The sequence below is a fragment of the Rattus rattus genome, chromosome 6, assembly GCF_011064425.1.
Source record: "Rattus rattus isolate New Zealand chromosome 6, Rrattus_CSIRO_v1, whole genome shotgun sequence".
Taxonomy (NCBI): domain Eukaryota; kingdom Metazoa; phylum Chordata; class Mammalia; order Rodentia; family Muridae; genus Rattus; species Rattus rattus.
Genome location: NC_046159.1, coordinates 74,560,703 through 74,620,362, shown reverse-complemented (window position 1 = coordinate 74,620,362; position 59,660 = coordinate 74,560,703). Strand labels below are relative to the sequence as shown.

General features: G+C 41.7%; 1 protein-coding gene across 2 annotated transcripts; it reads right to left on the bottom strand.

Annotated features, from left to right (window-relative positions):
- Positions 1-4,817: 4,817 nt before the first annotated feature.
- Positions 4,818-53,276, bottom strand: Chmp3 (charged multivesicular body protein 3). Of its 2 annotated transcripts, none has more exons than XM_032906350.1 (6): positions 53,120-53,276; positions 45,153-45,213; positions 28,270-28,449; positions 10,120-10,241; positions 7,073-7,187; positions 4,818-5,348 (listed from the first exon to the last, which is right to left on the bottom strand). In XM_032906350.1, exons 1-6 carry the CDS (start codon positions 53,162-53,164, stop codon positions 5,200-5,202), a joined length of 672 nt encoding a protein of 223 aa, XP_032762241.1. In that variant the 5' UTR covers positions 53,165-53,276; the 3' UTR covers positions 4,818-5,199. The 2 variants fall into 2 exon arrangements, with proteins under 2 accessions (XP_032762241.1, XP_032762242.1); XM_032906351.1 differs by lacking the exon at positions 53,120-53,276 and adding an exon at positions 52,701-52,722.
- Between the last annotated feature and the right edge of the window lie 6,384 nt (positions 53,277-59,660).

The window sequence follows — 59,660 nt, the reverse complement described above, 5'->3', positions numbered from 1 at the left end:
CAACATCACCAAACACCTTTGGATTTTGTCTGTCAGCAAACGTTTAGTTTTCCCTTCATTCTGAAGGGGCTGTTGCTGCATAGACTTTTTTCAATCTTTTTTTCAACCCCTGAAAGGGGTTGGAGATTTAGCTCAGTGGTAGAGCGCTTGCCTAGGGAAGCGCAAGGCCCTGGGTTCGGTCCCCAACTCTGAAAAAAAGAACCAAAAAAAAAAAAAAAAAAAAAAAAAAAACCACCCTGAAAATGTTAACCTACTGTTTCTTGGACACAGAAGTCTGTAGTTCTGTGATCTGCTGCTTCTGTCAAGATGACTGGACACTGCTGCACACCAGGCTGGAAGGATTGGCTGGAGTGTTTTAAAGTACTGGAATAGCTAATTTGCTGGGCAGGTTCTTATGGGGAAGGGGTTGAACTTGTAGGTTTGTCAAGGACTACCTGATCTTCCTCAGAGAGAGAATGTAGGGGTTGGGCTCCCCAAATAAGGTCAGGCAGACAAGAGGAAGCCCTGCTGGAAAAGGGAGTCCTCCATTTTGCCCCAAGCTCAGAGGAGTTACCTGGACATTGTAGATGGCTACCTTAAACAGCAGGGTTTCCCCATAGTGGTCTGTGATCAGAAAATGTGTTAAATCTTACTGACAATCCCTTCACCTAAGTCACTTCTCTTTGGCCTTTAAAGATTCTTTTTCTTATGCGGCCTGTAACGTTAAATGTCCTAGTGAGCCCCCATAGTTCAGCATGCTGTTGAGGGAATCTTGGTGATAAGCACTCCAACACCAGGGAAGAGTAGATGAAATGGCACGAGGAGCTGCAAGGACAGCTCCTCGAGGACAGCTCCTGAGAGACCTCGGTGCTGCATTCAGTTTGAATTCTCATTTTATGCTCTAAGCCACAGGTGGGGTGGGCAAGCAAGTGAGAACTCCAGGTAGCAAGGCAAGTCATGCTTGGCAGAGGCAGTACAGACAGTGCTGTAGTGAGTCGCTTCACACACCACAGAGTCAGATTGTAACAATTGGTCTTCTACCTTTTTCAACGCTGTGGGGTTTTTTGTTGTTTTTGTTTGTTTGTTTGTTTGTTTGTTTTGGCTTCCTGCTTGCTGAATGAGCCTTCCCATGCTTAAGAAAGTTTCAGGCATTATTTCTTCAAATACTATCTCTGTTGAGACAGCCATTTGTAACATTGAGCTCAATGTGTTCACTCTAGACAGATGTCGTTCATATAAATTAAATACTTGAGAACAGAATGCAGGATAGGAAGTTGAAGTTTTCTCATCTGCTCTTATGACAGAAAGGAGGCACCTCTGACAGGAGGTGAAGGAAGAGGCTGGGGCAGGGGTGAGAGAAGGGAGTGTCTACCGGCCTCGGGTGGACAGTCTGAGCTGGAGAGCGGATGCTTCAGTTTACAGAGTAGGCTGGGGCAGCCATGGTGATGCAAGTGCCCTGGGATTAAGTGCCAATTGTATTGGCAGCAAGTGGGTCCTGATGGGGTGGCAGAAAAGCCAGTATTCCTGTTGCTGCACCTCATTTAAATTGTTTCTGGTGATGCCGCCCAAGCATGCGAGAAAGAGGAGCACATGACGAAAGTGGGGATGTGAGACCATGGCCTGCTCACTGAGTGCTTGGAAGAGAGGCTGTCCATGTCGGCTACCCAGCCAAAGTCTGATTATCAACACACAACCAAAGTGCCCAGGGATAAGGAGAGCTAATGCCAGGGTCTCTGTGAAGACACTCACTGGCCCACTAGCGATAGCGAGCATGTGGCATTCCAACACAGCAGTACTTCCCCGTGCAACCCACAGATTCTAGGCAGCGCAGTGAAAAGGAGCGAACTATCTTTTGAATCTCAGTAAATTAATTCTAAAGTTTATATGAAGAGGCAAAAGACAGAATAAATAACCCAACTTTTTAAAAAAAAGAATACCAGGCATGGTGGTTCACACCTTTAATCCCAGCACTCCAAAGGCAGAAGTAGACTTCTATCAATTTGGACCAGCCTGGGCTACACAACAAGTTCCAAGCCAGCCAGGACTACAAAGTGATGGCCTATCTCAGACAAGTCAAAGGATGATGTCCTGACTGATAATTTCTATAATGCTTCGACCATCGGGAGACTTAACTCTTGTGGTGCTGGGAACTGAATCCGTGCTAAGTAACGGCTGCGCCACTGAGCTACACCACCAGCCTTTATTTGGATGATTGGTTTGAGCCAGAGTTAATTATGTAGCCCAGGCAATCCTCCTGTCTTTGCTTCCCAAGTGACAGAGTGGTTGGTGTGTGGCCTTCTGTGTTTCTCATATCCAGCTTGGAGTGGAAGGGCTACAGAACAGGGAGCCCAGAAGTAGATTCGAACAATATTCCTGCTTAATGTTGGTAAAAACAAACAAATGCAGCGTGTGTTACTTTAATCACCTGAGACCAAACACCTGACAAAATCAGCGCAAAGGAGGAAAGACACTACTTAGCTCAGTCTGAGCCCAGGGCTGGTGGGCATTCTCAATTCTTTTCTTTCATTCCTCCTATGCCCTGCTATGAGAGCGTGGGTCGTCCATACCTTGGCACTTCTCTCTGGAAATATCCAGTGGTGTCTCTCAATCTAAATAGACAAGATAACATAATATATATGTCCATATATGTATATGTAATACATATTTTCAAGTATATAATACACACCACACACACACACACACACACACACACACACACACACACACACACTGGCAGAAAGTCTTTTCAAAGAAAGCTCCCTGAACTACTGGGTATTCACATGAAAAATGAGACAAGACAACAAGCCTGAACACAGAACATTAACATCCTTCATGAAAATGAAACTGGACTACAGGCCTCAATACAAAACACAAGGGCCAGCAAGTTGGCTCAGTGAAGAAAACACACTTACCTCCAAGCCTGACCATGTGAGTCCAAACCTTGGAGCCCACACAGTAGAAAGAGAACCAACTGCACATTGTCTCCTCACTTCCGAACACATTCCACCACAATAAATACATGTAACTAAACAAGATCGATTACTATGTAACATAGAGAATTTAAATGATCCTGGACTAGGATGGGAGTGTGCATTGCATGTGTGTGTGCATGAACAGTGTGTGTCTGTGTGTCTGTCTGTCTGTCTGTCTGTCTGTCTGTCTGTTGGTATTTGAAGACTGAACCCAGGACCTTGGACATGCCAGGCCAGTATTCTACAACTGAACTACATCCCAGTAGTGATACTTTTATAATTTATTTTTATGTGCATTGGTGTTTGAGGGTGTCAGATTCTCTGGAACTGGAGTTACAGACGTGGGTGCTGGGAATTGAACTCAGGACCTTTGGAAGAGCACCCAGTGCCCTTAACCACTGAGCCATCTCTCCAGCCCCCGATACTTTTGTTTTTAACACCAAAGGCATAATAATATACAAAATAATTGAGAAGCAGAGTTTTATTAAAAGTAAAAAAACTTCAGCTTTGAAAAACTGTCAACAATGAGAGAACAGAACAGAGAATAGGATAAAATCTGATAGATGATTGGTCCAAAATATGTAAAAGGACCTTAGAATTGAATCAGAAGACAAACATCCAGTTTATAAAATGAGCAAACACCAACAACGGAGAAATACAGGTGGCAAGCTCGGCGTGGTGGTAGAGCAGACAGGTCATGAGTTCAAGGCCACTATTTCAACATTTTCAAACAAGGTACAGAGAAGGCAAGTATCAAAACAGGTGCACTGCAACGGAAACCCCTCATGACAAATTCTGCCAAGGACACAGAATGGCAGAGCCCTTCCTTTTGGGAGCCCTTCCTTTTGGGAGGTGCACAGTACACGCTCGCACGGATGGGTTACCTCTTACAGCACTGGTTTGTGCTGACCACACGATCCCACGCTTGAGCTCCCTGGTGTCCAGTGGAATTAAAAACACACAGGGAAAACTGCTGCAGACATTGTTTCAAACTCTCAAACTCAGAAGCATCCAGGTGGCCTTCAGGACAAGCTGTGGTCCAGACAGAAAACGGAACGCTGCTCATGAGAAGAGCTGAACAACCAAGTCGTGAATCCATGGAGGAAACCTAGATGCCTATCGTCACATGAGGGAATCCACGCTGAAAGACCCCAAAAGGAAAACCTTGGAGACAGTAGCCAGGCCAGTGGCTGCCAAGAGACTAGAGAAGAAGCAATGAGCAGCACACGGGCTGTTCGGGGTAACGAAGCCATTCTGTACAATGATGGTGGGCGCTGCACTTTAGGGTTCGTAACTTCAGATAACAGCTTTCCTCATTTGTGAGGACCACATCAGACCACGCAGACCAGAGAGCTTTTCAAACTGCCACATGCGCAGCACTACTGCTGGGTTATCTCTCAATGCACCTGAAGCATGTTCTGGTGTGTGTTTCGATGCAAAATCCAAATCTCTTACTGGTTAGCTCTTAGTGTTCATGGTTAAGGCTATGTCCCTGTGCACAAGACACGTAGCTCCAAGCAGGGAGGGACTGTAGAGTCCTGACCCCAGAGCTAACTGCTCTGCATGACACTTGCAGTGGGGAAGAATGACTAAACTACAAAGATTCCCATGTGCGCACCAGTGGATACGGTCATTCAGCCAACATGGCACATTAACAACACCCGCTGGTTAAACAAAGGACAAAATGCACAAGAGTGGCCCCCACAACCAGCTGTGAAGACCAGGACCAGTGGCTCCTGAGCAGAAGGCACTTCTGCTGAGCTCCCATGTCCCTATGCCTGGGGATGGCACTTCCTCTTTCCAGGGCCAACATTGAGACAATCTGGGAGATCAACACCTTGAGTTCATTGAATGTGACATTTACGATGAGACCAAGAGCCAAAGCAGAAGTTTATTGACATCCACTTATATAGTATTTTACACACACACACCAAATATAGAGTTCTCAACATTCAATCTACTCTTCTCGGAACTACTTCATGAGAAAATGGGTTTCTTTGCCCTCCCCCAAGGAAGATGCCTCTGCTACTTATGCTCCTGAAAATAATACATTTGATCATACCACCTTCATAAACACACTCGTCGAATCCTCTGCAGACAGTGAAGATAAACTAGCACAGAACCCTCTCCAAATGCAATGCTTCACAACAGAGGTGTAGTGCAAGAGATAGGAAATGGTGACTCCTCAGAGGCTGCATACACACCTAGAAGAGAACACCAGAGAACTGAGACCCCAACTGGGGAGGCCCTAGCTTCTGAGTGTGGCCAGCCGGGACTGCATAGCCTCCAGGTCCTCTTCATCTTCTTCCTCATCTCCTTCCGAGGCAGCCATCGCTCCTGCGGGTTCAGGCTCAGGAAGGGCATCGGTTACTTTACTGGGTGCTTTGCCCAAGGCTCCTGAAGAGAGAATGAACAGCTTAAAACCCACTGCGTAAGGAACAAGGTCTTTGGTTTTATAGCCTCCACTCACACCTATACAGCAAGGGAGCGGCTGTCTAGAGGAAATCTGCTTCCTCTGACAACGCACATCTTAGCTGAGAGAAGACAACAGCTGGGGTGGGAGACTGACTTGCTATGCCGCCTTCAAGTGGTCCTCCTGCCCCAGGCTTCCGATCAGCTATACTACCACAGTAACACCACATCCATGCCCCCAAATCATAAAATTTTTCATTTCCACAATATCAGGTATAGTGGTGTATACTTGAGTCCATATACTTGGGGAAGAAGGGTCACTTTAGTTCAGGATTTTGGGGCCATCTTGAGCAAAACAGTGAGACCTCATCTCACAAAACAAACAAACAAAAAAAAGTCATTAATTCTGAAGTTCTTAATTTAAGTTCCTAAATACTACTGAAAACCTAAACTTATTTTCTCTGAATAAAGTTTAAATGTTGAAGCCAGACTGGGTGCACAGGCCTATAATCTCAGCTAACTGGGAAGCTGAGACAGGAGGATAGAAATCAAGGTTTGCCCAGGCTACAGAGAGGTCGGCATGAACAATTTAGTGAGCCCCCATCTCAAAATAAAGGTTGAGAACGGAGCTCAGCAGCACTTCCTGTTTCATGAGAGGCTGCAGCTCAATCCCCAGGGCCACAGCAAATAAAAAAGCCAAACAAGATGTGGGGTGCACATCTGTAGTCCAGTATGCCAAGTGAGGCAGGAAGAGTGTTTGAGAGCACTGTGAGCGGTCGAGGGTGAGTGTGCTGCTATGCACTGTAGTGCTGTATACTGGCCGCCGAGATGTGGCTGCCTTGGAGATGAGAGAATCCTCATGTGCACCAAGTGGTGCTGTGCACCGCCGTAACCTTGCTCCTGAACTTAAAACAAGAGGATGAATAAAGCCGCCTACAGCCCATAGCTGGGCAGAAGACGGAGGTGGAGCTCTGCTTCTGAGGACTTGGGGTCTAAAGAGAGACCACCAGAGGAGCAGACAGTAAAGAAAGAGGAAGAAGCCTCGGTGAGGGATCTCGAGAACTGGCCATAAAGGTTGCTGAGATGGAACGGATCGGCTCAGGCAGAAAATGCCACGCCCATGCCTTGGGGTCACTGGCAAGGAAGCAGACAGACAGCACAGGGTGGTGTCAGCCTAGCTCTAATACTACTAAGGCTTATTATGAATATGAAGGTTTTGAGTCCTTTGTCTGGGAACTAAATGATCTAAGGTGGGGTACCTAACGTTAATTAATATTAACATTAACCACAACAGTGGTTATAATATAGTTATAAACCACGATAGTGAACAAAAAAGCTAAACATTTCAAAAACCAAAACAAAACAATTACCTTCTTCCTCAATAATTTAAAACAAATAAAAATTAAATTCCACCATTTTCTTGAGCATAAAATTTAGAAAACCAAAAATTAGCAAAAAAGGTTAAGCCTTTTTATTTCTGTATTTAACACAGACATGTTTTACACTAATGTCAGGTCAAATTCCTAACAGCTCTTTTCATTGTGAAAATTAGAAACTAAAAATCCTTCATTTCTTGAAAACTAGCTAGACAGCTTTACTGTACTTACTCCTTAAGAAACACCTTCACACTTCAAATGCAGACGCAGCTCTGGTGAGTGGCTGGGGAGGAGAGGGTGGGAGGAAGAGCTGAAGGGCTCTCCTGCTCATACCTGCTGTGATTTCAAAGAGGATCCTGTCGATCTCCATTTCTGCTGCTTCTTCCATTTCCTCTTGATCATCCATGCTTTCAAACGTATCCTCTAACATCTCTTCTATGATTCCAGCCTGAACAAAGAACAGAACGCCACCTCCTCAGTGCTACAGCTGCTCCCACCAACACCCCAGATAACACCAGAGAAAGTTCTAGTCTCTCTGAGTCTAGCTCATCCTTCCCAGGTGGCAAAGAAGATGCTGGATGCTGGCCTCTGCAGACGAGGCAGGAAGGACACAGTGCTCTAATCTGCAGGAGGTCAGAGATTGTAGCTACAGGCAGGAGTTCCTGTATTAACTCTGACAGTCCTCCAGAACATGCTGAGAAAATGGACAAAGACCCTTGAGCTGCTTGGAAAGCAACTCCCTAACACTGCAAATACAACCTGAGGGGGCAAGGGTTAAAACAGGATAAAAACTGGTTGAAGTTACAAGAGACACCAGAATAACAAAGGCATGAGCAGGAACAAAAACAAACATCCCAGCAGGTCAGGCCACAGCTGCTGGAGGAAGGTTAATCTGGTGGGTGAGTTGAGTATCACTTAATCACCAAGCACTGATCATCTCCTCTTAAGAGAAGCCAAGGGTTTCTGACCTACAGAGCAAACCAGTCACTGTACTCGAAGCCTGTGCCTGGCCGTTTGCCAGTCAGCCTTCTTTCCCAGAAAGTAACAAGTAGGTGGGGAGAGGGCTCAGTTGGTAAAGTGCCACAAAACTTGAGGACCATTTCAAATCTCCAAGCTCCCATCTGTACCCAGCACTGGGATAAGGAGTTTAGTGGTAGCAGCTAACTGGCCGGCCAACTTGGCCAGACTGATGAGCTTCAAGTTCAGTGAGATTCTGTCTCAGGAAAAAAAAGTGGAAAGCGACAGAGGAAGACATGAGATGTCAACCTCTCTCTGCTTCCACATACACACAAACAGTGCTCACACACCGCATCCCACGCCCGCATGCACAATTTCCTACTCACTTTACATCATGCTCACTGCCGCCCTCCTACTCATCCCCTCCCACAATCCATCCCCAACCCACCCTCCCCCTCACCTGAGTGAATACCCCCCCACACACACAATTTTTTTAAATAATAGCAAGGGGCCATGTGGCACAAGTGGCCCTCCAAAGCCCTGCAATTGTCCTCAAGTTAACACTTAACAGTGTCCCCAACAACGAATGAGGCCATTTTGTGTCTGTTAGAGAAAAGGGGCAGAAAAGCACCCTCCTATATCAGAAAGAGGACCCGGAAAAGCAGTCAGAGAAGGGAACCCCCAGTAGCCTTGCAAAACCAAGAGGCATAGTGCCTTGTCTGCACACCCTGGAGCAGATGGCTCTGAGCTCTGTCCCTATTCCAGCAATCCACTTACCTTCCAGTGTTTGTGCTTTCTGACCCCTGAGGTGACTCCCGTATTCATGAATTTAGCTAGTATCTAGTCTAATTATAGCCCCTTACCTAACCCAAATGAACAAACTCATATTCATGGTCACAAAGGTAGAGCCCTACAGCCTAGCTAGTAGAAAGTTACTTCAATGTTGAAGTCTACTGTTCAACAAATAGCACTTTGGAGACTGTAGCATGAAGACTGTTTGTATCCTGGACTACACAGCAAGTTTTAGCAGCTAATACAGTGAGATTCTGTCCTAAAACAAAACAAAACTCCACAGACTAAGTAAAATCAAAAATTCAACCATACAAAAAAGATACATCCAATCGTGTACCACTGTTAGCACTCAGTCCCCAGAATCTGCAATACACAAGTTTCCTCCATTCTGTACTTTTAGTGTTCACAAATCACTGAAAAAGAGCTTAGAGATTTGTTGTAATAAACTCATCTCCTCGTATCTTGGTGGCTTTGTAAGTTAAAATGTTGAGCCTGGAGTTACTCCAAACCTCCACCTCTATAAGCATATGATCTCCAGCTTGGGTACATATCGCATGTAAAGCATATGAAGAACATACCCTTCTAATCTACTCCCTGCTAACTGCTACCGCCCAAACATTTTCCTTCTGAAGAGCTAGGCCCTGGGCTTTTATAATATTTTCCATCTGTTCATCTCTAGCCCCTTCACCCCTCCCTCTGCCCACCCCTAGTGTCCAGTATATGGTTCACATTCAGAGATTAAACATTCTGAGTGGTAGGTGGAGATCCACGCACAAAAATTTGAGTTGCATATTCTTGGTTGTCAGACCACAGTTCTAAACTACAGAATAGCACTTATACAAGACGTCAGCTCAGACGACAAGAGCAGGCACAGCTGCACCCCAGTCCCAGCCTTACTTATAACCCAAGAGACCTGGGCTGCCTGGCAGCTTCAAGATTCAATGCCCTGTGTGAAATAGCTACACCAACAGTACCTGAAGATCAAGACAGGCCAAAATGCCTCTCACTTTGGTTCAGTGCCAATGCCCGCTCCTGCAGCCCTGTCTGGAGGTCAGTAGTGTAGTTACTACTGTACCCTGATCCTGAAGCTGAGGTACCTACTGCCTCCATTTGGTTCTCAGTTTCTCCTTTTTGTGGCTAAAAAAGCCATCAGCGAGTACAGCCTGCGGCCAGATCTGGGGTTCCTAAACAAAGGGTTTGGGTCACAGTTATTCTGTTGAAATGCTATCTAGGGCTACTTTTACACTGAGAGGCCGAAATGAGTGGCTACAAGAATGGACACCAAGGCATAGCACAATTTATTATCTAGCACTGTAGAACTTGCCAACTTCACCAATACTCTCACAGCCGACAGTGAGATGACTAATTGTCACTTCCCTCCTGTTGGAACCCACAGACCCCACTGCTAGATGTTCCCTGTCTGGAGATCTGGGTATTCTTAAGCCTCTTCTCAACACTAACAAGTCCACCCAGCCTCTGAGATGCTTTGCAAAAAATAGTTTCAATCAGATAACGTTTGCTCCTCTTCTCAAAACACTTCTCAGAGCAGTCTCACTCTGTCAGTCGCTCCACACAGCCCCAGCTCACAGGCCCTCACAGGAGATCAGAGAAAGCAGAGCCACCACACTAACCTTCATCATCTCTTTGGACAGCTCCCTCATGGTGGCCTGGATTTCTGGGATCTTCACAAGACTCTGCATTGCCTTCATCACTTCCGTGCTCTTCTGCAGGGAACCGGCTACTCTCAGGACCGCTGGAAAGGAAAGGCTGCATCACCCAGGAGCGTCCACCACAGAGAACAGGATGAGAGAGCCCAGTTCAGCACTGCTCTAGCACATGGACGGCAAACTTACTGCCGTGCCTTTATGATATGCTATTGTGCTAGATGTGAGAGGCTTTAAGTCATCTTCTAGTCATCTGAGAGGAGAGAATCTCAAATGAGAAAATGCCACCATAAGATTGGGTTGTATTCAAGCCTGTAGAGTATTTCTTTTTAAGATTTATTTATTTCATGTATGTGAGTACACTGTCACTGTCTTCAGACACACCAGAAGAGGGCATCAGATCCCATTACAGATGATTGTGAGCCACCATGTGGTTGCTGAGGACTGGACTCAGGACCCCTGGAAGAACAGTCAGTCTCTTAACCAATGAGCCATCTCTCCAGCCCAGGGGACATACCCAGGTGGTCCTGGGCTCTATAAGAAAGCAGGCTGAGCAAACCTGTAAACAGCACCCCTCGAGAGCTTCCCCATAAGGTGCTCCTCCAGGTTCCTGCACTGCTGAGTTCCTATCCTGACGTCCTTTGATGGTAAACTGTGATGTAGAAGCATAAACTAAATGAACTCTTTCCTCCCTAACTTGCTTTTGGCTATGGTGTTTCACCATAGCAATAGAAACCCAAACTACAGCACTAGGACATTGTGGTGTGAATTCTTGGAGATTCACTAATGAGTCACTGAGGAGTGGCCTGAAGGTCTGCAGCTGACCATTAGGAAAGGAGACTTAGTGTGACACCTGGAAACAAGTCACAAACAAAAGGCTGGGCTCAAGACTAAGGTTAGGCCCACAGTGGGAAACAAAAGGCTTCCAGTTTACACTACTAGGTAATAATGTCTGCTCTGTGAAGAGCTTGTTGCTGCTGATCCTCAGAAAAGTGAAATAAACAGAAGTAAAATGAAGTACATTATGTGGGTCAACACAGGGCTATAGTTCCTTGCTAGGGAAAAGCCTTCGGTGATCTAACACTGTGATGGTTTGCATATGTTTGGCCCAGGGAGTGGCACTATTAGAAGGTGTGGCCTTGTTGGAGGAAGTGTGTCACTATGGGGGTGGGCTTGGAGACCGTCCTCCTAGCTGCCTGAGGATGCTCAGTCTGTTCCTGGCTTCCTTCGGGTGAAGATGTAGAACTCAGCTCCTCCTGCACCATGCCTGCCTGGATGCTGCCATGCTCCCGCCTTGATGATAATGGACTGAACCTCTGAACCTGTCGGCCAGCCCCAATTAAATGTTGTCCTTTGTAAAACTTACATTGGTCATGCTGTCTGCTCACAGCTATAAAACCGTAACTAAACAAACGCTATATACATCTTCTTTCCAAGAAAGCGTCATAGAAGCAAATGACCATTTCCCTCTCTGTGTTCATTACTAACACATCAAGTAACAAGTGGACAACCTCCGCAATGTGTTATGAAGTTGCATGAGGTCATTCACTCACTATAAAGCAAGTTGCTCACTAACAGTGACACACTTTTCCTGTACTGCAGTGTCTGGAAAGCCGGAAGGCACTGAACATTTAATTTCAGCAGAATCCAGACCCTAGGAATTGTTTGTCTCTAACAGAAAACATGAGCGAACAGGCCTGTCTAGCCTGCACTGAGCATTTTCCCAGATAAGGAGACAGCTTCAATTCTCTGACCACTGGAATAGGACAGCCGAATGTTAATGTATGACAAGTAGCATTAGAAGACGGCTCAGGGATCCGTGCAGCTGAAGCGAGCAGTAAAGCACCTATGCCATCAGGAGGACATAAGAAGACCGGTATTAGGAAATACTAAAGTTGCTGGGAAGATGGCGCAGCAGTAAATGGACTTGCCCTACAAGCCTGCAGATCTGAGTTCAAATTCCCAGATCCTGTAAAAAGTGTTGTAGGGGTAGAGACAGGAGGATTCCTAGGGCTTGCTGGCCACCACCCTAGCTCCAGGATTAAAGAATGTACTGGCTGGTTTTCTGTCAAAGTGATGTAAGCTACAGCCATCTGAGAGGAAGAAGCCTCAGTTGTGTAAATGTCTCCATGAGATTCAGTTGAAAGGCATTTTCTCAATTAGTGATCAGTGAGGGAGGGCGTAGCCCATCATGTGTGGTGCCATCTCTGTGCTGTTGGTCATGGCTTCTGTAAGAAAGCAGGCTAAGTAAATACAGGAAAGCAAGCCAGTAAGCAGCATCCGTCCATGGCCTCTGCATCAGTTCTGCCTGCCCTGTTTGAATTCTTGGCCTGACTTCCTTCAGTGAACACTGCTGTGGAAGTGTAAACTGAAAAAACCCTTCCTCCCCAGCTTGTTTTTTGGCAATAGTGTTTCATCACAGCACTAAAAACTCTGACCAGGAACCCTGTTTCAAAGGAATGGGTGGAAGTTGATAGGTCAGGATACCCAACATCCTCTTCTGGCCTCTGCACACCCATAGGTGTGCGCACCAGCACAGATGTACTCTCTCTCTCTCTCTCTCTCTCTCTCTCTCTCTCTCTCTCTCTCTCTCTCTCTCTGTCTGTCTCTCTCACACACACACACACACACACACACAGAGAGAGAGAGAGAGAGAGAGAGAGAGACAGAGAGACAGAGACAGAGAGACAGAGAGACAGAGAGACAGAGACAGAGAGAGGCAAATCCCGTGTGGTTCTGTGAATTACAAAAACACAGTGTCTCTGTGGCCTGTTGTACCGTTGCAGCACAGAGTACAACAGCACTATGGTTAATGATTGAGATGGAATGTAAGAAAGGGGAAGATAATAGCTGTGCTGGTTCAGGAAACGTGGAGCTTGGTGAGGTGAGCTGATGGGGCGGCAAGGAGTGCCTGTGGACTGTATGGGTAATGCTGTAATGGGGTAGTGCAGGACTCAGGAAGTATGTTAGCTCTAAGAGTCAGCTGCTCTAAAACAGAGCAGCCTGGCTCCTCAGCTCCCCAGTGGCTTTGCTGAAACATACTGCTCCTTATGAAGCCATTCATCATGAGGCCTTCCCAGAGGCCAGACACCAAAACTACAAGCTACATAAACCTCTCTATGAAGTACTCACCTCAGATACCCTGGACTAAGACATATATAAAAGTAGTGTGACTAAGGCCACAAAATCTGAGGCCAGATGATTCAGGCCAGATGCCTTCTGAGGCAGGAAAAGGCATTTGCCACCAAGCCTTATGGACTAAGTTTGATCCTTGAGAATCACATGATCAAAGAAAGCGCAAATTCCCTTAAGTAGTCCTCTGACTTCCATGTGTGTGCAATGACACATGCATACTCATGTATACACAAATTAATAAAAAAGGCAACCCACAGATTGGGAAAAGATCTTTACCAATCCTACAACAGATGGAGGGCTTATATCCAAAATATACAAAGAACTCACGAAGCTAGACTGCAGGGAGACAAAGAACCCTATTAAAAAAATGGGGTTCAGAGCTAAACAAAGAATTCACAGCTGAGGAATGCCGAATGGCTGAGAAACACCTAAAGAAATGTTCAACATCTTTAGTCATAAGGAAATGCAAATCAAAACAACCCTGAGATTTCACCTTACCCCAGGTCAGAATGGCTAAGATCAAAAACTCAGGTGACAGCAAATGCTGGCGAGGATGTGGAGAAAGAGGAACACTCCTCCATTGTTGGTGGGATTGTAGACTGGTACAACCATTCTGGAAATCAGTCTGGAGGTTCCTCAGAAAATTGGACATTGAACTACCTGAGGACCTAGCTATACCTCTCTTGGGCATATTCCCACAAGATGCCCCAACATATAAAAAAGACACGTGCTCCACTATGTTCATAGCAGCCTTATTTATAATAGCCAGAAGCTGGAAAGAACCCAGATGCCCTTCAACAGAGGAATGGATACAGAAAATGTGGTACATCTACACAATGGAATACTACTCAGCTATCAAAAGCACTGACTTTATGAAATTCATAGGCAAATGGATGGAACTGGAAAATATCATCCTGAGTGAGGTACCCCAATCACAGAAAAACACTCATGGTATGCACCCATTGATAAGTGGATATCAGCCCAAATGCTCAAATTACCCTAGATGCACAGAATACGTGAAACTCAAAAAGGATGACCAAAATGTGAATGCTTCACTCCTTCTTTAAAAAGGGAACAAGAATACCCTTGGGAGGGAATAGTGAGGCAAAGTTTAGAACAGAGGCTGAAGGAACGCCCATTCAGAGCCTGCCCCACATGTGGCCCATACATATACAGCCACCAAACTAGATAAGATGGATGAAGCAAAGAAGTGCAGGGTGACACGAACCAGATGTAGATCTCTCCTGAGAGACACACCCAGAACACAGCACATACATAGGCGAATGCCAGCAGCAAACCACCAGACTGAGAACAGGACCCCCGTTGAAGGAATCAGAGAAGGACTGGAAGAGCTTGAAGGGGCTCGAGACCCAATATGAACAACAATGCCAACCAACCAGAGCTTCCAGGGACTAAGCCACTACCCAAAGACCATACATGGACTGACCCTGGGCTCCAATCTCATAGGTAGCAATGAATAGCCTAGTAAGAGCACCAGTGGAAGGGGAAGCCCTTGGTCCTGCTAAGACTGAACCCCCAGTGAACGTGAATGTTGGGGGGAGGGCGGTAATGGGGGGAGGATGGGGAGGGGAACACCCATAGAGGAGGGGAGGGGGATGTTAGCCTGGAAACCGGGAAAGGGAATAACAATTGAAATGTAAGTAAGAAATACCCAAGTTAATAAAGATGGAGGAAAAATATATATATATAACTAGGAAGTAAATACTGAATAGTTTTTGAGAACATAATTATTTGGTTATAAGAAAAAGAAGAAAGTTAATGTGGTAAGGAGGGAAGGAATAAGAGCTTAGAAATAAAACATAAAAAGGCAACTTCAAAACCAAAGTAGATCAGAAAGGTCGCTTTCTTTGCTTGCCTTTACTTATGTATATGTGTGTCTGAGCATGTGAGTGGTGCTGCCTGGTATCTGTGGAGGACAGAATAGGGACATCGCATCTCCTGAAGCTGGAGTTGCCACCCAGGAGAAGGCTCAGCTTCACCTTTATTTAGAGCAGACTCCCTAGCTTGTTCTCAGTGTACACACTGCAACTCATGCAGTAGCTAACAATCGGTGTTCCACCCCAGCACTGGGGAGCAGAGGCAGAGACGGGTGAGCTTGAGGCCAGCCTGGCCTACATACCAAGATACCGGCCACTCCCCACCATGTATGTCTCTTAGGAAAGAGCCTTGTGCATGCCACACAAGCATCAATAATGATCTGTATGTCCAGTCCAAAGCATACGTGTAGAGAGGTCAGAGATCAACTCTCAGGATTGGGTCTCGTCTTCCAGTGACTCTGGAGAAGAACTCAGGTCACCAAGCTTGTGCAGCAAGCACGGTACATGCTTTTCCCGTAGAAAAAGGAGACCGACAGGTCCATTCTCCCCACTCTCTCCCTAAGCTAACACTAGCGCTCTGGGACGCCGGGCTGTACTCCTGAGCTGTAGCTCCAGCCCGGGAAATGCTTCTTTTGGAGGTGTTTTGGTTTTAGTTTGTTTTTGTTTATAGACACAGTCTTCCTAATATCTCAGGCTGGCCCAGAACTCACTTTCACCTCATGGCAACCCTTCCGTCTTAGCCCCCCAGGTGCCTGGCTTCCAAGCATGAGCCCCATGCCCACACACTACTTTCCAGCATAGCACTGAGAGCCTAGCGCTCACACTGAAAGGAAACATAATGCAACCCAATAGGAAAGGAAGAAATGAAGTTTCTGTATGTTGATGTCATGATCTTATCCTGGGAAATTCTTAACTGAGAAAACTATTAGAACTAGCAAATTCAGTAAACTTGTAGGATTAAAAAATCAACATATAAAAATCTGTAGCAGTTCTTTCTTTTTGCTTCCTGGCTTCAGGCCAATGTTTTGTCTCACCTAAAGCTCATAGCCAACAGGGCCAAGTAACCAAGGACAAAAACCTCCAGATTCATGAATCAAAATAAACATCCTAATAAAACAATTCTGGTTCTACAAACAAATAATGAGCCACCCAAAAGAAATAAAACAATCTCATTTACAACAGCAACATGAAATTTCAAGTATTTAGGCACTTTTACCATAAGAATGCAAATTAGTACAGCTATTATGAAAAATGCTATGGAGGCCGTCCCTGTTGGCACATAACTAATAATTCCAGTAATTGGGAGGTGGAAATAGGAGGATCACCCTAAGCTTGAGGATAGCCTAAACTCACACAGTAAGTCCTAGGCCACTAGGCTACCTAATAGCCAGGTTACAGAACTGTCTTTGTTAGGGATAGTATTACTGTCATGAAACAAAGAAAAGCAACTTGGGGAGGAAAGGGTTGAATTGGCTTATATATCCTGTCATAATCTGCTGAGGGAAGCCAACATAGGAACTCAATCAGGACAGGAACTTGGAGGCAGCAGCTGATAGAGAAGTTATGGAGGAGTCCTGCTTGTGGGCTTGCTCAGCCTACTTTCTTGTAGAACTCTGGACTACCAGCCCAGGGATAGCACCACCCATAATGAGCTGGCCCTCCCTCCTCAATCTCTAATTGAGAAAATGCCTTGCAGGCTTGCATACAGCCCTATCTTACGGAGGCATTTTCTTGATTGAGATTCCTTCCTCTCAGATAACTTTAGTTTGTGTCAGGTTGACATAAAACTAGCCAGCACAAAGACTCAGTCTCAAACAACAACAACAAAACAATAAAATGATATAAAGATTCTTTAAAAACAACTAAGAGCAGGTGGCCTAGTAACCCCACTCCCGATATATATTAAAATTAGTGAAATGAAAAGGTCAAAGGCTATATGAATCCCTACATTCATTGCAGCCTCATGATACAGACATGGAAGCATATTTACATGCTCAACAAACAGATGGATAAAGAAACTACACACTTACTTGGTTTGAATCTGAAATGCCATTCTCCCACCTTGACCCTCAACCCCAGCGCCTATGTTTCAGCTCAGCTTTAAATGCTAGGTGACTAGTAGTGGCACTATTTGGGAGTATCTGGACTGGGAACTGGGGCCTGCCTGGCAGAAGCAGGTTACTAAGAGAAGTCCTTTGCAGGTTAGATCCAGCCCCTGGTTTCTGTCTCACTCTCTGTAACCTCTTTACTCTGATGTGTTCTTCCATTTCCTCTCTGCCTTATGGACTGAAATGTCTTAGAGAGTAAAAATAAACTTGTCATTCATAACTCAGGTATCCTGGTCACAGTGACACCAAAGTAATATAACACACCCAATAATACAGGCCTCAAAGTGGTGGAAGTCCTGTCACTCATTACCATATGCATGAGTCTGGAAACCATAACAATCAGTGGAACAAGGCAGACTGGAAAACAGATGACACACGGAGCACCTACATGTGCACTCTAATAGAGCTAACATCACAGAAGTAGAGTAATGGTTTACAGAAGATGCCAGCAGAAGGGACTTCTGAAGGGGATAAATGGAGTACTGCTGACCAAAGGTAGTGAGGGTCAGAGTCAGGAGAAATCAGCTTTGGAATGTATTGCACAGCAGGGTAATAAGTCAACAATAACATATACAGTAATGTGCAGTGGGGCTAAGGGCACAGCCCAGAGGTCGAGGCTTGCTTTGCATGTGCACAGCTTGGGGTTCAAGCCTCAGCACTGCCGCTGTGTTAAAAAGCCAGGCAAGAGAGATGAAGAATACACTATCTGACCTAGCAGATCACAACCACATTTTATCCTGGAAATGTAATTATGGTCTGAAAATAAATGCATGCCAAGTACATGGGAAAGCATTTCATTTGAGGCTCTGTAATCATAGGCATATGCTCACGTGTGTATGTGCATGTGAAAAATGTTAGAGTAAAATCAAAATATAGCAGGGTAATTTGGATGTTGTCCTGAAAGGAGTTATGACTAAGAAGGGGCTGTGGCCCCCACAGGTAAGATTCTGCCAGGAAGGTGACATCTCTGACAAAGAGAACTACATTTTTACATGTGGTGACAAAATTGTGATTACTTACAGGAAAGGAAGTAGACAATAGCTGCATCTATTTCAAAATCACACAGGAAATGGAGAAGCTGACTTCCTAGGACAGCCTATGCCAGAAGTAAAGGTCCAATGAGACAGTAGTCTTCTACTTACACGGTCATCTTTCCTGAGCCAAGGACATCATAAACCTATACTATGTATGTGTTACTCCACAATGTCACCCCAGTAGGACCATCCTCCTCTTCTGTAACAAGAAAGTGGTTCTGTATACAGAGAAAGTGGGGTTGATGCCCAAAGTATGAACATTTCATTTTATGTATTTCTGTTGTATTTTAAAATAAGCCCATACTCCAAGTACTTAGATATGTGCAGATATTCTCTAAACTTTGTTAGAAGGTCTGTTTAAGGCTCATGCACTGTAACTTACATCAGAGTTTTCCCCATTTTTAAGGATGAGCATTATTTTGTATGCACATGGTATGTATGTACAAATGTGTGTTGTGTATCCCCTGAGTACAAAAGGAAGTCAGAAGACACTGGGTTTTGTCTCTATTGCTATTCACTTTATATTTTGAGACAGGGTCTCTCACTAAACATGAAACTTTCTGTTTTGGATAGGCTGGCAGGTCAGAGAGCTCCTGGGATCTCCCTGTCTCTTAACACCCTCAACCCCATACTAGGGTTATAGGCATGAGTGGCCATGCTCAGTTATTAATGGGTGCTGGGAATTCAAATTCATGTCCTCTTATTTGAACAGCAAGCACTCTGACCCACTGAGCCATCTCCCCAGCCCCAAGACTGAATAATATTCTAATATGTGTATGCAACATTTTATTTATCTCTCCATCCACCAATGGACCTTTACACTGCTTCACCGTTTGGCTACTACAATCACATACGGATATGTGATGTACACATATTTGTTTATGCCTCTGCCTCCAATGCTCAAGTACACACCCAGAAGCAGAACTGCGAGATCACATGGTAATGCTATTCCTGCCCCAGCTTTGAACCTCTTCCTTAGCTCTTGCCCCCAGTCAAACATGCTCATCATCTGTCTTTCTGCAAGCAGCTGCTGTCAGAAAGCTGTACTTGCCAAGTATCTAATCACAACAATATATTAATAGCTGGCAAAGGGTAACATCACCCACCTGGGGACAGCTATATTTTAATAAGAGAACATGTTAAGGGGAAAAAAAATCCCTTCCGAGCAGTCACAGACTAGGGCTAGATACAGAGCTCTAGGGCCAAGACTGGCAAATGATGCTTAGAAACTGGTTATATGCCTTGCTTGTTTCCTACTCCTAGGATGGAGCCTTTCCTTTGCTTCTTTCTCGGATTTGATCCTGCTACCCCTCAACTGTATTAAATCTCCCAACATAAAACATTCCACCACAGTCACGGATCTCAAGGAGCTAGCCCGGCCAGTCCCAAGTAAACCTTTCTGTTGTAGCATGTTTTCCTCCGGAGTTCTTGTGTCCTTGCTGTCTTGCCAGGCTCCCTCCCTCAAGCTTGCTTAGTCTTCAGTAAGGCTTTTCCACTCTGCATTCAGATTCACCTTCCATTCCACACACTGGTTCAGAAACTCATTCCATTCCATTTCCTCTCAGGCCCTAGGGCCTCCATCTTTGGCATGAGACTTCCCTGTGCCTGTAGTTAGTGTTCAAATAGCCCAGACTTAGTTCTCCATACCCACAGTATGAAGTTACTTCCCTTACCTAACTCTGAGAACTTTGACTTTTACCTTCCTTTCCAGCCCCACTTTCCCACTTTCTCCTTAGTGCACTCATGTCAAACTGTCTGCTGAACACAGCCTGACCTATCTCAGCTGTCTGTGTGCAGCTACTCCTTCCACTCAGATTCCTCCCTCAATCTCCTCAAAATATCTCAACTCAACTCCCACTGTCCTTTATCTGTCCTGTCACTACAGCATGCTTCACTTTGAGCTTGTCTTTAAGAATCAGCCTCCAAACAGCTATAAAACAATATTCTACACCCCACTGCCCATCCTTTCCAGACACCTCTATATCCCCTGCTCAGAATCTCAAACTCCCAAGTCTTCCTTCAGTGTTGCAAACATTGTTCTCTCTGACCCAGGGCCTTTACACAAACAGTCTTCTCAGTCTGGAGTAAGTACTACCCCCATCCCTTGCTACACACACACACACACACACACACACACACACACACACATACACACACACACACACACACACTCTCTCACATCCTGCTTCAGACTTCATCAGGGCCTGAAAGACACCACCTTGATTCTCTATTTCCCCTTTATAGCCCTCTGATATCCAGCAGTTTGCAATTATAAACATATATTGATTTGAGGGTTTTTGTTGTTGTTGTTGTTGTTGTTGTTAGTTTTATTTTTACCAAATTTATTCAAATTATTTGCTTTCTATTTGATTCCTAAAATAATTGTGCTTACACCTTTCAGAATTTTAATCACAATAAAAAGGGGGGATAGCAAGATGGCGCCATGTGCAAAGGTGCCTACCAACACACTAATGACCTGATTCCCCCACACGACAAGAGATTTGACTCCTAATAGTTGTCCATTGACCTTCACATATGTGTTGTGGCATGCATGTTCCCCCAACACATGCACAGTAAGTAAATATATAAAAAAGTAAATGTAATACTTCTTTTTGCTATTGTTTAAGGAAAGAGGACTGAACAGATGGCCCAGCAGTTAAGAGCACTTGGTGCTCTTGAAGAGGACCTGGATTTGGTCCCCACAACCTACATGGCAGCTCACAACTGCCTTTACTTTAGTCCCAGGGAGTCAGATACCCTCCTCTGACTTCTACAGCATCAGGCATACCATGGTACGCACACACATATATACAGGAAGCAAAACATTCATGCATATAATAAGTAAGTAAATAAATAAAATCTTTCTTTTAAAAAAAAGGAAAGGAAAAGAAGGAATGTAGGAAGAGAGTAAGGAAGACTGAATCTTGCTTTTCAGCTCATGTGCAAGAAAAGATCGAGTAGGACTCATGTAGCTGACACTCAAACAGCCTGACCTATCTCTCCTACTCTTCCCACTCTTCACCTAGTGCTTCGCCATTAATCCACTCACTCACTCATTCCTTCACTCATTCATTTGAGGGTCTCTCTGCAGTCCTGGCTGGCCTCGAACTCACAGACATCTTCCTGCTTCTGCCTCTTGAGTGCTGGGGTTAAAGGTATGCACCACCATGGATCTGAATATAATCATCTTCAAAATAAAAAATATGAGAGAAGCTGGACAGTGGTAGTGCATGGTTTTAATCCCAGCATCAAATTCTAAGGAGGTAGAGGCAGGTGGATCTCTGTGAGTTTGAGGACAGCCTGGTTGACAAAGTAAGGTCTGGGTCAGGCAAGAGTTGTTATACAGAGAAACTCTGTCTTAAAAACAAAAACAAAAACAAAACAAAACAAATGTTATGAAAGGAAATGAAAACGTTAGTCTGAAAAATCCAACAAATGACTAAAGTCACTTGCTTTCAGAAGAAAAGACAGTAAAAGGAAACATATACAAAAGAACTGAAAGGTTCAAGTTCCCAAATGGAAATAACATCCAGGAATAGCTATGGGACTCTTCCCTTAGAAAACCCAAAGGAGAAGAGAAGCAATGTAACCTAGATTGCCAGGGGGGACACAGGGACTGGGTGAGGACACCAGACAGGAAATGCATTTGTAAGCTAATGACAGATCTTACTAATCTACCTGGCTGTTTACTCTAGCTTTGTAGACTTACATTTTACCATAATAAAGAACTAAGGAAAAAACAATTCAGAAAGGCTCAACACAGAAATACTTACCAGAACAAGTGAAACTCTTCTTCCCTTATTCCGAGCCCTCAGTTTGGAGCATCTTTTCTGATGTGTTGACCCTCTTGTACTTATTTACACACTTGCACAAACACATTCTCCCATTTACCCTCACAGCACATGCTATACCTACAGCCCTCAACCTTGCTTTCCTAGGAAAATGGCTTTCCTAGTACCCTCCTGCTGCCAAGTGGCATGTCAAGCTTGAATATGCCACAATTTATTGGGTCAATCCCTCACTGAAGAAAACCAAAATACTATCAGTTCTACTATTGGCAATGTCTTTGCAGTGTTGGCTTTAAGTATCTGCATTTTACTCACTCGGTAAATTTTCCTGTTTACAAATATATACAATTACAAAATTATTGCAAAACAAAAGAAACATCAAAAAAATTTAAAGTCAAATGAACATGAATGACAAAAATTGTATATGATGTGGTGCTTCACTTAAACTACTGCTTTAGTGAGGGTGATCCTGTGGGAAAACACTGGAGAGCCATGTCTACACAAAGTCTTGTATGTTTGACTGCACTTCTCTTTTATGACTACTGAAAATTCTTGCATTCAATGGTAATTACTTGGCAAGGCCATTTAATACAGTAGGTTTGACTCCATTTTTTTCTTTTTAATTGTTATTGTCTTGAAACAGAATCTTTCTATGCAGCCCTGGCTGTCCTGGAACTGGCTATGTAGACCAGGTCACCTCCAACTCGCTGACATCCACCTGCCTCTGCATCGGAAGTATAGAGATTAAGGTGTGCACCAACATGCCTGTCAGAACTTTGCTCTCTCCATGTTACACTACCATGATTAAAATTGGTACCAAGTCAAAAATGCAAATGAGGAAGTTAAAATTTCATGAAAGTAAATGATTTTAAGATGACCCATAGACACATATGTCAAGTTTATAAACAATTGTGAAAAATGACTTAAAATTTGGTTAATGCTCAAAGAAAAATCACAAGACAAAGAATATATTCTTTGATTCCTCTGTAAAATCTACCAGAATGAAAATGGCTGGCCTTACTAGGAGTGATGGCCCATGTCTTTGATCCTAGTACTGGATGACAGAGGCAGATGAATCTCTATGAGTTCTAGGCCAACCTGATCTACAGTCAGTTCAGCATGGGATAGGGGTTAGGATGGGATGGGGGATAGGATGGGATGGGATGGGATGGGATGGGATGGGATGGGATGGGGAGGGGGGGGAGGGGGGGGAGGGGGGGAGGATGGGGATGGGATGGGATGGGATGGGATGGGGAGATGGGATGGGGGATGGGATGGGATGGGATGGGATGGGGAGGGGGGGATGGGATGGGGGATGGGATGGGATGGGATGGGATGGGATGGGATGGGATGGGATGGGATGGGATGGGATGGGGGGATGGGATGGGATGGGATGGGATGGGATGGGATGGGGATGGGATGGGGGATGGGATGGGATGGGATGGGGATGGGATGGGATGGGGGATGGGGATGGGATGGGATGGGATGGGATGGGATGGGATGGGGGGGGATGGGATGGGGATGGGAGGGGGATGGGATGGGGATGGGATGGGATGGGATGGGATGGGATGGGATGGGATGGCATGGCATGGCATGGCATGGGATGGCATGGGGTGGCATGGGATGGCATGGGATGGGGGATATGATGGGGATGGGATGGGATGGGATGGGATGGGGGATGGGATGGGGGGGATGGGGGATGGGATGGGATGGGATGGGATGGGATGGGATGGGGATGGGATGGGGATGGGATGGGGATGGGATGGGGAGGGGATGGGATGGGATGGGATGGGATGGGATGGGATGGGGGATGGGATGGGGGATGGGATGGGGATGGGATGGGATGGGATGGGATGGGATGGGATGGGATGGGATGGGATGGGATGGGGATGGGATGGGGGAGGGATGGGGGAGGGGATGGGATGGAGGATGGGATGGGGATGGGATGGGATGGGGATGTGGGATATGGGATGGGGATGGGAGATGGGATGGGATGGGATGGGATGGGATGGGATGGGATGGGATGGGATGGGATGGGGATGGGATGGGGATGGGGATGGGATGGGATGGGATGGGAGATGGGGATGGGATGGGGGATGGGATGGGATGGGGGGATGGGATGGGATGGGGATGGGATGGGATGGGGATGGGATAGGATGGGAGAGGAGATAGGAGAGGAAATAGGGAGGGGAGAGGAAATAGGGAGGGAGAGGAAATAGGAGGGGGAGAGGAAATAGGGAGGGGGAGAGGATATAGGAGAGGGAAAGGAGGGGAGGAAAGGAGAGGAGAGGGGATAGGATAAGAAGGAAAGAAGGAAGGAAAGAAAGTAAAAGGAGAGAAGAGAAGAGGAAAGGAAAGGAAAGGAAAGGAAAGGAAAGGAAAGGAAAGGAAAGGAAAGGAAAGGAAAGGAAAAGGTTGACTGTGAATTCACTGACTAGTCTCTACCCTCCAAGTTCTGACATTACAGGCACTGTGGCACCTTGTCTACCTAACAATTCCTATAAATACTTTCATGCTTGACAGCATGTCTGACATGAAAGAAGGTATATATTTAAAATCTAATATAGCCAAAATGACTTTCATAAATTTTGAATCAATTATTAATTACATTGAGATGAGTAAACGCAGACTCGAAGACATTTCTGTTGATTTTGATTTGGAAAGTCATGTTTCATATGAGTCTACTTTAGGTTGCTATACCTTGGTAAGTGATGGATGTTGGAGGATAACTTTTAGGATCAAATCTGGGTTGTCAGACTTGACAACAAACACCTTTATCTGCTGAGAGCTATCTCACCAGCCCCCAGAAACCTATACCCTTGGACAGAAATGTGATTATTTCATTTCAAAGCATATTTGGGGGCTAGGGATATAGCTCAATTGATATGGTACTTGCTGAGGACGCACAAAACCCTAGTTCCATTCCCCAGCTTCACATAAAACCAGGCGCAGAGACACATGTTCTGTGACCCCAGTACTTATGGAAAAGCAGAGGCAGGAGAACAGAGGTACAAAGTCATCTTCTACATAAGGAGTTCAAGGCCAGTTTGGGCTACATGAGCTCCTCTAACCAACAGCACAGCTTGAATTTCTTATTGGAATTGAGAATTTTTTATATATCCATTTACTCTCCTCTGTCTTAGTGTAATTTTTTAAATGGTTTTCAAAAGGCTTTTGATTGCACTCTATCAGCTTTTGCTTATTACAATTGCTTAGTCACATCTTCTTTTGACTTTGTAGAGAATAATTTTAAACTAGTTCAGAAACTTTAAAACATTTTATGTTCCACTTATCAACCTTTTCCTTTATAAGATTTAATATTTGACTCTGAAAACATTTTTTTCATTTCATCTTCTTATAAATGTTAAATATATTTTCTTATAGTGCTTTTGTGATTTTTTTTTTCCTGGAGCTGAGGACCGAACCCAGGGCCTTGTGCTTGCTAGGCAAGCACTCTACCACTGAGTTAAATCTCCAACCCTTGTGAATTTGTTTTTTATCTTCAATATTTGGTCCATTCAGAAATTATTTTAGCAAAACAGATGGATTCCTAAAGCAGATTTAAATGCAGGATATAGTTTCCTAATTTCCTAACTCAAAATTCAAAGTAAAAAGATACATGCTATTTCTGAATATAAGAGTCTCTTAGCTGCCTAAATATTAGAATTTCTAGGATGACAATGCTTTATGTGCACAGTAGGCAAAATATACTTGAAAATCAGAAGCAAATACACTGAACTGAATTTAAAAAAAAAAAAAAAAGGTAAAGGAGGAAGCAGGAAAATCATGAGTTCCGTGCCAGTGTAAGACCTTGTCTCAAAAACAACTATCATTGGAGCTGGAGAAATGGCTCAGCAGTTAAGAACACTGATTGTTTTTTCAAAGTTCAATTCCTAGCAACCACAAGGTAGTTCACACCCATCTGCAATGAGATCTGATGCCCTCTTCTGGTGTGTCTCAAGACAGCTATAATGTACTTATATACATAAAGTAAATAAATAAATCTTAAAAAACAAAGACAACCATCATTAACAAGACTGACGACCCCCCCCAATTAAGCCTAATGCGTTTGACCTAAGTCAAAGAGATGAAAAGGTACAAAGGCACTATTCAAGACTTTAGCTTTTAGTTAATACAGGGATATCACACTATTGCTGAGAAATCTTACAAATACCTAAGAAATAAGCAGACAATGTACATGAGAAGCAATTATAATGAAAATGGGCAGTGAAGGCGCCTGAGCCCAGGTGACTTAAGGAAGTCTCACCTGGAAACAGGGTTAGTACAGAACATTTAGACCTAGACACCTGGTAGATAAGGGATCTAAAATGAGATACCATATAGTCTGCATTTCTTGAGGGGGTTTCCTGAAACTCAGGAGTTATAAAATCAAAACTGGGAGGTAGAAAAAAAAAGTCCATAAAAAACTGGCTGGAAAAACTGAACTAATAAATAGAGCTGGAGGGATGGTTCAGTGGTTAAGAACATCTGCTGCTCTTGCAAAGGATACTGTTTGTAACTCTAGCTAGCCCCAGGGGAGATAAGACACCCTCTTCTGGCCTTTGCCAACACTCACAAGCATGTGCATAGATATACAGATAAATAAAAATAAAATAAAAGAGGGCTGGAGATATGGCTCAGTGGTTAAAAGCACTGGCTGCAATAATAGAAGTTTTGGGTTTGATTCTCAATATGCACACCACAGCTAATAGTCTATAGAATTCCAGTTCCACTGGACAGGATGTCCTCTTATGCAGGTATTCCACGCACATATTGCACAGACATACATGCAGGCAAAACATTCACATACAGAAAGGAAAGCTACATAAAATGTTTAAAAATATATAAAAGTCTCTGAAAAGTGAAATAATGAATCAAGGGTTCTGCTCCACATTTAATATTAAAAGTATATAAAGAAAACAACTACATACTACAGAGAAACAGTAATAGTGTTTGAACCTGCCTCTGAGTGTGCTCTTCATACTCTTTCCTAAGCTAGAGATACACCCATGGTTACACAGACAAGGTGTCTGGTCCAGTAGAACACAATGTATACATTAAGAATACATGCTGGGCATGGTGGTCCATGCTTTCAATTCAGCATTCAGGAAGCAGAGGCAAATGGACCTTTCTGAATTCAAGGCCAACTAGGTCTACACAATTGAGACTCAAAACAAACAAACAAATAAACAAGACTAGGGATATAGCTCAGTGGTCTATCACTTGCCTAGCCAATACAAGGTTCTATGTTCAATTCCTAGCACTGTTTTAAAAAACTAACCAAACAAGTTAATTTCATTAGAAATCAATACTTAGAGCGCTTGCCTAGAAATCAATACTTAGAAGCCAGGCTTGGCAGCACAAGTCTTTAATCCCAGCACTTGAGAGGCAGAGGCAGGCAGATCTCTCTGAGTTTCAGGCCAACTTGGTCTATAAAGTGAGTTGTGGGACAGCCAGGACTGTTACATAGAGAAATCCTATTAAGAAGGGAGAGGGAGAGGGAAAGGGAGAGAGAGGGGGAGGGGGAGAGGGAGGGGGAGGGGAGAGGGAGAGAGGGAGAGGGAGAGAGGGAGAGTTAAGTTGTTGGCAGAAGCTTTAGAAAAGGCTTTATTGTGTGCCTAACATCTTAATTGAGACCTGTAAGACAAGAACTAATCATTTAAAGAGATGGGGACACCATGTATTTGCAGAGAGATCCTCAAATGTAAAGGCTCTAAGATTAGCATAAGCTGATCCAGTTCCAGGGACAGAAAGAGCAGTACAGATGGATATAGGGAAGAAAGGAGACAAGGAAGAGATCAAGTCCGAGTACGTAGGACTTGCAAGATCAAACCAAATCTGAATTTTAATCAAATGCTATGAGAAGGCATAACACCTAAACGGAATACTCAAAAGCAGATGTTATTTATGAAGAGCGTCAAGGGCTGGGTGGAGTATGGATTGCAGCTGAACATATACATTCAATATGTTCTAATGTCTAAACAAAGATTTCTATGTAGATTTATTATTACAAAAACCATTGGCAAAAAAGTGATTAAAAAATAATAGTAACAATTATATTCTACATTTGTACAATACCCTACTTAGGACAACGTAAAAAGTTAACAACAACAAACAAGCAGATTTGAGCCTTATCTTCCTATGCAAGGAAACCAGTGTTGGCAGTAACAATGGCAGCAGCATTATTGGGGGATGTAAGGTACCTGGGCCTTACCAAGTTGGTTCTTCATGCCCATGAGCACAGAGTTCATGTGTGCTTTGGATGCATAGAGCTTGCTCACAGCCTTCCTTGACCTGATCATCTCCTTGGCCAGAACCACACAGACTTCTTTTTGGCCCTTCTTGGCTGCATCTTTCACAGACCGTTTTACTTTCTCTTCTTCTCTTTGGATATCTAAATTTAGAACAGAATGTCAAAAGCCATGTGTAGGGGCTGGAGAGATGATTCTGCAATTAAGTACTTGCTTCCCAATCTTGAGACCAGAGTTCAGAAGTCACAACCCACAACAGAGAGCTCACAGTACCTAACTCCAGCTCCAAGGAATATGATACCCTCTTATGGCCTCTTTGTCCACCCACATACTTATATAAAAACATACACCCACACACACCACACACATACACATACACACACACATGGGAAGGGCAAACTGGGCTTCGTAGCACTCAAACTATTTTTATTATAATCTAAATGTATCTATAAGTAGAAAACTATCTGAGGATATAGATGAAATAAAATATTAATACATGGGTATTTATTACTTCTTGAAACAAGACTAACATAGTTTGATAATAAGCAGAAGTACAATCCTGAAGTATAATACCTTAAAAGCCTTTGTGAGGCTGCTCTAACACTGCTTGGTACCTATCTGTACTAAGGAGCTTTAGAAGACACTGTGCACGCATCTCAGAGCTTACTCTGACCATCCGTATGGAGCTTTCTTACTAGTATGGGAGCACAATCTCTGAACAGTAATTGTTAAAAATCTACAACTTAAAGAGAAGCCGAACACATTAAAGCATTGTATCAGCATCAACTAGAGTGAAGACATGTCTGTATTAGTATGCTTTATACCATATATAAACCAGTAAACACTTCTGGATTTTAGAAACTGTATCAAAACACATATAACACAATTTACCATCTTAGCCACTCATAATTCTACAATTAAACAGTGATCTGGACCAGCAGGTCATTCTTCCATGACAGGGTCATGAGAAGGTTTAGGAGATCAGAAGATAAAGATAGAAGACAGAGAAGATAATAAAATTTGTGACCAGGTCTTACACAAGCTATGTCTCATGACAACCAAATTTATTAAGAAGTACTGCATCTTACATACTATTTTTAGGAGAAAAATTAAACCATCAGCAGGAGCTCTAGTAGAGTGGGACTAGGCCACCAAGAAACTAATCAAACAATGCTGCACATATGGAACATTACAGACTGAGTGCACAACAGCCTTGGGAATGATAATCACAGCTCTTTTGCAGTGGGAAGAGTTGCTTTCTCAGGATCTGAAACCAAAGGCCCCCATCTCCCTCCAGTGGGCTCCCTGATGATAAACTGGCTGAGTAAATCCAAGGCTGGATCAGGACAGAGATGTGGGCCAATCACCCATCCTTTCTTTAAACTGAGCAACTCTAAATTAGGGGAGGAAAGCTCTTGAGAGACTTCAGAAACTCTAAACCCAAGAAGACACTGGATTTTCTGGCTTCCTAAATTCCGCCTCAGCTTTGCAGGTCTTTTTCCCTGTATATCTGCTACATACCTGTGTCTGTCTGCTGTTATCTTTGTGTTTGTAATTTCTCCACTACTACCTGCCACACACCAGATTTTTTTTCTGCATTTTAATTATTTAACTGGCAGAGATAATGAACCTGATGAAAGATTGTATCAATGTTAGCTAAGGAGACCAACCTTCATTTTGGAGGAGGAAGTACCACAAAAACACAGTATTTTATATTTGGAAAAAGAAAGCAACTCCTACATTGGGCACTATTCAATGGCAACTTCCTATTCTACAGCACTGGACAAGACTTAAAGGAAATTCAAATTATTTGTAAGGTTTAAGCATGGTGGTACACACCTATAATCCCAGCACTCAAAAGACAGAGGGAGAAGGATAATTCTAAATCGACTTGGGCTAACTTACTCCCAAAAAAGTTGCTTGAAAAGATCTAGGTGTAGTTGCTTTGTATGTTGTGAAAATCAGAAAGGATGTGTGAAGGAGCTCTATATTCTCCATCTTCAGAAACCCTGAAATGGGACAAGAAGCACCATCTTCACTGCTCTTTCCCGAGATTGTTAACAAATACAGAGAGGAACAGGAAGTCTAAGATAGGTCTAACATGGCCAGGAGGTAGAATCGTTTCAAGATGGTGTTAAATTTGACTTCTTAATTATATTAAGTACCTTTACAAGGTTTATCAGACGGCAGGTTTCTTATAACTATCTTTGGATATACTGACTTATGGAATGAGTCAGAAAGCCCTCTGTACATTTTTATAAGCTCACAAACTGGTATTAGACTTCCATGAATGTTTGGTTTCATCAGTGAAACCATTAGATTCAAAGATAGTATTGTGGTTGAAAGGTTTTTTTTAATCATTGATTCAATAATCAAGGTTGATTAAGAAATAGACTTGAATTAGGGACAAACAAGCAATCTTATTTAGAGGATGTTCCATGCACATCTGAGAAAATGCATATTCTGCTGTTGCTGGAAATTCTATATATATCTAAATAGATATAGCTGGTTTCTTCCATTGTCCTAATACATTTCTTTACTTAACCATTTGAAACAAGTGAAGTCTCCTACTATTATTGAAATCCTACTAATTCTTTCAATTCTTTTTCCCTTTTCTCTTTAAGGGTTTAGTTAGGTGGAAAATATATATGATCAGGTACATATTAGATTATATTAGAAGTTTTATTAATATAATAAGATCTTTTTCTCAGGAAATTTTTAATGGTTTAGAGTTTGGTTTACCATGATGTAAAGTTACACCCATCCTCTTGGTTAAATCTGTGATGTAGTATCTTTTTCTAACTTTGTATTCTCAATCTATTTGTGGTTTTGGATTTAAACAGAATTTGCTGTAAAACCACATATACTTCAACATTGTCCTTTAATGCTTTTGATTAAATAGTTTAGTTCATCTATATTTAAAAATGAATTAAATACAGATATTGTGATTCATGCGTATACCAGCGCACTGGAGAGTGAGGCAGAAGTCAGACAGGCAAGCATATGGAAAACTTAGCAAGCTGGGTATCTATTTTGCTTGGGCTATGCATACATCCCTCTCCTAACAAAGCACCTAGCAAACCAGGAAAGACCCTTATCTGCATTAAGCTGCATAACCACACTGCTCCACACAATGCAATAAGTCTTATCTCCTTAGCAGCCTTTAATAACACCCCTTTTGTGAACAGCTTCCGTTCAAATATATACCAGGACAGAGCCAGGCACTGAAAGCATAGTCCAGAACTAGTTTTGGATGTGAATAATAGTAAGGTAAACTGTCTTCTGAGTGAACATTCAGAAAAGAAATGCTCATGCTTATGTATGTTGAGTATGTACATAATTAAAATAAGCTGCAACAGAGAGAGATGGCTCAGAGGTTACGAGCACTGGCCACTCTTCCAGAGGACCTAGGTTTAATTTCCAGCACCCATATAGCAACTCATAACTGTCTATAACTCCTATTCCATGGGTGGTCTGATATGCTCACACAGACAAAAAGCAGTCAAATCACAAAAATACATAAAATAAAAATAATTTTTAAAAAAATCAACAGTAACATAGTCTGTATATGATACCAATGAACTATTTGTGCTAATATCACACATTTTATTTCTGTATATTATATGCCACAATACATTATTATAAACATTTTTAAATGATGAAAGAAAAAACATTGTTTAATTGCATTTAATTATGACCAGAATGTTTCATTCTTTGTATTTTTCTAGGTTTGATTTTTCTTTGCCCAACAATTTCTAAAGATTTTTGTTTTGTTTTGTTTGTTTTCGTTTTGGATATTTTACTTACATTTCAAATGGTATCCTCTTTCCTGGTTTCCCCTCCGGAAAACCCTTATCCCATTCCTCTTCCCCCTGCTTCTATGAGGACGCTCCTCCACCCACCCACTCACTCACTCCCACCTTTCTACCCTGGCATTCCCCTACACTGGGGCATTGAGCCTTCACAGGACCAACAACCTCTCCCCACACTGATGCCCAACAAGGCCATCCTCTGCTACACATGTGGCTGGAGCCATGGGTCTCTCCATGTGTACTCTTTGGTTGCTGGGTTAGCCTCTGGGAGCTCTGGGGTGTCTAGTTGGTTGATATTGTTGTTCTTCCTATAAGTTGCAAACCCCATCATCTCCTTCAGTCCTTTCTCTAACACCTTCATTGGGAACCTCTTGCTTAGTCCAATGGTGGGCTATGATGGGCTGAGAGCATCCGCATCTCTATTTGTCAGGCTCTGACAGAGCCTCTCAGAAGATAGCTATATCAGGCTCCTGTCAACAAGCACTTCTTGGCATCCACAATAGAGTCTGGGTTTGGAGTCTGTATATGGGATGGATCCCCAAGTGAGGTGGTCTCTGGATTCTTTTATGAATGTGGGTACCCTTGCACTTGGAGCACAGATGTTCAGAATTGAGAATTCATCTTGGTAGATTTTTCCGTTGAAGAGTATGATGTGTCCTTCCTTATCTTTTTTAATTAACTTTTGGTTGAAAGTCAATTTTATTCTATATTAGAATGGCTACTCCAGCTTGTTTCTGGGAACCATTTGTTTAGATTTTTTTTTTCCAGTCTTTTACTCTAGGGGTAGTATCTGTCTTTGTCACTGAGGTGTGTTTCCTATATGCAACGAAGTGCTGGGTACTGTTTACATATCCAGTCTGTTAGTCTATGAGGTTTTAATTGGGGAATTGAGTCTCTGGAGACTGAGTCTCCTTCAGTCTCTGCTCCACGTTTTGTCTCCACATTTCCTCCTGTGAGTATTTTGTTCCCCCTTCTAAGAAGGACTGACGCATCCACACTTTGGTCTTCCTTCTTCATGTGATTCATGTGGTCTATGAAGTTAATCTGGGTTATTCCAAGTTTTGAGGTAATATCCACTTATCAGTAAGTGCATATCATGTGTGTTCTTTTGTGAATGGGTTACCTCACTCGGGATATTTTCTAGTTTCATCCATTTGCCTAAGAATTGCATGAAGTCATTGTTTTTAATAGCTGAGTAGTACTCCATTGTGTAAATGTACCACATTTTCTGTATCCATTCCTCTGTTGAAGAACATCTGGGTTCTTCCCTGCTTCTGGCTATTATAAATAAGGCTGCTATGAACATAGTAGAGCATATGCCCTGTTATATTTTGGAGCATCTTTTGGGTATATACCCAGGAGTTACGGTATAGCTGGGTCCTCAGATAGTCCAATTTTCTGAGGAACCACCAGAAAGATTTCCAGAGTGGTTGTACCACCAACAATGGATGAGTGTTCCTCTTTCTCCACATCCTTGACAGCATTTGCTGTCATCTGAGTTTTTGATCTTAGCCATTCTTACTGGTGTGAGGTGGAATCTCAGAGTTGTTTTGATTTGTATTTCCCTGATGACTAAAAATGTTGAACATTTCTTTAGGGGCTTGGTGGCCATTTGATATCTCTCAGTTAAGAATTCTTTGTAGAGCCCTGTACCCCATTTCTTAATAGGGTTATTTGATTCTCTAGAGTCCAACTTCTTGAGTTCTTTGTATACATTGGATATTGCTCTCTATCAAATGTAGGATTGGTAAAGACCCTTTCCCAATCTTCTGGTTGCTCTTTTGTCCTAATGACAGTGTCCTTTGCCTTACAGAAGCTTTGCAATTTTATGAGGTCCCATTTGACCTTAGAGCATAAGCCATTGTTCTGTTCAGGAAATTTTCCCCTGTGCCTATGTGTTTGAGGCTTTTCTTACTTTCTTTTCTATTAGTTTCAATGTATCTGGTTTTAAGGGGAGCTCCTCAATCCACTTGGACTTGAGCTTTGTACAAGGCGATAAGAATGAGTTGATTTGATTCCTCTACATGCTGCCCACCAGTTGAAGCAGTACCATTGTTGAAAATTCTGTCTTCTTTCTACTGGATGGTTTTAGTTACTTTGTTAAAGATCAAGTGACCATAGGTATGTGGGTTCATTTCTCAGTCTTCAATTCTATTCCATTGATCTACCTGCCTGTCTCAGTACCAATACCATACAATTTCTATCACGACTGCTCTGTAATACAGCTTGAGAATAGGTATGGTGATTCCCCTAGAAGTTCTTTTATTGTTGAGAATAGTTTTCACTATACTAGGGTTTGTTGTTATCCCAAATGAATTTGAAAACTGCTCTAACTCTATGAAGAATTGAGTTAGAATTTTGATGGGTATTGCATTGAACCTGTAGATTACTTCCGGCATGATGGCCATTTTTACTATATAAATCCTGCCAATTAATGAGCATGGGACTCTTTCCATCTTCTGAAATCTTCTTTGATTTCTTTCTTCAGAGACTTGAAGTTCTTGTCATACGATCTTTCACTTGCTTGGTTAGAGTCACACCAAGGTATTTTATGTTATTTGTGACTATTGTGAAGGGTATCATTTCCCTAATTTCTTTCTCGGTCTATTTATCATTTGAGTAGAAGAAGGCTACTAATTTGTTTGAGTTAATTTTATACCCAGCCACTTTGCTGAAGTTGTTTATCAGCTGTAGAAGTTCTCTGGTAGAATTTTTGAGGTCACTTAAGTATACTCTCATATCATCTGCAAATAGTGATATTTTGACTTCTTCATTTCCAATTTGTATCCCTTTGACCTCCTTTTGTTGTCTAATTCCTCTGGCTAGAACTTCAAGTACTATATTGAGTAGGTAGGGAGACAATGGGCAGCCTTGTCTAGTCCCTGATTTTAGTGGAATTGCTTAAAGTTTCTCTCCATTTAGTTTGATGTTGACTACTGGTTTGCTGTATATTGTTTTTTCTATGTTTAGGTATGGGCCTTGAATTCTTCATCTTTCCAAGACTTTTATCATGAAGGGGTATTGAATTTTGTCAAATGCTTTCTCAGCATCTAATGAGATGATCATGTGGTTTTTTTTCTTTGAGTTTGTTTATGTAGTTGATTAAGTTGATGGATCTCGTATACTGAACCATCCATCCATCCCTGGGATGATGCGTACTTGATCATGATGGATGATCATTTTAATGTATTCTTCGATTTGATTTGCAAGAATTTTATTGAGTATTTTTGCATCGATATTCATAAGGGAAACTGGTCTGAAGTTCTCTTTCTTTGTTTGGTCTTTGTGTGGTTTAGGTACCAGCGTATTGTGGCTTCATAGAACAAATTGGGCAGTGTTGCTTCTGTTTCTATTTTGTGGAACAGTTTGAAGAATATTGGTATTAGGTCTTCTTTGAAAGGCTGATAGATTCTGCACTAAACCCATCTAGTCCTGGGCTTTTTCTGGTTGGGAGACTTTTTTTTTTTTTTTATTAACTTGAGTATTTCTTATTTACATTTCCATTGTTATTCCCTTTCCCGGTTTCCAGGCAAACATCCCCCTAAACCCTCACCCTCCCCTTCTTTATGGGTGTTTCCTCCCCATCCTCCCCAATTGCCGCCCTCCCCCAACAATCACGTTCACTGGGGGTTCAGTCTTAGCAGGACCAAGGGCTTCCCCTTCCACTGGTGATCTTACTAGGATATTCATTGCTACCTATGAGGGTCAGAGTCCAGGGTCAGTCCATGTATAGTCTTTAGGTAGTGGCTTAGTCCCTGGAAGCTCTGGTTGCTTGGCATTGTTGTTCATATTGGGTCTCAAGCCCCTTCAAGCTCTTCTAGTTCTTTCTCTGATTCCTTCAACGGGGGTCCTATTCTCAGTTCAGTGGTTTGCTGCTGGCATTCGCCTCTGTATTTGCTGTATTCTGGCGGTGTCTCTCAGGAGAGATCTACATCCGGCTCCTGTCGGCCTGCACTTCTTTGCTTCATCCATCTTGTCTAATTGGGTGGCTGTATATGTATGGGCCACATGTGGGGCAGGCTCTGAATGGGTGTTCCTTCAGTCTCTGTTTTAATCTTTGCCTCTCTATTCCCTGCCAAGGGTATTCTTGTTCCCCTTTAAAAGAAGGAGTGAAGCATTCACATTTTGATCATCCGTCTTGAGTTTCCTGTGTTCTATGCATCTAGGGTAATTCAAGCATTTGGGCTAATAGCCACTTATCAATGAGTGCATACCATGTGTGTTTTTCTGTGATTGGGTTATCTACTCAGGAAGATATTTTCCAGTTCCAACCATTTGTCTGTTTTGATAGCTGAATCATATTCCATTGTGTAGATGTACATTTTCTGTATCCATTCCTCTGTTGAAGGGATCTGGGTTCTTTCCAGCTTCTGGCTATTATAAATAAGGCTGCTATGAACATAGTGGAGCACGTGTCTTTTTTATATGTTGGGGCATCTTGTGGGTATATGCCCAAGAGAGGTATAGCTGGATTCTCAGGTAGTTCAATGTCCAATTTTCTGAGGAACCTCCAGACTGATTCCAGAATGGTTTTACCAGTCTGCAATCCCACCAACAATGGAGGAGTGTTCCTCTTTCTCCACATCCTCGCCAGCATTTGTTGTCACCTGAGTTTTTGATCTTAGCCATTCTCACTGGTGTGAGGTGAAATCTCAGGGTTGTTTTGATTTGCATTTCCCTTTATGACTAAAGATGTTGAACATTTCTTTAGGTGTTTCTCAGCCATTCGGCATTTCTCAGCTGTGAATCTTTGTTTAGTTCTGAACCCCATTTTTTAATAGGGTTATTTGTCTCCCCTCTTGGTCTAACTTCTTGAGTTCTTTGTATATTTTGGATATAAGCCCTCTATCTGTTGTAGGATTGGTAAAGATCTTTTCCCAATCTGTTGGTTGCCGTTTGTCCTAACCACAGTGTCCTTTGCCTTACAGAAGCTTTGTAGTTTTATGAGATCCCATTTGTCGATTCTTGATCTTAGAGCATAAGCCACTGGTATTTTGTTCAGGAAATTTTTTCCAGTATGGTTGGGAGACTTTTAATAACTGTTTCTATTGCTTTAGGGGTTACGGGACTGTTTAGACGGTTTATATGATCCTGGTTTAACTTTGGTACCTGATATCTGTCTATAAAATTGACTATTTTATCCAGATTTTCCAGTTTTGTTGAATATAGACTTTTGTAGAAGAATCTGATATTTTTAATTTCCTCAGTTTCTGTTATGTTTCCCTTTTCATTTCTGATTTTGTTTATTTGGATAGTCTTTCTGTGCCCTCTGGTTAGTCTTGTTGATTTTCTCAAAGAACCAGCTCCTAGTTTTGTTGACTCATTTTATAGTTCTTTTTGTTTCTACTTCATTGATTTCTGCCCTGAGTTTGATTATTTCCTGCCATCTACTCCTCTTGGGTATATTTGCTTCTTTTTGTTCTAGAGCTTTTAGGTGTGCTGTCAAGCTGCTAGTGTATGCTTTCTCCAGTCTCCTTTTGGAGGCACTCAGAGCTACAAGTTTTCCTGTTAGCACTGCTTTCATTGTGTCCCATAAGTTTGGGTATGGTGTACCTTCATTTTCATTAAATTCTATAAAGCCTTTAATTTCTTTATTTCTTCCTTGACCAAGATATCACTGAGTAGAGTGTTCTTCAGCTTCCATGTATGTGTGGGCTTTCTGTTGTTTTTGTTGTTATTGAAGACCTGCCTTAGTCTGGGGTGATCTGAAAGAATACATGGGATCATTTCAATCTTCTTGTATCTGTTGAGGACTGTTTTGTGACCAATTAATTATATGGTCAATTTTCGAGAAGGTATTATGAGGTACTAAGAAGGTATGTATATTCTTTTGTTTTAGGGTGAAATGTTCTATAGATATGTTAAACCCATTTGGTTCATAACTTCTGTTAGTTTCACTGTGTCTGTTTCCATGATCTGTCCCTTGATGAGACTATTACTATGTGAGGTGCAATGTGTGCTTTGAGCTTTAGTAGTTTCTCTTATGAATGTGGGTGCCCTTGCATTTGGAGCATAGATGTTCAGAATTGAGAGTTCATCTTGGTAGATTTTTTTCCTTTGAGGAGTATGAAGCGTTCTTTCTTATCTTTTTTGATAACTTTTGGTTGAAAGTGAATTTCATTCATTATTAGAATGGCTACTCCAGCTTGTTTCTTGGGAACATTTGCTTGGAAAATTGTTTTCCAGCCTTTTACTCTGAGGTACTGTCTGTCTTTGTCACTAAGGTACATTTCCTGTATGCAGCAAAATGCTGGGTCCTGTTTATGTCTCCAGTCAGTCTATGTCTTTTTTTTTTTTTTAAATCTTTTTTTTTTTTTTTTTTTTTTTGGAGCTGGGGACCGAACCCAGGGCCTTTGCGTTTGCTTGGCAAGCGCTCTACCACTGAGCTAAATCCCCAACCCCAGTCTATGTCTTTTTATTGGGGAATTGAGTCCACTGATGTTAAGAGATATTAAGGAAAAGTGATTGTTGCTCCCTGTTATTTTTGTTGTTAGAGGTAGAATTATGTTTGTGTGGCTGTCTTCTTTTGGGTTTGTTAAAAGATTACATGCTTGCTATTTCTAGGATGTAGTTTCCCTCCTTGTGTTGGAGTTTTCCATCTATTATCCTTTGTAGGACTGAGTTTGTATAAAGATATTGTATAAATTTGGTTTTGTCATGCAATAACATGGTTTCTTCATCTATGTTAATTGAGAGTTTTGCTGGGTATATTAGCCTGGGCTGGCATTTGTGTTCTCTTACAGTCTGTATGACATCTGCCCAGAATCTTCTGGCTTTCATAGTCTCTGGTGAAAAGTCTGGTGACATTCTGATAGGTCTGCCTTTATATGTTACTTGAACTTTTTTCCTTACCCTTTAGTATTCCTTTGTTTAGTGCATTTGGTGTTTTGACTATTATGTGACAGCAGTTTCTTTTCTGGTCTAGTCTATGTGGAGTTCTGTAGGCTTCTTGTATGTTCATGGGCATCTCTTTCTTTAGGTTAGGGAAGTTTTCTTCTATAATTTTATTGAAGATATTTACTGGCCCTTTAAGTTAGGAATCTTTGCTATGTCATATACCTATTATCCATAGGTTTGGTCTTCTCATTGTGTCCTAGATTTCCTGGATGTTTTGGGTTAGGAGTTTTTTGCATTTTGCATTTTCTTTGACTGTTGTGCCAATGTTTTCTATGTTATCTTCTGCACCTGAGTGTTCTCTTCAATCTCTTGTATTCTGTTGATGATGTGTGCATCCATGACTCCTGAACTCTTTCCTAGGTTTTCTATCTCCAGGGTTGTCTCCCTTTGTGATTTCTTTATTGTTTCTATTTCCATTTTTAGATCCTGAATGGTTTTATTCAATTCCTTCACCTGTTTGCTTGTGTTTTCCTGTAATTCTTTAAAGGGACTTTTCTTGTTTCCTCTTTAAGAGCTTCCACCTGTTTATCCGTGTTCTCCTGTATTTCTTTAAGTGAGTTATTTATGTCCTTCCTAAAGTCCTCTATTCTCATCATGAGATGTGACTTTAAATCCAAATCTTGCTTTTCTGGTGAGGTGGGGTATCCAGGACTTGCTGTAGTAGAACTGGGTTCTGATGATGCCATGTAGCCTTGGTTTCTGTTGCTTATGTTCTTGCACTGGCCTATCACCATCTGGTTATCTCTAGTGCTACCTGTCCTTGCTCTCTCTGACTGGAGCCTGTCCCTCCTGTGATCCTGTTTGTGTTAGAACTCCTCAGATTCTAGCTGTCTTTGTGATCCTGTGATTCTGGGATCCTATGATCCTGAATGTGTCAGAGCTCCTGGGAGTCAAGCTACCTCTGAGATACAGAAGTCTTGGTATGACCAAGCTCCTGAGATTCTGTTGTGTCAAGAGCTCCTGGGAGTAAAGCTTTCTCAGGGTACTACAGGACTGGATGGGGAGCCAGAGCTCTAGGTTTGCTCTGGGCACAGGTGCAAGCTGGAAGGAACCATGTCTCTGGCTGGGCAGGGTTTGGGTTTCCCTGGTTCCTGTGGGGGTCCCAGTTATGCTGGGTGTTGGGAAAGATATTATGGCCTCAGCTGTGATCTTGAGTGTGTCAGAGCTCCAATACTCCTGGTTGTGTATAATCTCCTGGGAGTTGAGCTTCCTCTGTGAGCCTGTGATCCTGGGCATTTCAGAGCACCTGGGAGTCAGGCTCTCTCTGGTTGTTAGAAGAGTAGATGCAAAGCCAGCACCCCAGGTCTGCTCCAGGTCCTGATTCAGACTGGAAGGAACCCGCACTGCTGGCTGGGTGGGTGTTCCTGGGTCCCTGGATACTGGGGGACCCAGTTGCTCTGGGTGTTGGGGCAGTTGTTTTGGCCTCCTTGTTACCAGAACACCTGGGAGTCAAGCTCCCTGTAGATGTGGTAGAAGTGGATGCATAGCCAGTGCCCAAGGTCTGTTCAGGGCTCTGGTTCAGACTGGAAGGAACCTGTGCCACTGGCTAAGCGGGAGTTCATGCATCTTTGGATCCTAGGGGTCCCAGTTACTACCGTGTTGGGACAATTGTTGTGGTCTCCTCACCTGTGATCCTGGGCTCTAGCACATGGGCAAGATTTTTTGTATTTACATATATGCATATTTGCCTACTGAGTATCAGGTGTGCAGGTACCCTTGGAGGCAAGACAGCGCATCAGATCCCTGGAGTTGGAGTTACTGCTCAGTGTAGATGCCAAGAACCAGTCCCAGATCCTCTGCAGGAGCAGTAAGTGCTTTTAGTCTCCGAGCCATCTCTATAGTCCCAGGCTACAGTTTCTTTAACATTTCTTATGCTGGCAAAAGGCCAGGCTTTTAGCTTAAAAATATTTAACTTCACTTTAACCTTTGAAGAATATTCTCTCTGAATATAATTTTTTTTCTTTTTTCCAAGATATGGTTTCTCCATGCAAGCCTAGCTGTCCTTGAGCCCACTCTGCAGACCAGGCTGCCCCTGAACTCAGAGATCCACCTGCATCTGCAGCCCAAGTGCATTTAGTCGGATTAAAATCATGCACCACCACCACCCAGCTTATATATAGAAATTTAATATAAAACTTTCTTCTAGGGGTTGGGGATTTAGCTCAGTGGTAGAGCTCTGGGTTCAGTCCCCAGCTCAAAAAAAAAAAAAAAAAAAAAAAAAAAAAAAAACTTTACCATATTGAAGATACTCTGGTTCACATCATTTCTGATAAAGTTTTAACCATTCTTACTGTTTTCTGTATTTATTTACTTACAGTGTTACAGATTGAACCCAAGCCTCACATATTCGGGCAACAAATGCTCTACCATGGTTTCCTATATTTAACGTGCTTCTTTTCAGGCTGTCTGTCCTATGCGTCAGTAAACTAAACATGTTGTGCTTCAATGTTGTTTTCTCTAATTGATTCAGCTTTGGAATAATTTTTTTTGGCTCTATGGGCTTATTGAAAATATTCAGCTATAATTTCATCTGATCTCTTGATTCTTCTGATACTCAAGTTATACACATTAACCACTTAGCATCATCCACATCCACAAGGCACAGTAACTTTGCTGATTTTTCCCCCCCTTGGGTACCATAGTTTGTGTTACAATCTTCAATCTTTTTTATAGTGTCTAATATATTGTATCCATTTAGTGAAGTTTTGATTTAACTTAGGAATTTTTCTTTTCTTTTTTTTTTTGGCTTATGGTTTTATTTTGTTTTATTAACAAAATTTAACAGATTTCTAAAGTGGAAACTTCTGGTTTCTTTAGAAAATCAGTGTGTTGGATAATGTGTTGCTGGGGCAAACACATGAAAGAACGTTTCACTGAAGCAGACACAGGTGAAAGGATGTTCTGCTAAAGCAAACATGTGAAAAGACACGTAATGAACAATTCTTCACTGATGATACAGATGTATTGGTTTGCCTTACATGCATTGCTGAGCTCCATTTGTTGTAACTCCATAAAAACACACCAAAAAAAACTTCTCAAGAGGTTCTTGTTGCTTCTTGCTGCTTCTTGCTGCATCAGTGGATTTAGGCCAATTGGCAGAGTGATGTTGGCTGATACAGACTCATATGCTGAGACACAACACACGGTGAGGCAAGACCCATGGAGGACACATATTTGGAGGTGGTATAAATAGGAACCAACAGAGAGTGAATGGGGCTTGGCTTGCTTATCTAGCTAGCTTTGCAATGCTTCTTGGTCTTGAGTCTTCGCTTGAGATACATAGCCAATATAATTCCTGGCATCCCTGGTGGTCCTAGCCCCTCCTGCTGACTTGTGCCAATTCACTGAAGCCTGGCTGTCTCTGCTAAGTGTATTATTGCACTACTAAACTGGACTGATGATATAGTCATGAAGTAGACCAAACTGCCCATGATGATTCCTGTGAACTGAACTGCTGATTTCCAGACAACACAGATGGGATTGGCTCCAAAGAACAATTTCTAAACAGGTCCACTGCCCCTGTATCCTAATAACCTTTCTTTTCCACTACCTGAGATGGGTGGTGGGCTAGAAGACAGGTAAAAGCATTTATGAACCATTATTAAAAGTAGGGCTGAGAAAAAACCCTCATATTTCTTATCCCTTTTAAGCTTAATTGGGTTTTTTTTTGATCTATTACTATTTTCCAATTTATTTATTTGGCTTGTGTAGGTCATTTTTCTATATCCCTGCAGTAGCCTTTTTACTTGGCACTGAGAATGACTGACTGTTAGCTGACATAGTTTTGTTGTCCTTTAAAGAGCATTAAGTTTTATTCTGACTGGCAGCTAAGTCACTTGCAGATCAACTTCAAGACCTGTTCATAAGCTTTCCTCATAAATATGCCTTTATTCTTACCTTAATTCAATCTGTATTGAATGTCCCAGATTTTAACAAAATCTCTTTACTGTGTTTGCAAAATTAAACCATCTTCCAACCCTTTGTTAGCTTTAGGAACTGTTTAGCTTAAAACTTCCTGGTAGTTGTTCTGTCTGGTTAATTATTCTTTGTCAGTCTCTGCAAATACCACTCTAAGTACATATTCAGCCACAGACTCATACCTTGTGGAGATCATCTGAGTTCTTTCCCTGGTTATGTTCCTCTTCTCTATTACTCATCACCACAAATTTTAGCCTCCCTTGCCCTGATCTCCAAATCTTCAATTTAACGAGACCACCATGTTCTTTTTGGAATCCCTCCCATGTGGCACATTCAAGAAAGTATCTCTAGCAAAAAGATAAGACTATGAGGATTCTCTTTCTGTTTCCTCTGTCAGTATTCACGGTCATCTGTCTACTGTGAAAAGCAGTTATTTCAAAGTTGATGCATTCAAACTTTCACGTACAATTGAAGTAGAAATGTTAAAGCCAAAATGAACACAGCTGGGAATAGAATTCTCATCTTTAATTCTTTTTTAAAGTTGTGATACAATAATCCTGCAACACTTTTCTGGTATCAGCCTTTTCTATTCATCAAGGTGTTTTTTTTAAAAAAATCCTTTAAGGAGGAAGAGGATAGTAGGACCCCTACAGTATAATAGTAGAGGCAAGGGAATATTGGAGGTTTAAGAAAGGATAGGACAGATCAGGGAAGTAGCATGCAGGTGATTAGCCAAAACTAAGGCTCTAAAAAACCCTTATTACTTTATAAGTTAATTAAAAGTTAATTTCCAAAAAATATAAATGCAGATTAACCTGCATTGATCGACAATACTTCTCTCAGAAGACATGGCTTCTTGTGGTAACAGGGAGACACCAGAAGCACTATAATAGCACAGGCTATAGTCACTATCTTTTGGCTGCCCACCAGAACAAGATGGTAAGGCCATATTGCTGAGGCAGGAGATATTTTGGCCACGAGACATAAAGGAATCAAGCTATAACTGACCTGAGAACTTCCTCCCTACTGGCTAATTTTACAGTGTTGGAAAGTGCTACACAGGCCACTTTAGGGAGGGAAGGAAGCCATCAATATCATTACTCAGCAGCAAACCTTACATACTACAATACTGACCTGCCAGAGAAAAAGCACTCACTAGTTTAAGGATACTGGGGTAGCCGATAGCTTTTCAATTGGATTTGTCATCTGATCCATAGAAGGGAATTCACAGCTGGTACTTTACACTTGGGCAAAAGACTATGGCTTAGGATGTCGAGGTCCTACAGGGTAACCAACTATTGATGGCCTGCTAAACAGTCATGTTGATAGATTAGTAATATTCTACCATGATTTGTGATAAATAGTGAACTCTCCTATAGCCTCATAACTTGGGACTCAAAACTGGTCAAAATGCTGAGAACAAGTTACTACTGAGTGTCCAGCCCTAAATGACAGCTAAATCAACATCCCATTCAAATCTCAGGGAACACCTCAGAAGAACTGGTAGAAAGAATATAAGCAGGTGGAGGACTGCTGTGAAATACTTCTTCTGGATGTGACATAGCCACTGCACACAGAACTCATTACAGCTATGGATGCCTAAGTACACCTGCACAGATCAAACCAGTCAGAATCCCAACAAACAGTACTGACTGGACCCCATGGGTTACAGGGGAGGAGTGTGGATATGAGTATGAAATGGGGGAAGATGACATGGACTGCCTGAGAGGAATGGGAGGGCAATCTGGGGTTGGGTATAATCAAGATACATTGCTTATATGTAGGAAATTGTCAAAGATAAATAAAACTTAAAAAAAAAAAACCTTAATTTAAGCATGACCATTTCTTGGTCACTTACCTTAATTTCAAATGGTACTAAAAAAAAGTAACTTTTATTTTGAAATATATTGTTCTGAATTTAAAGTTATATTAAAATATGCAGAGAGTAGAGATAATAGGATTACACTGTTCTCTTATGCACAACTTATTTAATGTGCAAGCACCAAGACCTTTCTTTTGTTCCCTCACAATAGTCTGTGTCAATCATTATCTTTTTTATCCTGAGTATAGAATAAGAAAACAAAATAATGAGGACATCTACACATAATCAGTATGGGAATAAACCGTGTCTTATAATGTAGAGGTGAGTTTACTTTTATGTACTGAAATGAAACAGAGCATTAAGAGTACAGAATAGAAAACATAAAATAGTAATTTACCTCTTATTTGTCTGTCTACAACTCTCATTTCCTTTCTGATCTTCAGTGACCATTCATTAACCTGGGGAAAATTTTAAAAGGGAATCATCAGAAAAGCAAACATTCCTAGACAATTTTGCACATTCTTAAAAATTCTATATTAATTCTACATTGAGTATAGACACATTTTTTTTTAATTCTGCAGAAAGACCTTTAGGGCCATTTCTTCCTTTCATTATTTCCTTTTTTCTTTTTCTTTTTTTTTTTGATTTATTTATTTATTATATATAAGTACACTGTAGCTGTCTTCAGATACAGCAGAAGAGGGCATCGGATCTCTTTACAGATGGTTGTGAGCCACCATGTGGTTGCTGGGAATTGAACTCATGACCTCTGGAAGAGCAGTCAGTGCTCTTAACCTCTGAGCCATCTCTGCAGCCCCCTCTTTTTTCTTTAACTAACTCTTTGATCACAGCACACAGGCACTCCAAACTGTTTACAGTCTGGCAGGAAGGAAGAACACTTTTAGAAGACTTGAAGGTATGCTAGTATTTTTTACATGGTACCTGGGCAAGAACAACCTTAGGACAGCAGATGATCTTCATCCTTTATACATAATTATTTTTAAAACTACTCTGCCTGTGTTGGGAACTTATCTTTTTAGATGTTATTTTTCTTCTGTCAGGGTAACGCTGAGGCACCAAATGTAGCCAACTGGAGATACTGGGTGTAGGGACTCTTATAACTAACACATTCTCATGCAGAGAACTGCTTTCCAATTCTTTTCTTTTCTTTTCTTTTCTTTTCTTTTCTTTTCTTTTCTTTTCTCAGAGCTGAGGACTGAACCCAGGGCCTTGCGCTTGCGCTTGCCTGGCAAGCGCTCTACCACTGAGCTAAATCCCCAACCCCTCCAATTCTTTTTTTTTCAAACATACTGAAGAAAAATCTGAGGTGTCCACTGATGGATAATTAAAAGTAAAATTTATATTAAATTACTGGATATGTTTTGGTGCATGACTCAGAAGAACTGAGTGGCTTTGCTACTTCAATGCCCTTCCACCACCAGCTACTTCCTGAAAGGGCTTTCAGTATTTATATCTAATCAAAAATTCTATATTAATTGTAAAGGAACAGAACACAAAACTTTGAAACGTTCACACACAAGTACATGAGTTAAACAGTTTCAAAATTCCTATCAGTTAGATGTATTTCTATTAAGTTTCAAGTTTAACATTCAAAATGTATATAATATGCAACTAGTCATGTTAAAGTATATAATTGATGGTGAAATTTAGTACAACTTGCTATCAACCCTTAAAAATCTTTTCATCACCTTGGAACATAGTACACACCTTAAATAACCCCTTATCTCCCCAACTACCAACTCCTTGACAACCAGGATTTTATTTTCTGTCTTTATAGAACTGGTTGTTCTGATTATTTGATATAAAAACATTTATACAGTGCATGCCCTTTGGTTCTAGATTCTTTCACTTCATAGCATGCTTTCAAGGTTCACCCATGTTGTGGCATGTAAGTCATCTTTTTTATGTTTTACCTTCATCTCATTATATGCATACACCACAAACTTGGTTCTCTCTTCACCTGCTGATGGTCATCTGAGTTTGCCACCACCTTTTAGCTATTGTTAATATTTATGTATAAAAAAATACCAGTTTGGGCTGGAGAGATGGCTTGGAGGTTAAGAGCACTGACTGCTCTTCCAGAGTTCCTGAGTTCAATTCCCAGCAACCACATGGTAGCTCACAACCATCTGTAATGGGATCCCATACCCTCTTCTGGTGTGTCCGAAGACAGCTACAATGTACTTATATATAATAAACAAATAAATAAAATCTTAAAAAAAAAAATACCAATTTAACTAGACTGGGGCAGCCCAAATGACACTTAGCATTTTACACATTTCCAGATGACTCTAATATTCCTTAAGGGTTAAGAGACACAGTCTGAGACCAGGAGTTCAACAAAATCTTCAAACAGGCTTCCTAAATATAAAGATACTGTAAAGAAAATTCAAAATAGATAAAAAGAAATTTAGACAAATATTTATTTAGTTTCAACAGTACTTTACTAACAAATCTAAGGTATTTAAATAAGTAGGAATATAGTAATAAGGTTTTTAAAATCAATAGTAAGTTAGACTATGTTGTGAAAACCGTAAGGAACCTACAGAATGGTTGAGACCATCAGATTCATTCACTGAGGCTATTATATGCCAGATACAAACTAGGTGAAGGAAACTGAAACCAGCAAGAAGGCATCACCTACAACCAGTGCTGAGACAAAAGATGTACAGAAACCGATTGTCCAAATCCTAGTTCCATCAATCTCTGAAGCTAATTCCTGGTGGATTCAAAACACAACCATGAAATAAAACTCATTACACCAGTGTTAACTGGAAGGCTAGAGACGCAGTCAGTGATAGAAGGCTCGCCTACCACACAACATGAAGTCCTCTCTTCAAGCCCAAGGTCTAGGAATTGATGTTGTCAAGTTAGAGGATTTCTTAAAACAAGAAACAAAACAAAACAAAAAAGCAAAATACAAAAAATACAAAACAAAAAGCAAATAAACAAACTAAAAGCAAAGAAACGGGGCTGGAGAGTTGGCCCTAGTTAGGATACATGCTCTTGCCAAGGCCCTGGGATCCACCTCACTTATATGTATACACCCACACCCAGACACCCACACTTAACTTAAAAATAATTTTTAAAATTAATTTTAAAAAACAAAAGCAATATCAGAAAGAAAAAGGGCTGACATTTTTATTTAAATTGAAGGTCTGAATTTTTATTTTGCATAAGACTATAATTAAAGAAAAAAAACACAAATGGGAAAAAGATATAACCATACCAATAATAAATAAAAAAAACATTTTTTTAGTTTTTGAAAAAAATTTAGATTTATGTGTATGAGTGTTTTGCCTACATGTCTTGTACAACATATATGCCTGGTGCCCAAGGAGTTCAGAAGAAGACATCAGATCTCCTGGATCCAGAGTTAGGGATGGTTGTAGGTATCATGTGAGAAAGTTGAGAACCAAACAAAGTACTATATATCTGTGTGTATAATAAATATATTATTACATAATATATAACATATAAATATATAGTTTCAATATAATTTTATTTACTTTACTAAAAATAAGTTTTCTCATACTTTCTCATATCCTAATTACAGTTTCTTCCATCTACTCCTCCCAGTTTCTCCCCACCTCCTCTCCCATCCAGATCCACTCCTTTTCTCTCATTAGAAAAGAACAGACTATCCAAGAGATAACAAAATGTAACAAAATATATAGTAAGATAAAATAAAACCATCATATTGAAATTAGACAAGGCAAGCCAACAACAGAAGGAAAAGAGCCCAAAAGAAGGCACAAGAATCAGTTAGTTCACTTATTCACACACTCAAGTCCCACAAAAATACTAAGCGGAAAGCTAGAACAGACACACAGAGGACCTGGGGCAGGCCCATTTAGGCCCTGTGCTTGCTGCTTCATTCAATCTCTGTGAGGTCATATGAGCTTGGCTCAGTTAATCTAGAGGGCCTTGTTCTCCTGGTGTCCTCTATCTATGCCCTCTGCCTCCTTTTTCACAGGGTTCCCTGAGCTTGAGGTAAGGAATTTGAGATATAACCTATTTAGAGGTGTGTGCTGAACAAGTCCCCAATAAAACTTATAAAGAATTTGCATCCAGGATATATGAAAGTCTCTTATACATAAATGTCTTCTTTTAAAAAATCAATTCTGAACATTATATGTGGGAATTTTCAGGCTAATTTAAGTCTTTGAACATGACCTCATCTTCTTCCAGAGAAATCTTATATTTCTTCTACCAAACATCTAACGTGAGTGGGCTGGCAATTGGTTATTTGCTGAGAATTGACTACAATCGGCTCCAGTATTTATGAATGCCAGTCTGTTTCCAGTCACTTCTGAGGTCTTTTTTTCAGAGTTATGTGCCAGAATCCTTAGTCCTTGATTCATCACAAAATTCAATCTGTTAGCCGCAAAGTCTGTCAACAGGTCTCCTCAGAGTCTCCGTTTCTTGGTCAATGCACTAAGCATGAGAGAGCACCTGTCACTGAGCATCCCAGTCTTTTATGACCCTGACTATAATGCTATCCCACTGCTTTAAATGCTTTCAACTAGTTGTACTTTTTGTTGACTTCTGCTGTTTTTGGCAAAGGGTTAGTTTAATATAATTCATAATTGCCATCACAGTTTTTTAATTTAATACATCCAACCCATGTTTCATAAAAAGACCTGGAATTGAACACATTCCAGTAGCAAGAAACATATATGCACCCAAACTCTGGGGTCTAAACAGCACTGCCATTATAAGTGCCATTATAAGAAATAGTGGATTTTGGGTTCCAAGATGGGAACATACAAATCACACCAAGATATATATTGCACTAGGAAGCAAGGAAACACTCAGAGATCATTAAGATTATGTTTAAAAATGACAGAAACTCTTTAGCACCACTGACCAAACTTGTATTTCACAAAATAATAGTGAAAAGTGACTATGACATATACACATAGTAAAATCTACTACACTAAAATGGCACTGGAGAGAAAAAGCATGTCACATCTCTGGAAAGCATTATGCCAGTCCCTTATTCTAAACATTAGTGATTAAAGAAAGAGCAATTGGGCACTCACTTCTCTTGCCTTTTCAGCACAAAGTAGGCATGTCCAGGTAACCAAGCATGCCTAACAATATTATTGAAGACTTTCAGCTAACAACTAAAACAGGAATGATGAAATTAGAAAAGAAATTACCAATTAGAAACCATTAAATGACAGTTCAATTCAGAAAAGAGGTACTGATAGATGCTAAGGAATTTCAAGAAAGTGTTAATGAGAAACTACAAAGCCAATCCATGTGCACCAAAATAGCACCCCTTAGTTGCTCTCTAATGCTAGAGAAAAACTCCTTAGACCAATCAAATTCAGTTTATTAAAGTAAAGCAAAACAAAACCCAATCACAAATCAGGCAACTCCAAGAAGAGCAAGTTCTGAGAAATCTAACCAATATGATCAGATGACATTTACAGAAAATGGAGGAGAGCCAGAAAACTATGCAGGTACTACAGCTTCTTAACAAGTCAACTGGTTACCATTTTGCTAGTTAATTGGCTATAGTATCTCTTACAATTAATCAAACTGTGATTAAATTATATTGATTTGGTAGACACTAATCTAATGGATCCAATTTAGATGTTCAATGCAAGTCCATGTCCCACTGTGCTATTTAATTGAATAGCAGCAAAAGAAAAACCATGCCTTATATACCTGGTTTACATGACCTGAAAGCAGGTGACCAAAGTTACTCGCAATATTTTTAATGAGACAAGCAGCCAAATACAGTGGTACACACTGGTAATATCAGCTCTTAGAAGGATCAATAATTCCAAGCTAGCCCGGAATCCATGATGTCTTAGTTTGGTTTCTATTTTTGTGATAAACATCATGACCAAAAGCAACTTAGGGAGGAAAAGGGTACACTTTTCAGCTTACAGTTGTAATGCGTCAGGAGAAGGAATCTGGAGGCAGGTACTGCAACAGAGACCATGGAGGACCACCCAGGACCACCTGTCTAGGGAGGGCATAGCTCAGAGAGCTAGGCCTCCCACACCCATCATTACAATACCCCACAGACTTGCAAGAACCTGTTTACAAACAAACAAAATGAAACTACTTATCATATGCCTTTTAATGGAATATGCTAGAAATATTAAATAAGTCTTAATCAGTTATAATTTATTATAATTAGTTATATTAGTAATAAAATTATTAAAGAAATATTAAACTTGTGTTTCGAAGGAATTCAAATCTTTTAGTCTTCCCCACCTTGTAAGACTTTTATACAAATGTTTCAAACTCCCATCTCCACACCTTTGTTTACACAAAGGCCTTCTACTGCACTCCAGGAAATAGACAAAGCAGTGATCCCTTTCTTCCTTCATTTCTGATGTGACAATTCTTTTTCAGACAAGCTGAGTGAATCAGACTATGAAGTCAGACCCCAGCCAATGTGGAAAAGACACAGTCACCACCTGAGTTAGAATAAGAACCAGCTGCACTTGCTGTCTCTGTGGGTTGACTCTTCTGAGCATACCTTCCTGGTCATAATAGAAGTTTGCCTTGCCCAGACATGACAAGCTTCAGGAGTGGTGGTGATCTCTTTCATTTCTACCCAGAACTAATTCTTAACATGTATATAGTATGAAGTTCACAGCCTCCTTGTGAGAAATTCTTGATTAATTTGTTTAATTTAGATCTCATCAAGTTTACAGCCAACTTCCATTTCACATAAAATGACACAGGAAAAAGCTAAAAGCAAGGCACAGACCTTGCAGGATGATAAATGGCCAACTTTAAAGTCTTTACTTTCTCAATGTTACTTTTTTTTTTAAATGTGGGGATTATATTTTTAAAATGAATGCATGGTAATGTCTCAAAAATTCTACAACACCCAGACTTTTCCCTACAATCTTTGCGTTCTGAGCCACTGTCCAGTCTGGTCTTGAACTCTTGCATTCAGGAAGACTCCTTCCCAGACGACCCAAGTAGCTGAACTGCAGGCCACACTGCATCTCTTAAAACCTTTTCTTATTAAGAATATGCATTCCCTGTTACATTTTGCTCTCTAGTATAAAACTGAGCTTGTGGAACTTAAATGAGACAAGCACACAATTTCACGTTAGAACATTATGTAGACCATTTTGTGGTATATGTATACTCTTCTTGAAGATATGGATTTAGCTTTGTCATCCGTAAGTTGAGATAGAGTCTAAAGAAAACAATCTCATGACTATTTAAATTTATGCCTGGTATGTACATTACTTGTTTAACATTTCCATTATTTTAAATAATAATAAATGTGAATGCTAAGGAGGTGATGTCAATTTCTCCTCTGGTAGAGTACCCACCTAAAAAAATAAAACATGCACTAGAAAATGGCAGAGTTAATGAGGCTGGCTTGACAGCTACACTTCCGTAATCAAACTAAAGTACTTGAAGGACAAGTTTGACTTCTGCACAAACAATGCTTCTCAAACATCAGGGCACATACTAAGCACTGGGGATAGTCCTAATTTAAAATCTGATTCAATGGGTCTGGAATGGGACCCCACACGTTCAATATGCTGGGTGCTGGTAGGTACTGTTGGAGCAACTCAGTAATTAGGCTGAGTGTAAAGAACGCACCTTCACTACCCCTACCACAGCTCAAGCTGCATGGCTTTTAAAGGCCAATTACTGCAGTAGCACTCTTCTTACATGACATGCGAGAAGAAGTCTCGGACAAGTTTCTCGAGATCAGAGAGCCGAGACCTCTGAAAGTAGGACTCAAACTTAGGCGGCTGATTATTGGTTCCTAAAATAACTCAATTTACAAGCAGATCTAAGAATTCAGAGTAGGGGCAGAACTATTTTCGGTAGCATTCTTATGGGTAGGATCCTGACAGAACTACTGAGCTTTTGAGTAAACAGAAAGTCGGGCTTCCCTGCACTAAGAGGTGAATGCGAAACGGACCTGCCCAGCAAATGCCTGGACCTTTTGGGGATCCGACCCGGTTCAACGCACACAACCTTCCGGTCGGGGCAGGTCCTCCGGGTGGTCTGCAGACCGGCGTGGGGGCGGGGCCTGCGCTTGAGAAAGGTTCCGGGCGGCCCGTACCACCGCACGCAGGGGAGAGTGCTGCCTCAGGGCCGGGCTGTGTGGCGCCTCGAGCGCCTGGGGGCGAGGCCGGGGTGCTCCTAACTCCGCCCTACGCACCCGGGTTGAACGCGAAGCAGCAAATGCGCACTCTTCCTCACAGCCCAATCCTAAACTCTTCCCTCGGCCCCTCGGCCAAGTGGAAGGCCCCGGAAATGGGGGCCAGCCCGAGAGCGCAGCTAGCTGTTCCCACCTCCGCTGCCCAGCGCGTAGCTTCCCCGGTCGCTGGCCCTTACCAGCTCTTTGGGAGGCTTCTCTTGGGTTTTTCCAAACAGCCCCATGATGAACTGAACTCCTCTTACCCCTTCCGACTTTCCGTTCCCTGCGCCCAGGCAGGTCACGGGCAGCCGCCTGGGCGGGGCTGCGAGGAAGGGAATCAGACGCCCAGAGAAGGGCGCGGCGGCAGCAAGGGTAGTACGCACGCGCGCAGCGCAGGCGCAGAGTTAAGTTGGGTGGGGTTCTACAGGACAGGGTTACGGTTGCGCTTGATAAGGGCGGCTTAGTATAAGATGTGTATTGCCTACACCTAAAACCTGTCACCTAATCCAGAAGTATGTATCTCAACGCTGTCACGCATATTTACAGCCACTTCCCAGATATTTGTGGTTGGGTTTCTCTTTATGGCCAGGAATCACCTCACAGACTGCAAATCTGTACTCCTCTTAGCACCTACTCGAAAACTTGGCCATCATCTTCTTTCCCCTCTTTAGGAAGTCTCAAAAGTTCTAGCAGTGATCTTATGCTAAAGCCATAAAAGAAAATATTGATTCAACAGATTGTAACATCTGTTACACTTGTGAGATTAAGGTTAAACAGACCTGCACAAGTCCAGCTGAAACTAACTTTTAAAGAAGATATTACAAGGGAATAACACTCGAAATGTATATAAGAAATACTCAAGTTAATAAAAAAAAAAAAAAGAAGATATTACAAAAGACTTCCATTCTGCACCTATCGAAGAAATGGATTCATTGACAAGGAACTGTGCAAGGGAACTTGGAAGAAGAGGAAGCTACTTCTACTGCCTCTCATTAAAAAAAACACATCATGGCCAAGAAGCAAGTTGGGAAGAAAGGGTTTATTTAGCTTACGAATACACATTACTGTTCATCACCAAAGGAAGTCAGGACTGGAAAACACAGGAAAAGAAGCAGGAGCTGATGCAGAGGCCATGGAGAGATGTCACGGGCTTGCTTCTCCTGGCTTGATCAGTTTTCTTTCTTATAGAATCCAAGATTACCAGCCCAGGGATGGTACCGCCACAAGGGGCCCTACCCACTTGATCACTAATTGAGAAAATGTCTAACAACTGGATCTCATGGAAGCATTTCCATAACGGAGGCTCCTTTTTTTGAGATAACTCCAACTTCTGTCAAGTTGACACATAAAACTAGCAAGTACAATGGAGAAAACCTTAAAAACCCCATTTTCTTCACCGAAACCTTAATGATAAATAAAAATAAATAAATACTCTCTAACAGAACAGAGGCAACCTGGGGCCATTGTCATATTTCCTCTGGAAAGGAACAAGTTAGTGTATCTTACAGTTAAGTCTGCATATGTTCTGGCTTTTGTATCGTAGCTTTCTATAAATTCTAACATGGCCACTGTCTGGGTGGAGAGGAAATCCTCCCATCTTTCTTTATCATGTTTTAAAATGTATTGTTATGAAGATTTCATACATGAATGTAATGTGTTGTCCACATCCATTCCTCTTACTCCTTCCTTGGCCTTTACTGATTTTTGTGTCCTAATTTCTTTTAAAATACAAAGGAACTAAACCGGCATGTTTATGGTTCACCCGGATGGGCACCAGGTAGCAACACGAAGCTTTCCTCTGTGCCTAGCTACCCTACCTCTTCAGGTGGGTGTTGAATTCTTCCTAAGTCTGGGCCATCCTTGTGTTTTGTCCATGAGCCATTGGTTCATTCTGAACTGGTTGGATGCCCTGTTATTTTGGTCTCAGTGCATGCAGGTGGAGGATTTGTCTACTTTTGCTTGCTTTTAGAGCATTTGTTTATTTGTTGCCAATTCAACCGTCTCCTCCTACTCCAACAACTAATTCTACTTATAGCAAACTTGCCTCTTTTAATTTGGAAAATCTATCCGTGCCTAATCTTAAAGACACTGCAGGTATGAGGCATTCGTCTTACTCTATCGCAACAAAGTGAGAGTCAGAAGAGTCTCCCCAGCACAAGTACCATCCTCAAAGAGAAGCCCAAGACAATGAGTCCCAGCTCTGGTTCAAAGGAACCACCATATTGGTTCAGCTGGGAAGACACATATAGGGGATGACCACATTGTCTTCAGCCCCTCTATGTACCATGAAATTTACAGGATAAATCTGAGATGCTGTTTTATGTGTCGTATGGGTGCACCACCTGTCAGTTAAAAAAAATCTGTGACCCAGGGTAGGGTAGAACATGGGACATCCTGGAGGCAGAAAGAATTCTGGGATAGAGCCAGGCAAGGGAGATTGACCCGGGAAGATGTGACCACACTGACTCATGGTACCTGAGTATAGGTAACCAGCTACATGGCAGAATATAGGTTAAAATAATTGTTATTTTAAGTTATGATCTAGTCAGATAAGAGTCTAGCTATATGGCCAAGGTATGTGTGAATATATTTTGAGTCTGAGTCATATTACTGGGCATTTGGGTCTGGGGGGAAGAACCAGATCTAACTTCTACACACTGCTGAAAGAACTGACCTGAGGCTGAGACCTACCTCAGCTATGATTATAATTGATGTAGAAATCTGACCCAAAATACAGGGCCGTCCAACTAACATAAGAATTATAATTTTCAGGGAGGAAAAAATACACTAAAATGAGAAACAGAAAATCAAAGAAAGAGAAAGTAGTTGGTTAAAAGCTGCCATTTGACACTGTAGGGTGTTTGTGTTTGAGTGTTACATCAATTTAAATCAATTAAAAACAGGGACGGGAGAACATGTGATAGTCGCTCCTGACTTCGCCCTCAGCTAGGAGCCTAAGCAGTAGTACTAGACACAGACAGACTATGCTACTTTCAGTTTAGAAGCATCTGAGAAAGGAAAAGACGGGATTCTAGATAAAAGAGATCATAGCAGAGCTTTGGGAAGCTGTCAAAATTGTAGAGCCAGTAAAGGACAGGAAGTTAATGAGGAAAATGTATACACTGCGTCAAACCTTCTTAGCCTTTGACTACTTCACAATTTTCTCATTATTTGGTATAATGGAAATGTTTAAGTCTAGTTTCGAAACTGGAAAAAATCTATATTAAACCTTACCTACCCCCAAAATTGTCATTTTTAGCCCATTAAATATTTTATGTTTATTTAGGAGGGTGGTTTTCGTGTGTGCATGTGCGTATGCATGTGCATGTGTGTGTTCTGTGTCTCTTTCAGTTGCTTACATAAGTTTTCATCAATGTCAATATTTATAGCTATATGACTCTATAAGAAAATGTATGGGGTTGGGATTTAGCTCAGTGGTAGAGCGCTTGCCTAGGGAAGCCCCCTGATTCGGTCCCCAGTCTCAAAAAAAAAAAAAAAAAAAAAAAAAAAAAAAAAAAGAAAATGTATGATTTAATTATTTCCCTGATGACCTTATTTCCATTTTTACCTGACTAAATACTGTTCAAAGTGTAGACACTGCTGAAATTTTAAGATACACTATCTTTTCTTCGAGGGTTTTGATATAGTGACACCATCACAGATTTATTTGGAATAGAGGTAACCTGAACATATGCATTATAATATTATGAACTTCTAAACTAGGACTTGGAATACCTTCTCCCCCCTATCTTCCCAGTCCTTGCTAACAATGAATAGGACTATTAAAAACATTAACTTCATGAAGTTCTTAGGCAAATGGATGGAACTAGAAAATACCATCCTGATTGAGGTAACCCAGTCACAAAAGAACACACATGGTATGTTCTCACTGATAAATGAATATTAGTCCAAAAGCTCAGAATACCCAAGATACAATGCACAGACCACATGAAGCTCAAGAAGAAGGAAGACCAAGTGTAGGTGCTTCATTCCTTCTTAGAAGGAGGAACAAAAATACTCAAAGGAGGAAATATGGAGAAAAAGGGTGGGGCAGAGACTGAAGGAAAGGCCATCCAGAGACTGCCACACATGGGGATCTATCCACATGCAGTCACCAAATGCAGTTACTATTGGGGAATGCCAAGAAGTGCCTGCTGTCAGGAGCCTGATATAGCTGTCTCCTGAGAGTCTCTGCCAGAGCCTGACAAATACAGAGTTAGATGCTAGCAGCCAACAATTGAACTGAGAATGAGGTCCCCAGTGGAGGAGTTAGAGAAAAGACTGGAAGAGCTGAAGGGGTTTGCAACCCCATAGGAAGAACAACAATATCACCCAACCAGACAGCAAGAGCTCCCACGGACTAAACCACCAACCAAAGAGTACACATGGAGCCACCCATAGCTCCAGCCACTTATGTAGCAGAGGATAGCCTTGTCAGGCATCAATGGGAGGAGAGGCCCTTGGTCCTGGGAAGGCTCTATGCCCCAGTGTAGAAAAATGTCAGGGCAGGGAGGCAGAAATGAGTAGGGAGGTGGGGAGCACCTCATAGAAGTAGGGGAGGGGGGATGGGATAGTGGGTTTCCTGAGGGGAAACTGGAAAGGGGATAACATTTGAAATGTAAATAAGTAAAATATCCAATAGGAAAAAAAAAAAAGAAAGAAAGAAACTGTTCTGTGTTGGAGTCTGGAGAGATGACTCATCAGCTCAGGGCATTGGTTGCTCTTCCAGAGGACCCAGGTTCAATCCTCAGCTCCCACATGATGGTTCACAACCATCTGTCATTCTAGTCCCAGGGATTCAGATTCCTCTTCTGGATCCCAGAGTACCAAGCAGGCAGGTAGCACACAGACGTAAATACAAGCAAAATAACCTTCATGTAAAACACAAATGAATGAAACTTCAAAGAACATTTCAGTGTTGCTAATCTGTGAACATAAATACTATTTTGTGCTTCTTTACATGTTTAAATTAGTATATGTTCATTTTACAAACTGAGGGGCTTCACTATTATGTTTTCAGGTGAATGAATCATAAGAATTGTTTATATTCATCCCATTGGCTTTTCTTGTCTTCCCTTTCTCAATCTCTCTGTCTCTGTCTCTGTCTCTCTCTGTCTCTGTCTCTCTCTGTCTCTCTCTGTCTGTCTCTCTGTCTCTGTCTCTCTCTCTCTCTCTCTCTCTCTTTCTCTCTCTCTCTCTCTCTCTCTCTCTCTCTCATGGTTTCCTTCCTACTGAAAGGACTCTGGCCAGCTTGAGGGTGATGAACGTGGCTCTGTCAGGTCTTGCCCTTCCCCGCCTTCCCTCTGCATAAAAACCATTAGACTACATTCCTAAAGCTAGCCACTGAGGTCTATTCCCTTAATTGGCCACTCCCTCCTCCTGAAACTGGCTACTAAGGTCTAGATATCAAAGTATTGAAGTCCAGCAATCAAAAGGCCCAATTAAAATTAAACACCTCATCTAACACAGGGCTTCCCCTTGTACCTTTATAAGTTGTCATTTTCCTATGAGCCGTGCCTGTCTGCCTGTCTGTGTGTCTGTGTGTCTGTCACTCTTCTCTCTCTCTCTCTCTCTCTCTCTCTCTCTCTCTCTCTCTCTCTCTGTGTGTGTGTGTGTGTGTGTGTGTGTGTGAGAGAGAGAGAGAGAGAGAGAGAGAGAGAGAGAGAGAGAGAGACTTGTGTTTGTGTTTCAGAGTCAGGGTTTTTTTGTGTCGTTTTTTAGGGGGGATTGTGCTGTTTGGATTGGTTAGTTATGTTTGTTTAGGGTGAGATTACTCCAGTTCTATACATTTTCCCTGCGGATGATTTAATTCTGCTTTTCTTGATGGCTGGTAACACTATATTGAGCATCTGTGCCACATTTTCTTTGTCCACTGGTCCATTGGTGGTCATCTACTGACTGTGTGAACTATCTGTTTCAATATTGTTGTAATAAATACAGACATACAAGCATCTCTATGGTCGGCTAAGATTGCTCTGCATATATCTAACAGTAGTGTCATGGTGGTATTTCTGTGTTTTCTGAGAGAAGGTTGTCCCAGTTGCTGTGAGAGGAAATAAATCTCTATGTAGTTCTAATTCACAGTTCATTAATGTCCAAGGATGTTGACATTTTTCTCCTATGTTAGAATACTGCGTTCAGTTCATTTGCCCATTTGTTCATTGGGCGTGGTTTGTTTTTCCTTGGTTTGGTGTGTGTGGTTACGTTTTTTGAATTCCTGTTTTTGTTTGTTGAGTTAAAGTCTCACTATATAGCCCTGGCTTGCCTGGAACTCATAGATGTCCTGCCTCTGCCTTCCCATCCTTAGATTAAACACTGCCTGAACTAATTTTTTGAGTTCTTTGATATACTCTTGTGTAAAAATGTTAAAGATTTCCTCCCATTGTGTGGACCATGTCTTCAGTCTGTATTTCCTATGATATACGAGACCTTTTTCAGTTCATGCAATTTCATTTGTCAGATATCACAACTATTTCCTGGCTGGTTGGAGTCCTTTGCTGAAAGATTTTCTGGATGTTTTGAAGTGTTCTTTCTATATTTTCCTCTAAATGTTTCAAGTCTTCTAATAAGGTCCGTGATCCATTTTGAATTAAATTTTGTGCAAGGCAAGAGATAGGAATCTATTTTCATTCCTTGGCATGTGGCTCTCCATTTTCTTAGCACTATTGTTTGATAAGACATGGTTTTTTTTAACAAAGCATACTCTGGGCTCCAGATAACTGTACTCGTGTGTATGAG

Coding starts and splice junctions, on each gene's coding strand:
- Chmp3 (XM_032906350.1), bottom strand. CDS start 53,164: ATGGGGCTGTTTGGAAAAACCCAAGAGAAGCCTCCCAAAGAGCTG. Junction 28,450..45,152: donor TGTAGACAGACAAATAAGAG/GTAAATTACTAT, acceptor TTCTAAATTTAG/ATATCCAAAGAGAAGAAGAG. Junction 7,188..10,119: donor TGTCCAAAGAGATGATGAAG/GTTAGTGTGGTG, acceptor TTCTTTGTTCAG/GCTGGAATCATAGAAGAGAT.